Source organism: Stegostoma tigrinum, chromosome 26 (genome assembly GCF_030684315.1).
Source record: "Stegostoma tigrinum isolate sSteTig4 chromosome 26, sSteTig4.hap1, whole genome shotgun sequence".
Classification (NCBI taxonomy): domain Eukaryota; kingdom Metazoa; phylum Chordata; class Chondrichthyes; order Orectolobiformes; family Stegostomatidae; genus Stegostoma; species Stegostoma tigrinum.
This window is the reverse complement of record NC_081379.1, coordinates 22651206-22723294: the sequence shown is the minus strand read 5'-3', so window position 1 is coordinate 22723294 and position 72089 is coordinate 22651206. Positions and strand designations below refer to the sequence as shown.

The following is a 72089-nucleotide window of genomic DNA, read 5'->3' as shown; positions in this document are numbered from 1 at the left end:
ACTTCACGTTTATAAATTAACCCCCAAACATTTGTTTAGAACGTGTTATGCAAAGGGTTGTGCTGCATATATGTCAGAATATGTATTCAGAAAGGGACCTATGGCCATTCCACCCAGTGTACTGTAAAATTGATATAGCAGCCATACAAGAAACTGAAATTAAGAAAAACAAAGTAGTGAGAAAGATGCTGCAGACGTGGAGCACTTTTGTCTGTATGTTCTGGTTTCACACAAGCTCGGATAAGATGAGTAACTCATCCCAGTTCATGGCCATCTCTTTGAGGAATTAAATGGTCTGTAAATTGTCACACTGTTTGTCAATATATGAAACTGGGTGAATGTAAATTTCCTTCAATGAAACATTGGGAAGAACTTAGCCATTATCTTCAGTTTTCAGCACACACTCTCTTCCCTAGCCAGTGACTCCTTTCCTCTCCTTAGCAATTGCCTGAGACTGAATCAGATTGTTCACAGACATGGCATTATATTTAACCCTAAAATAAAGTATAGACCAGCACATTGGCTGCTGAACCATTCAGCCATGCTTTTGTTATCTTTAGATTTGACTACTCCTACCCACACTTAACCTGCCTTCCATGATCCACCTTCTGTAAACTTGAGATTAGCCAAACCTCAGCAGCCTAAGTCACACCGTGGCTGAGATTTTATGGCATTGTCATGTCTCTCACCCACTTGCTGAAGAGTTGGCGAGACACCTGGATGACTTCCTGCTCTTCCTTTCTCCATTCAGGCAGTCTGAAGGATAGGGCCTTTCCCCAAAATCAAGTCTCCAGAAATGGAAATCCTATTAAATCAGAACAACTAGCAAGTCAGAGGTTGACAGCTCTCATGCTTAGCAACACTGCTGTGAAAACTGTGGCTCCTCCCAGGAGGACACCCAACACCCAGTGGACCAACATGCCGGATAAGTGCTTTTTGTGTGAGGTCTGCTATTGTGGTGTTAGCGGTCACAGAGAGTGGGGAAGTAAGGGTAGGAGTGTGACTTCTAGCAACAATCACCCATGCTTAATGTTCAGTCCCTCAAATAACCCTTCATGCCCTTGACTGCACTGGTTTACAAGTTAGGTATGCTGACATTTTATTGTCTTGCTGGGAATGAAGATAATTGCATTTCTGGTGTGAATGGCTTCTAAATTGGTCATTATTGGCTATTCTGTGGCTTCAGTCAATGGTGGAACGGGGGTAATCTTGGGGCTTCCAGCTCAGAATTTAATACAGGTAGAGTTAGGAAATGACCATAGTTTGGGTTGCTATTTTCCTACATAATTATGTCGCCTTCCTGCATACAGAACCATCACCTCCAGAAGATTTTGCCCCAGATCTCATTCACCTGTCATCTGGTGCTTGCTGACTTACATTGTTAACTGGTTGAACAATATTTTTACTTTAAAATGCTCACATTTTGCCTAATGTCGCCTTTTGTGGCTCGGTGTCAGTTTTTACTTTGTATGACTCTTATAACCTTTTAAATGTGTTGCTACATTACAGGCATTTTATTTGGAAAGAAATCCCATTCTTTTGTGGGATGCAGAAAGACCTAGGGGTTCAAGTGCATAATTCTTTAAAATCTGCATCACAGGTAGACAGGGTGGTCAAGAAAGTGTTTGGCGCACTTGCCTTCATTGCTCAGACCTTTGAATATAGAAGTTGGGAAGTCATGTCGAGTTTGTACAGGACAATGGTGAGGCCACTTGCGGAGTACTGTCTACAGTTCTGGTCCCCCTGTGATAGGAAGGAGATTATTAAACCAGACAGGGTTCAGAAAAGATCTATTAGGATGTTGCCAGGATTGGATGGTTTCAGGTATAAAAATAGACTGGAAAGATTTGGACATTTTGCACTGAAAGGTGACCTTATTGAAGTTTATAAAATTATGAGGGACATAAATAATGTGAGTGACAAAGGTCTTTTCTTTAGGGTAGGGAAGTTCAAACCTAGGGGCCATGTTTTTAAGGTGAGAGGAGAAAGATTAAAAAGGACATGAGGGGCATTTTCTTTACACAGCAAATAGCTCGTGTGTGGAATGAACTGCTGGAGAAAGTGGTGGATGCAGGTACAGTTATTTTTAAAAGACATTTGGATAAGTTCACGAATAGAAAAGGTTTGGAGGGATAGGGGCCAAGTGCAGGCAGGTGGGACTAGTTTAGTTGGAAACATGGTTGGTGTGGCCAGGTTGGACCGAAATATTTGTTTCCATGCCATATGACTGTATGACTCTGTGTCGTTGGCCAGCTTTAATCCCTGTAACTATTGTTCTTGAGTTGTCTTCTTCACCCACTGCTGTCATTGTGATAAAGGTAGACCTACAACACTGTCAAGAGGGAGTTTCAAGATTTTTAAGATATAATCAAGTTGTAGTTACTGTTTTATATTATTGATGGCTGTAAATAATTCAAGGTGAAATAAGTGAGCCTTCTCAAGTATTTTTTATGGATTATAGATACACAGGAGGATTTTGTTGAAAATCAACTTTTAACCACAGCATTGCAATGATTGATACTATCTTTGTGTTTTACAACTTGAGTTCAAACTGTATTTTCAACTAAGGCAATTGTCAAAATGCTTTCACTGACTTTCCCCCAAAAGGACTCTGTTGTCGGAGTTCTAATGACAACTTATCACTAGGCCTGACCATTAGTGCCATTCCAAAGATGGCAGTGAAGTGTCTTAAAGACAACCAAACAAGCCTTTCTGATCTTTATCCATCCTATGAGCAACACCCAGAGCTTGCATATCAACTTGACAGGACAGCTAGGCTTAGAAATCAAGTATCAAGAAGTCACAAGAATAGTCCCTTATGCTACTGCTATGCAGCCTAACAGATAATGCTATAATTTACTGTACCTTCACTTGCTACTTTTTTGTTTATCCATCCAGTTCTAAATAGGAAATGTGTTTCCTGCCCGGTTGCTCTGTGCAATTTCGGGCAGGCATCCCAAGCCCTATTTAAGTGGGAGTTCATATCTTAAAGTGAGTTTTCTCTCATCTTATATTTCAATGTTATATGCCTGAAAAGAGGTGAATCTCTGAAACGAGACTTAGAGATCCTCCTCGATCGAGATCATGATGGGGGAGGTCAGGACAAGCAGAGTGCTAGTGTTTGCATTGAGAACAACCATTGAGCAAGCCTCAATACAAATTTCTGAGAGGGTCAACATCAAGAGCATCAATCCCAGAATCTGGTTTCAATATTGAATGACGTTTGGTGGCCTCAGAGCAGCACAAGTTAACTGCAGCTATTTATCTCTGCATCTTTGGCAGCATAGTGCAGTTAATAATCCCTTGATTTGAACTCTGAGAAGACTGTGTGTACAATTTGTGGCAGGTGGTAAAATGTCCTGACCTTGGCAGCATAACGACAGCAAGATCTAAATTCCTGCGCTGTGTCTGCATAGGGCCATCGGCCTTCTGCCCAGAACTGGTTGGATGCGGTAGCTGCTTCACTGGGAAAGGGTTAGGCAAAAGAAGTTGTCACCGAGGTCTGAAGAAATGATTCCCACCCTAGCACAGAACTACCTGACTAGTTGTGTTGTATGGTCAGGGAAGGAGGGAAGACAAGGGTAAAGATGGCTTTACTGGTGTTTCTGAACCAATAAGATAAGTTTTTACATAAAAAATAACAATTTCCTTTCTAAGCATCTTCTGGACTTGACGATATTGACCTGATGCCTTCAGTACCCAATATGCATCCTTAAAGAGCTTCTGGTAGAGGATTCTAATGCAGGTTAAAATAGGAATCATTGGAATCTTGGAATGATCCTAAGGAGCTGGCAAGGTTGTAGTTATCTCTTGCATGACCTACTCAGTAAAACTGTGTTTGTTGCCACTGCCGCTGTAGGGTGCACACTCACCACCTGCGCATTTGCAGTGCCTGTCATGTCATTGCCAGGCACACTGAGTATGTTGAGCACAGTGTAATGGCTATCACAACATTATTTTATATTGAGTGTATCAATAAATTTTCATCTGTAGATGCAACAGGCCACATGGGCAATTTCCAGTTATATTGTCATCACAGTTAAATTGATGGCCTTTGTTGTCCGAATGAACTGAAAAGAGGGAAAGTTCATTGTGTTATTTTGCAGCTAGCTGTTGTTCATGTATCCTGATGGTTAGTTTCAATCCAGTCTGGCTGGTGTAATGCTTTTGGCAGTTCTTGCATGGTATTTTGTACATTATGTTGGTCCTGCATGTCATGGGTATGGGGTCTTTGGTCCTTGTGAGCGTTTGTCATAGTGTGGGTGTGAGTTTGTGTGCTATCCTGATTCCTAGTGGTCGTAGGAGCCTCACTGTCTGTTCCCATATGTTCTTGACATACAATAGTGTGGCCAGTACATTAGAGTGCGTTGTGTCTTCCTGGTGTTGTCTATCTAGTAGGCATCTGCGGATGAAGTTGGTGGGGTATCCATTGATAGCGAAGACCTTGTATAGGTGCTCGTCCTCCTTCTTGCGAAGTTCCGGTATGTTGCATTGGGCTATGGCCCGTTTGAATTGTGTCCTTACACAGCTTTCTGTAGTCAGTGTGGGTTGCCTTCCTGTATACCGTGGTTTGGACTTCCCTGTGCGTCATTTGTTCTACCATGACATCTAGGAACAGAAATTGATTATAAAAGCAAAGTTGCTGGAAAAGCTCAGCAGGTCTGGCAGCATCTGTGAAGGGAAAAAACAGAGTTAATGTTTCGGGTCTGGTGACCCATTCTCAGAACCGTTCCTGATTCACAGCATCCACAGTTCTTTCAGATTTTTTTAACAGAAGCTGATTGTTGTTTTCCTCTTCTCTTGTGAATTTGATCCTGGTGAATATGTGGTTGATGGAGTGGTGTGTCTCTTCTAACTTGGTGCATTCAATGATGACAAATGTGTTGTCTACATATTGTATCCACAGTTTTGGCTGTATGTGGGGAAGGATTATGTGTTCCAATCTTTTTGCATGTCTGTCTCTGCAATAAGTCCTGAGATGGGTGACCCTGCAGGTGTGCCATTAATCTGTTTGTGTACTTAACCGTTAAAGGTGAAATGTGTGGCGAGGCATCGGTCCAGTAGTCTGAGTATGTTGTCCTTGCTGATGGAGCTGTCAGTCGGTGTTCCTGTTTCCTCTGGTGTTGGGGCCAGTGTTTCTTTGGCTAGTGGGCGTCAATGGATGCGAATAGCTCTGTAAAGTCAAAGGCTATGATAATCTCATCACTGTTGATTTTGATGTTCATGAGGTTATTGAGGACTTACTGGGTTGAGTGTTTGAAATGGAGTGATTCATTGACCAGGTGTTTCAGTCCCTATTGTAGGTCCTTGGCTGGCTAGTTTGAATGTAAGTGTGCCCAGTAGGGAAACAGTGGGTCTGAGGGGGATGTCTGGATTGTGTACTTTGGTGTAGAAGCGGTGCAGAGCGAGGAGGGATGGTGTTCGAGCCTTCTGGTTTCATTTTTATGCGGTCTGTCTTGGTTATTTATCCTGTATTCTTTGGTCTCTTCAGCGTCAGCGTGATCCTATTTCCTGGCTGTGGTGTTGGGTCTGTCTCCACCTGTTGGTAAGTGTCTGTATCTGCAAACAGTGCCTGTGCTTTTTCAGTGTAGCCTGGTTTGTTCATAATGACAGTCATGCGCCCTTTCTCTGCTAGTAGGATTATGATATTCCTGTCTTTCTTGAGTCCTTTAAGTGCTTTTATCTCTGTGTTTAGGGCATCCTGATCATTCCTCCGGTTCAATGCAGGGTTTATAGTCTGTCGGGTGGCCTGCTGAGTTTCATCTGTGAGTCCATTGTTTTTTAGTAAAGGTTCCAGAGCAGCCATGTCTTGGCCCATACCAATGACCTGCAAGACCAATGTAGTGTACAAAATACCATGCAAGGATTGCGAAAAACATTACATTGGCCAGACAGGAAGGAAACTAGCCATCAGGATACACAGCTAACAGCGAAATAACACAACAAACTCTCCCTCGGGCAACAAAGGCCATCAATTTAACTGGGACAATGTGACCATCCTAGCTCAGGCCACCCATTGACACTCACGGAAATTCCTAGAGGCCTGGTTCTCTACCCATAATGTAATCAATAAACATGTGGAATTAGACCCTATATACAAACCCTTGTAAAAAAGAACTGGAAATGACACAAAACACCTTATATAAATACTCAGCGGAGTAGAACAACATCGCTTTGTCAGAGACTGTGCTGATGATGTTACCTAGCATAATAATGAAATGCCTGTATGATACCTAGCCTGCTCAGTGAGCAAGTCGACAACCTCACCCACAACCCTAGCTACAAATCTTCATAAGAACCTTGGTTTACTATTCTTTACTCATGGACATACTGCTGGTAGGAAAAGGTTGTAAAGTAGTAAATTATTCCAAAAGATTTTTAACAACAGAAGCATTTAAGGGACATGATTATCAGAATAAAAGGCTTGTTGGCTTGCTTCTAAAATGGGAACATCGCGAATGTTGACTTGGTATGGCACTGAAAAAAAATTGAAATCAGTAAAAATTTATGAAAATAAATTGTCCTTCCATCGAACGGAACTAGTAAAAACATGTGATCTAATTGTTATATATCCTGATTCATAAAAACATACAGTCAGCCTCTTCACAACAGACTTTGGATGACTGTGAATGTGAAACTTTGTGACATCAAAAGCACAGTTGTAAACTGGATAATGGAAAGTTGTTAATAATCAAAATTGTTCTATATGAATTGGTTTGGTCTTAGCCTGGAGCTGTAATAATTGGTGATATTTTATGATGTTGATAAACTCTTTAAAAATTTGAAAAGGTTCTTAAATTATTAGCTGCCTTTTATTTGGGTTTTAAATTGGAATGTGTTTGTTTTTGTATGAGATTAAGTATTTGAGCAGACTTAAAAATTTGAATGGGTTTCTTGAAAAGCTTTTTTGCTAACCATCATTTGTTTGAGTCAGACATGCTTTGGACATTTTAATCTCTAAATGGCTCCTGAAGTCTGTTAGTAACAGATACTAGTTGAGTACCCTTAGAGGCAGCATGACTACGGGGAACATAAGTTGGCATGGAGATGACATAGGGTATGAAGGGCCATTAGAGTGTGTGGGAGCATGCACAGCTATAAGAGCTGAGGGACGTACAGTGTCAAAAAAATCTAAAAAGAGTGAGGTGAGCCTTCTAACTACCAGTATTGGCACTTGCCCATCTTTATGACCATCTACGAGCTGGTTTTGGGTTCCGCAGGCCTGATGTGGGGCTGACCTTGCTTGTCTTGGGCAAAAATTGTGTCCAATGAGGCCGTTTAAACAGGGGTGGGTCTGCCATGTGAAGAAATTTCTGGATTGAGCTACCTATCTTACCATTGAAAATCAAACATTAAGACTGGATAACAAGGTGTGGAGCTGGAGGAACACAGAAGGCCAGGCAGCATCAGAAAAGCGGGAAAGTTGATGTTTTGGGTTGAGACCCTTCTTCAGAAATCTAAGACTGGATGATGTGGCTCAAGGATGGGCTGATGTGTATCACCAGTGGAAACAGAGGATAGGGTGGCAGCTAGCAGTGAGGCACAGGAGCATTTGGAAGAGTATGAAAAAATGTGCAACTTTTAGAAAGAAGGCTTCAACATGTTCAATGGTGGGGACAGGTATTCTGTGTCTCATGGCCCTGTCATGGTCAGGATAAATGGTCCACTGCAAGAGAGAGAGGTGATTAGTCATCAGAAAAGATCCACTCATCATTAGTATTTAGAAAAGGGTAATTAAAAGTAACACTTAATAAAACACTGCAGAGAATAAGGCAACCCAGGCAAGTTACAAGTAAATGTTATACTTAAACAAACCTTCCTATTGGTAAATATCTCTTTTGTAATACAGCTAAAGCCTAAATATGACATGGCTTCATTTCATGTTGTGTTACAGTTATAAAGCAAACTCAGATCAAACACAGTTATAGCCTGATGTAGCTTATGCAAAATGGAGTGTGAAGAGTGGAGGGAGTCCCAGCTTTTAATCCTTTGTATCCATGGACTTTCACGACAGAATAATGCTTAAAAACTGTGTCCTTAGCGTATCTTATTCTCTTTCTGTGTTTTCCTCTCTCTAGTTTTCTATTGACTTTCTCTTGTTTGTCTCCTCTCTATCAGAAAGAAAACAATTCCAAGAAAATTGATTTCTTGTCAAAACATTTCCAAAAAAAGTAGAATTATCATCCCTTAATTTATGTTAAGGTTTTTGGAGGAAAAAACATATTTTGCATTGAAATAATAGATTTTTCTCCCCAAAATTCTTGCTGTTTCTATTTTTAAGAGAATATCCTACTGCAGAGATTTTCTCTGCAAGCATTAAGTTACCATAACCAGCTCTTCTATTGTGTCCATTGTTTAGACTGCAAGATGTACAAATTGTAGGCATGTGCATGTTGAGAACTCTTGGTAAACTTTCACCTTACAAATGAATTAATTTCACATTTTCAGATGAACCAAGGCCACCAATGAAAAACGTATTTATGTGAATTAAAATGTATGAGCAAATGTAATCATTGTTTTTGCTTTTAGTTTGTAGCAATCCTTAAGTCCTGTTGTAATAAGGATTGAAGGTGACACCAACAATTATATTTAAAAGAATTTGGAGAAAGTTAGTCATTCTGCCCTTGCTGTTAGTTCTTTTGTCACTGGCTAGTGTTTTATTTGTCAATCAGCAATGTTCTTTTTTCTCTAGTGTTTTTGTTCATTGGATGTTGGTCTTATTGACCTGGTCAGCATTTATTGCCCAAATTATCCTTGAGAAAGTGGTGGTGAGCCAGTTTTATGACTCACAACTACTTTTTGAATGGTAATGATCAATGCATGTTCTCTTGCGATTTGTGAGCTTTAGGAATATGTAATATGAATGAATCAAGTTCAAATCTTACACTAAAATCCACTTGATTTGCAATAGTGTTGAAGTGAGCTGTCAGAACATGGGCCCGAAATTTGACAGAAGGGACATAAACTGTCACACTAATTTTATTTTAATGCTAGTAAGTTACTTGTGGTATTACAAACTCTGTCAGTTGATGAGTACATTTTCTTTTTTTATACTAGATGGCAATGAATTTAGGAGCAAAAACAGTAAATCATATTCTCAGAGCATCACAGGACTGAGAGAGCAAAGACTGGTGGCGAGGCTAATCTGACAGTTCTCACTACCTACGTGGGCTAAGCCATTGATGGAACTAACACAGACATAGATTCTTGATTAGTAAGCTGATCAAAGATTACGGGAAGAAGGCAGGAGAATTGTGGTTCAGAAGCCATGATCAAATGGTGGAGCAGTCTCAATGTGTTCAATGGCCTATTCTGCTGCTGTATCTTATGGTCTACAGACTAGAACATAGAACATTACAGCACAGTACAGGCCCTTCGGCCCTTGATGTTGTGCCGACCTGTCATACCGATCTGAAGCCCATCTAACCTACACTATTCCGTGTACGTCCATATGCTTGTCCAATGACGACTTAAATGTACCTAAAGTTGACAAATCTACTACCATTGCAGGCAAGAAACAAGAATTATAAAACAAAGAATTTATGGCCTTGGAGTTGGGGTGGGAATGGGGAGGGGTGTTGGAGGGATGGGGAAAATGAGAAAAAACCATCTTGGATGGTAATGCAAATGTATTCCCTCCTCTTCATTTTTCCCAGAGGTGGCCTCTGTGTTCTGGTGGTGACTTACCCAACAACAGCAGCAGCTGCAAGGCAATTGAGACTGTTATTGAAACAGTTAGCAGGCATATTCCAAGGGTAGTGGAGTTTTGCTCATGGCACACAGGCCTCCTGCAGCGTTGGCAGCTCATCAGTTTTTAGGGGGCAAACAGGTGGAGGTAGGATTGCCATTGATGGCGAAGAAGTCACTGCTTTTCCATCAGTCATTTTACTTCTCCATTTCATTCAGTTCAGTATCATCCATTCAATCCCTCCATAAATAAACACAATAATTGCCCAGATCTTCCTGTCTCCATACCGTTGGAAACTGATTGTACTGCAGAGATAATGGGAACTGCAGATGATGGAGAATCCTAGATAACAAAGTGTGGAGCTGGATGAACACAGCAGGCCAAGCAGCATCTTAGAAGCACAAAAGCTGACGTTTCGGGCCGATCAGAAAATACCTGTCAGGATCCCTTGGAGGTCCCCTCACACTTACTCCTCTCACACTCATTGAATAGCACGTTGAAAAACTATTTATGTGGCCCAAAACTTTGCAATATGTTAATAAATGAAGAAGTACCAGAATATGGCAGCCAATGCTGTGGAAAGAAGGTGTGACTTAGCTTCCTCTGATAATTCTGTTCCACTAAGAAAGACTCCAATATCAGGTACGCTGTGCATTTCTGAGCAGCGAGATTTGGAAATCCTAGCCAGGCGTGTGGAGATCAGTTGTGATATAAAAAGTAGGAGCAGGAGCAGCAATCTGTTGGTGATTGACCCTCCTGGAAGATTGGTGTCAATGAAGGCTGCCAGGCACTGTTGCAATTTCACATGTGGAATTGCACCCCCCCCCATCCTCAAGGTCATTCACCTGTTTGTTAATTGGGTGGTGATCCTGGAGACACCTGTTTCATTGGATACTTCCTGAAAGATTGCAGTCTCAAAGCTGCAGCAATTGGGATGGTCACCTGGGAATAGCCCTACTGTCCACTAGAAACCTAAGCTGCTAACTGGCTGACAGTAATTCTGACCATCAATGCCTTGACTTTGAAATTCACATCCACATGTTCGAATCCTTCCATGGCATCAGCTTTCTCAATATCTGTGACCTACACAACCCCGCAAGCTGTGTGTTACTCTAAAGGTGGCTCCTTCTGTGTCCCCATCTTAATCCAATCACTGGTAACCATGGCAATAACCATCTGGTCCCAAATTCCAGAATACGCTTCCTAAATATTTGGTGTCTGTACATCTCTTTCTTTAAGATCCTATCCTTAAAGCTATATGTTTGACCAAGCTTTTACTCATCTATACGAATTCCTTCTTTTTGGCTCAGTGCCAATTTGTATCTGATCAGTGGAGCAACTTGGGTAATTTTCCTACCTTAAGTGTACAATATACATTCGTTATTGTTCTTGTATATGTTCACCTTTAACTGATATCAAGTTATATTACTTAGCTTTGAACTTCAACAATAAACATGATCAATGAATTCAAAAAGTAAACAGCAAATGGTATAAGGTCTAGTAATCACGTGTATTTAATTCGCTCTAGGCGGGAAGTTTTAGTTGACACCATTCAGAATCGACTGCAATACCAAACATTACCAAAAGGAGAAAAAGCATGAAATTCAATACCGAAGGATATCATTAAGCTACCCAAAGTGTGTCTTTGTGACTTAGTACAGCACGTGTTCTTCCAAAGTTTACTGTGTCAGACTTGTTGAAATGCTGTGTAAAGTTGTTCAAACTTTTTTTCCCTGTAGTATGGTAAAACTACAAATGAATAGAGGTTGTCAAATGCAGCACAGGAGCAAAGTGGTTACATTTATGGACATCCAAGTGGGTGGAGTAATGATTTGGGGACATGAATACAAATCCCATCATTTGTTTTGGGAAATTTGAATTTAGTTATAAATAAATCTACAATTATGAACATCAGTGATGGTGGCCATGAAACCATCAAACCATTGTAAAAATTCATCTTGTCCACTGTGGCTTTAATGGAAGGAAATCTGTCATCGTTTGCTGGTCTGGCCTGTTTGTGACAACAAATAACCTATGGCAGTGCGTAATCGTTAGTGACCAGTCAAGCTGCTGAAGAGGGCAGCTCACCCTCTCAGAAACAATGTAGATGGACGTGCAGTAAATGTTAGCTTTGCTGGCAATGTCCAGATCCTGGGAATTTTTTTATTAAAAAAAAAGAAAATTCTAATACCAACGGAAAAAAAGAAACACAAGGAAGTTGAGGAGTTACTTTGGTTTCAAAATGTATGTGGGCAATCTTCATTTATCAGTGACCCTACTGCTGCTGCCCAAAAAGTAAAGTATTTGGCTGAAATACTTGGAAGGCTTGATTCTATTTGGTTTGAACATTGGAGGTTACTGCAGTGCCAGACATACAGTAAAAATTGTTGCTATCACCGATGTAAAACCATACTGGAAAGCCCTCATGAAGGAGGCCTTATTTTGGTTACTAAGGAGTTTTATTCAATGACATAATCAGCGTGAAGCTTAGATGAAAATTAAATAATTTTCGAGCTTGATTGATTTTAGTGCCTCCAACTCCAACGAAAATGTTCTGTTTGCTTATCAGTGCACTCTGGGAAATGTAGTTACATTGGAACTAAAATGGAAACTATGATTCCCACAATGCATCCCTCAGGGAGAGACACAAACAACACTTGATCACAGCAGCTGAAATCTGCACCATGAAGACTCGATTAAATGTTAAACTTAAAAACAAAAGCTTAACACATAAGAGGCAGGCAGAAATTTCAACTCTTAAATAAGTTTGTTGATTTTGTCCAAAATTATATAATTTATTTTTGAGCAAATATAATGCTGCTTATGTAACTGATAGCAGTGAGCCTGGAAAATAGAAGCTGCTAATATTACGAGGAAATAGTTAGAGTGATTTGATCAATCGGTTTTAAGGAACCTGATGTTTGTGATTAGACATTTGAAAAAAAATGGAGATATTGATGGTGATAATGGGAACTGCATATGCTGGAGATATTGATTGCTTGGTTTTCTGTTAGCTACTTATTTCTCTTTTGTATTATATGTTTTTTTTTTAATTCACTGACAGTTATTCAATCTAGTATTTGATCTGTAACAAGTGGCCATTTGTACTAATCATTGTTTTATTTTTTACAATGAGAGCACTTTGGACTGTGACTTTTAAGGTGGTTCTTTTGCGATCACAGTTCCAGGTGTGATGCCTTTTGAAAGGTCTGTCATAATATAAAGACTGCAAATTTCTTTAAAATTAATTAAATTCAGAGTTAGGCATTGACCACTGCTTCTGAAAGGCATTTTGGTGCATTTTACACATGAGCTGGTTGTTTGAGACCTGTTCTCCAGAGTTGGAAGGAGACAGATGTTCATCTTCAAAGGTTGCAAATTTGAAAAGGCAGAACCATTGTATTAAAACTGCAAAGGCATGTCTACTAAAATTCAATCAGTGAATTTGTGTTACACTGATGCCTTGCTTCCTGCTTTCTACATAATAATTTTGATGCAAAAACATCCATTTGCTTCATTTTTCCATTTTTTCCGGTAAACAAAGTTATATATAAATAATTGGCAGGCAGAATGTCATTCCTGAAACAGGAAAGCGGGAGATTAGCTCTTGCATGTGCATCTCCTACTGAATGTAAGTGATCTGATGCTCCTTTCTTGTAATAGTTCTTGATGTAGTTTCTTCAGGTAGTCCTTTGAAACAAGGTAGAAGCTTGCCGATGATTAGAATTCATTGCACTGCAGCTATCACACAGTTCTGGTTGACCAGGAAAATCACCTGCTATAAGACATATTAGAGGACATATTAACAGAAAAGCAATCATTGAACTTCATTTTTCCCCAAATTTCTATTCACAAAAATCAGCTTCTTTAAAACCAATTGATCAAATCACTCTAACCATTTTGTCACAATATTATTAGTTTCAATTCTGCAAATTGAGATGTAACCTCTTTGGTCATATTATTGTCTACATTTGGCCAGGTTCTGCAGTGTTTCTTGAAACTCAAGCATCTAGTTCAAAGGCAGGGATATTACCAACTGTGCCACAAAACCTTCTCTCGTGTAATACAGTCATATAGTCCCTCTGCAGTGTAGCTGAAATAGTCACTTTGGGTCTTTATAGGGATGTTACAGTTTCTATTACAAGACCTCAGTGGTACCAATATTGTCAATGTATGCTAGTATGTTTCATCTCAACTGTGGTTAATCTATACATCAATCAAACCAGTACCTCATGACCCTAGACTAACCAGTCATCTTTGCTTTCGAATTAGATTAATCTTGGCTGTCTGTCAAACAGCCATTTCCCCCATTCTGCAATATTTAAATAACTAATAATTCTCTATTCCAATAAATTGTGTAAACACTGTTTGAAATAGTTCTTTGATTTTTCTGATTTGCAGCAGTGGCCTACATTCACATGAACAGACAAGTTTGATGCATGAGTAGGCCACTTAGCCCATCAAGCGTGCTCTACCATTCATGGCTGACCTGATTACTTCACATTCCCACCTATCTTCAATAATACTTCATATCATTGTTTATTACGAAATTGTTTAAATCTGCCTTAAAAATATTCAAAGACTCAGTTTCCACTGCCTTTTTGAGGAACAGAGTTCCAAAGGCTCATGACCCTCAGTGATAAAAGAAGTTCCCATCATCTTTGTTTTAAATGAGTGATTCTTTATTTTTTAAACTGTGGCCCCTGATTCTAGATTCTGTCACAAGCGAAAACATCCTTCCACACAGATCCAGTCCAGGCCCACAACTGCTCATATGTTTCAATCAAGAAGCCTCTTATTTTTCTAAATTCTAATGAATCTAATCTCAGGAGGTGAATTACCCACTGAAAGATCAGAAGCCTGCTCTCATAGCTATAGTATTTATATGATTGGTCCAGTTAAGTTTCTGAAATATGGTGACCCCCTGGGATGTTGATGATGGGAGATTCATTCATGGCTTGTTAATTGATTGTTGAGGGGAGATGGTTATTGCCTGGCACTTGTGTGACATGAGTGATATGTGCTACTTATTAACCCAAGCCTGGACGTTGTTCAGGACTTGTTGCATGAGGACGTTGACTGCGTCAGTGTCGAAGGTGCTGAACACTGTGCAATCATCGATAAACGTCCCTTTCTACTGACCTTATGATCGAAGGAAGATCTTTAAAAAAGTGGCTAAAGACATTTGGGCCTAGGACACCATAGTGAAGAATTTCTGCAGCGATTTCCTGAGACTCAGATAATTACCCTCTGACAACCACAACTATTCATGACTCATTCATGGTATATGGGCATTACTGGCTGGGCCAGCATTTATTACCCTTCCCTAGTAAACCCATGCTTAGTCCAATAAAGTCATAGAGTCATACAACATGCAAATAGGCCCTTTGACTCAACACGTCCATGCTGACCAGGTTTCCTGAACTGAACTGGTCCAATTTGTCTGTGTTTGGCCCATATCCCTCTAAATCTTCAAAGATAGCAAGGATTGCAGATGCTGGAGTCAAAGCCACTACAGTGTGGAGCTGGAGGAACACAGCAGGTAGGACATTTCCCAAAATGTCAACTTTGCTGCTCCTCTAATGCTATCTGACCTGCTGAGTTCTTCCAGCTCCACATTGTCTTAGAACATAGAACATAGAACAGTACAGCACAGAACAGGCCCTTCAGCCCACAATGTGTTGATTCGTTCTAAATCTTTCCTACCTATGTACCTGTCCAAATGTCTTTTAAATGTTGTAATTGTATCCACCCTGATCATTTCCTCTGGCAGCTCATTCCACAAATGCTGCACCCTCAGAGTGAAAAAGCCAATACCTTGACTTCAAACACAGTCACTCTCGCTTCATCTTCGGAGTTCAGCTTTTTTGCCTGTATTTATTTGAAGGCTGCAATGAGATCAGGAGCTGAATGGCCCTAGCAGAATCCAAACTAAGTGTTAGTGAGCAAGTGATAACCTAGCAGGTCCACTTGACAATATTTGCTGATGGTCAATGTAGACTGAGGGGCAGTATTTAACTAGCTTGGATTTATCTTGCTTTTTGTGGACAGGACCAAACTTGGCAATTTTATACATTGTGTAGTGGACACTTGTGTTGTAACTGTATTGGAACAGCTTGACAAGGGGCGCAGCAAATTCCGAAACATGTCTTCAGCACTGTTGCCAGAATATTGTTACGGCCCATCAACTTTGCAACATCTAGTACCTTCAGTGGTTTCTTAACATCATATGGAGTGAATCAAATCAGCTGAAGACTGACATCTGTTATGCTGGAAACCTCAGGAGAAGGCCGAGATGGTCCATGGCATGTCTGACTGAAGTTGGATGCAAATCCTTCAGCTTTGGCTTTTGCACAGAGGTGCTGGCTTCCCCATCATTGAGGATGGGGATATTTGTAGAGCCTCATCCTGCCACTAGTTCTTTACTTGTCTGCCACCATTCACAGCTGGATATGGTAAGACTGCATAGTTTAGATCTGATCCATTGGTTGTGGGATCACTGTGCTTTGATAATTGTGTGTGCTTCTGCTGTTTGGCACACAAGTTGTCTTGCACTGTAGCTTCACTGAGTTGACACCTCATTTTTAGGTCAGTCTGGTGTTGCTCCTTTCTGGTCCTCTTGCAGTCCTCATTGAATCAGGGTTGATTTCCTGGCTTGATGATAATGGTACAGCCTGTGGTAATAGATTGTTATTGAATACAAGTCTGCTGCTGTTGATGGCCGACAATGCCTCATGGTTGCCCAGGCTTGAGTTGCTCGATCTGTTTGAAGTCTGTCTCATTTAACATAGTGGCAAACACCAAAATGGAGGGTATCCTCAATGTGAAGAGGAGACGTTGCCTCCACAGGGACTGTGAAGTGACCATTCCTATCCGTACTGTTATGGGCACACCTGTGACAGTTAGTTGAGGAAGATGTCAAGTAAGATTTTCCCTTTTATTGGTTCCCTCAACCCTTGCTGCAGACCAAGTGAAGCAGCTACGTCCTTTAGGATCTGGCCAGCTGTTAGTGGTGCTTATGAGCCATTCTTGGTGAAATCCCCCACCCAGATGTATATTCTGTGCCTTTATTACCCTCACTGCTTTACTCCAAATGGTAGTTAACATGGAGGCATGCTAATTTTTTAATGGAGAAGGAAGGGGAAGAGAGTGATGGGGGCTAAGTGGTCATCAGCTGGAGCTCTCCTTTTCCATGTTTTACCTGATGGCACAAAACTTCTTGAGATCTGGAATCAATTTTAGGAACTCCCAGGGCAACTTCATCTAGATTTTATAACAAAGTGGTGAGTCTGTCTTCCTGATGTCACCTGGCATGCCCAAGGTTGGTGACGATTGTGTCTGGTGCACTGTATTTGTATTGGCAACCCGTAAGTGGTGCCCACAACTGAAAATGAGGCCCAAAATCCTATAATGGTTGTATTCTATCTCACTGCCCTTGACAACAATTGACAAGAAAGAAAATTTCCCATCTTGAAGGCACAGGGGAGGTGATGGCCTGGTGGTATTATTGCTGGGCTGTTAATCCAGAGACCCAAATGATATTCTGGGGTGCCAGGTTCAAATACTGCCATGGCAGATGGTAGAATTTGAACACAATAAGTACCTGGAGTTAGGAGTCTAACGACGACTGTAATTCCATTGTTGATTATTGGGGGAAAAACCCATCTGGTTCACTAATGCCCTTTAGGGAAGGAAGCTGCTATCCTTGCCTGGTCTGGCCTTTGAGTGACTCCAGACCCACAGCAATATGGTTGACTCTTAACTGCCCTCTGGGCAATTAGGGATGGGCAATAAATGCTGCCTGACCAGCGACACCTTCATCCTGTGAACGAATTTTTAAAAAATGAATGCAATTTTTTTGACGCTGGCAAAATTGTGTCCTCGGGGAAAACAAAAGTTGTCAAAACGCTATTACAGTGATCTTTAAGCGCTGAGAAATATTAAAGGAGGAAACCCTATGCATTTGCGCTTGCAGGGCCCATGTCATCCTTAACTGTGTCCCCTTTGAGGGAGACAGGGTGGCGGGTTAATTTCCGAACGGGCTGAACTCCTTCTCGTTTTGACAGAATCGAAAATATTCGGTTCACAACATGGTCGCCTGCTTTCTACTTTGCGTCGCTTGATTTTCACGAGATCAAGTCAGTTGTGTTCTCTGATTTTCTCTATGCAACAGAGAGGAAGGTTAGCGGGCGGAGCCTGCGAGCCTGTCAAACACAAGTGGCTGGGGGAAGTGGTGTCGCCTGTTTAAATGGTAAAGGAGAGGCAGGGCCCGCAACAGCAGGCTCTGATGTAACAGCGCTGGCATCTGGCGTCGCGTTTCCTTCTCTACCAGTTAGTCGCTGCTTTTACAGCACATTCCACCTAGACGGGGCGATTGGCTGAGTACCATTAGGCGTTGCATTCGACTTCAGAGTGTGTCTGTGCATGAGAGGGAGAGAGAGACACGCAGGCTGGCAGGGAGAAATGGACAAAATAATAATGTGAGAGGGGGGAAAAATTGTGAGGGAGGGAGAGGAAGAAAATATTGTATTCACGAGCGAGGAAAGGAGGGAGATTCAGAGGGAAAGAAAGAGAATAAGGAGGAAGGGAGGGAGGGAGGGAGATAGGGAAAGTGTGTCTGTCTGTGTGTCCTAGGGGATTAGGGAAGGTAGTAAAAGAAAGAGATGGACCTTCACATTTTGGAGCACCGGCTCAGGGTGACGAGCCTGAGCAAAGCTGGCCTGGAGCGGTACACACACGGACTCATCAAACTCGTTTTCCTACGGGACAAGACCAGGTAACGGCGCTCAGACACTGCCCTGTAGAGACCAGCCTCTCGGGCATGTATTTAAGACCAAACCAGTCCACCGGCCCGTTCTCCTGGCGGCTTTTTTTTCTTTTTAAGAACTCAGAAACACCTTATTTCTGTGTCTAGCACTGAGTTCAACTGGAGACGAGAAAACCAGCAGCGAACTGACCCTCCTATTCACTTTGGTGTTATTAGTTCTGAGAATTCAAGTCTTGGCTTTACGTATTGTGGTGGACTTTTTTTAACACTTCAAACAAAAGGGTTTAGCTACGTCAACAGATTTTACAGTTTAAATAAATTGAAAATCGAGTGCTTGTAATGGGATGCTATTAATCATTAGCTTATGTACCTTGATTTTAATGTTTTAAGGTCGACATCTCCGACTTGTACAGTATTAAAGGATCTTAGATGGGCGTGCCAAGGAATGCTCCTCAGCTGTGCCATGACTTCTACAATCTTCCTTTGTTAAAATGTTGAAATCTGAGTTTTTTGTTATTTTTAACTTGGCTTCATTAGCATAATCATATTTTTGTTTTTAATTCAAGTACAAGTCAAATTCTGGCAGTTTGTACAGCTCATTTCCAGAAGGCCCTGGATTTTAGTGGCCTGTACACTTGTTAGATGATCTTGGTTGGAAGTTGGAAATTGGAAATGGGATATAGCTGTTCACCCCTATGAACAGGGTACCAGGAAGTGGTTGTTAGGGTCTTGTTCTTCACCATTGGTCAGAAACTCTTGAAAATATCAAGATGCTTGGTGGGGATGTCATTGAGATTGTCTATAGAATGTTTGACCCTGTTGATTTTATGGTTGCATGTGGTAAAATTAGGGGTAGAAACAGCTTGTATTTATGTAAATGGAAAAAAAACCTGAAGATGTCACCTAAGTTTGGTCATTAGTGGAGAACCCCATACTTTAAGGTACTCTTTTAGTTTTATATGGAAATTACAGCACAGCAAGTGCCCATTCCATTCAATTGCCCTATACTGAAGTTTAGGCTAGAAAAGAGCCACTTCTCACACCCCTTCATTTGACTGTATTCATATATCCTTACCTTTTTTCTCTCTCATGATCATGTTAGTAGCAAGTTCCACATTTTACCCACTTGCTGATAGAGGCTTCATTTTAAGTTTTTTTTTAGATAACACGGTGTGGAGCTGGATGAACGCAGCAGGTCAAGCAGCATCAGAGGAGCAGGAAAGCTGATGTTTTGGGTCTGATCCCTTCTTCAGAAAATTGTTTTATTTCTGTAAGAAGCAAGTGCCAGGATATTTGAAGTACTTCTGATCCTCTTTGAAAAAAGTTGAGATCTTTTAAAATCACCTAAAGAAATTGGGTAGGGGGAAGAGGTCATGATGTGTTACATTTGCTAGGTAGCTTAAGAATTAATAGGTTGAAAATGCTGAAAAGCAACTCTGAAACAATATGCCATCACGCCGACACTTTTCAATGCCAGAGAAGTCCAGACTTTCAACACTACCTGTTCTTCAGTACTTTTCTGGGTGAGCTATCATTTTTTTTTAAAAACAGCACTTCAGTATGTTGTCTGCCTAAAGACAAGTCTGACCCACAGCGCAATGACCTCCATCAAGGAGAAGGAAAGAAGGCAGATTCCAAATCAACTTCCACCAGGACAGTGATGGAACTTCGTGCTGTTGGTATTAATCCGATGCGTACTAGCTGCCCACACAAAGAGCCCTCAAGAAGCTTAGATAGATGTAGCAATGTTTGTAAGCATGTTGTGGGCTTTTTCTGAGCATAGTCATTACCACACGTGGCACATCCACTCTGCACTGGTCAGGCACAATGACCTAACTATTCTAACCCCATTTTCCAGCAGTTGGGCTGTAGTTTTGTATGCCATAGCATTGCAAATACACATCTAAATACTACTTCAATGTTTTGAGGGTTTCTGCATCTATGACCCTCATGGGCAGTGAGTTCCAGATACCCACCATCCTCAACGTGAAAGGTTTTTTTTCCCTCACTTCCTCTTAAACCTCCTGCCCATTACCTTAAATCTGTGTTCCTGGTCATTAAGTTCCTCGCCCATCAAGGGGAAATATTTCTTCCTAACTGCTCTATCTATGCCTCTCCATATTTCTTTACACCTCGAACATGTTCCTTCTTAATCTCCTTTCTCTAAGGAAAAGAATGCCAGTCTGTCCAATCTTTGTTCGTAATTTAAAAAATCTCCAGACCAGGCAACATCCTGGTGACTTTCTTCTGTTCTGTCTCCAGTGTAATCACATCTCTCCTACAGTGTGTATTCCAGAACTGCACACAATACTCTAACTGTGGCCTAACTGACATTATATATATAGTTTCAGCAAAACCTTTCTGCTCCTAAATTCAGTGCCCTGACTATGAAAGGCAAATATCCTGCATGCTTTCTTAACCGCTTTATCTACCTGCCCTAATAATTTTGTGTACCTGCAGAGTCTGTCTTTTCATCTATGGGTCTCAGGGTTGTCATGTACTCCCTTATCTTGTTTGTTTGCGCTGGATGTATAACCTCTCATTTATCCAGATTGAATTCCATTTACCCCTATCAGCCTATCTATATCCCATTGTAATCGAAGGCTATCCTCCTCACTACTTATCACCCCACCAAATTTTATATCATCTGTGAACTTACTGATCATGGCTCTCTCTCTCTCTCTCTCTCTCTCTCTCTCTCTCTCTCTCTCTCTCTCTCTCTCTCTCTCTCTCTCTCTCTCTCTCTCTCTCTCTCATTAGAGAGAGATGATGACTGGTACCCTGTTTAACCTGAAGGTCACTGTGCTCCAGGTGACGGACAAGGTTGAGAAGACAGGACATTCATGGTGATCTCATCTATTGTGTGAATTGATCATGTGCATCAGCATCATAAACCAGTTATCCAGCCAACCGAGCCAACCACCCCCAAACAAGTGAGGGTAGAGGCACTAATTTCTTCCCGTCACATTGTAGATCAGGAATTGCTCCCACTCCTACCTGAGGTGTAGATTGACCCTCAACTTGCTGTGCTGCACTATGAAAGCACCTTTCTTGGCCACTACATACGGATATGGGAAAGGAGCCTGAGCTTATGCCATGCCACCCTCTGCTCATAAGACTTCTCCTTCAGTAAACTAGAGAAGACCCAATTTTTTTGTTTTACTAATTCTTATTTGTGAGACTTCTTTTGGTAATTCTGTAATTCTTTTTTAATAGTAAGACAACCTGCTTGATCTGTTTTGCCTCAACCATACCTCAATCAGGCAGGAAATGATGGACATGCAAGGCTGTCACTGTTTCAAAGGCTATGGTGGAAAATAGAGATTTGAAATTATGTTGTGAGCCCACCATTTTGTAGAAATATTTTCATTGTGAATTGATGCTCCTACCTGATCAATGAACTACACTTTTTTTTTTGTCAGCAATGCTGGAAAATTGACACACTGTATCTTTTAATTGGAAGGGAGCTACTCTGTTGACTTAATAGTTGGCTTGTTAGCATCTTGACTCTTTTTGCAGAATTGGATAAATGTCTCTTTCCTTGACATCACCTGTTCAAAAGCCCCTAAACAATACTGGCTAATATTGAAATTGGATCTCTTAGGGTTGACCCTGGGATTGAAGGCTCCAACAAGTTGCTGAAGCAGCAGGAAAGTGAAATAATTGTTGCATGTAATGAGCTTTATGATGTAAGTTTTGAAATTCAGTCATTATGAAGAGAAGTAATAAGCAGTGTGTGGAGTTTTCAACACTAAGTGCTAGGCATACTTTCTTTCCATTTCTGGCTGTTCTCCAAAACGCTTGAACAAAATAATGTTATGTAACAATAATATATCACCAAGCATTTATGTGCAGACTTGTTTTTTGAGAGATTTGAGTTTGAGCATAATCTTCCTCTGGCGGAACCTTTACAGTTATATAAACTAGTACAAAATGTTTTCACTTTAACATTTGCTGAGTGGGGGTCTTCTGATATGCAAGACCACACAGCATTTGTACTTAGTGAAATTTTATGTTTTTGCGAATTCTGCATTGAATTTAATTTATTTGTACTTCCATACAATGCACGACTTTTTTTTTGTTATTGACTCTATTATAATGGGCAAGAATAATGAATAACAATTTTTGTCAAGAACTTGTACATTAAATCAAGTAACTTTTATCAAACTTTAGTACAGATCTCCAGTTCCACATGAGTGCAACTAAATATGTCTTGATAGGAAAATTTGCAAATTTGACATTTCTACTGTCATAGTGCCATAATGTCTAATGTACCATCAAAGTTGTCATCTTTTGGATAAGTATGTTAAACTGAAAAGCCCATCTGCCCTTTTTGCGCCTTAATTGATTCCATCACTTGATCATCCATTTGGTTGCTGTTTATGCAGCCATGCTATGTGCAAATTGACTGCTGTTTTCCCTCAACAGTACCTACAATTCCAGAAAGTAATTTACTGTCGGTACACCATTTTGAAATAACTTCTCTGGACAGGTTGATTAGAAAATATCACACATGCCCTGGAGCAGGTGGGACTTGAACCCAGGTCTCATGAAATGCACTATATAAAAGCCATCTTTTTTTAATTGTCTTTCTGAGCCCTTTCTCTTTTTTTTTAATGTTTTTTTTCCCCTAAATTCTGCTACATGTAGACTATAATCCCAAAAATTAGAGATGTTGTCTTCCAGATAAAATCAACAATTTATGGAAATTTATCATACACGGTTTTTATTTAAAATGTTGTGCATTCTGCTTTGTTTTCTGTGAGCTGTTCAGTGTATACTAAAGGAAGGTGCGTTAGAGATATTTTGTTATAGAGGATCACTGAGTACTCTTGGAAGTTCTGTGGGCCAAATGCCTGCGTCTGATTATTTTTAAAAAGTGTTTTATTTGACCCATGGTATTTAATGGCCAATTTAGGCTTGAACGTATTAAATAGCAAATGAAGCCATATGATACATTATTTGCATTGTATCTTCTGTGAGATTTGAAGTGGTTGAACATGTTTTTGTGTCTGAGAATGAATAAAATAGATTGGTGGAGTTTACTTTAGTAATGGAAAGGGATAGGTGTATACCACTGGGCAAGAGTTATAGCTGGGGGAAAGGCAATTACGATGAGATTAGGCAAGATTTAGGGAGCATAGAATGGGGAAGGAAACTGCAGGGGATGGGCACGTTAGAAATGTGGAGTTTATTCAAGGAAAAGCTCCTGTGTGTCCTAGATAAATATGTACCTGTCAGGCAGGGAGGAAGCTGTAGAGTGTGGGAGCCGTGGTTTACAAAGGAGGTGGAATCTCTGGTCAAGAGGAAGAAGAAGGCTTATGTAAGGATGAGATGTGAAGGCTCAGTTAGGGAACTTGAGGGCTACGAGGTAGCCAGGAAAGACCTAAAGAGAGAGCTCAGAAGAGCCAGGAGGAGGCATGAGAAGTTGTTGGCGGATAGGATCAGGGTAAACCCTAAGGCTTTCTATAGGTATTTAAGGAATAAAAGAATGACGAAAGTAAGATTAGACCCAATCAAGGATAGTAGTGGTAAGTTGTGTGTGGAGTCAAATGAGATAGGGGAAGCGCTAAATGAATATTTTTCAACAGTATTCACTCTAGAAAATGACAATGTTGTCGAGGAGAATACTGAGATACAGGCTACTAGACTAGGTGGGATTGAGGTTCGCACGGAAGAGGTATTAGAAATCCTTCAGATGGTGAAGATAGATAAGTCCCCTGGGCCGGATGGGATTTATCCTCGGATCCTCTGGGAAGCCAGGGAGGAGATTGCCGAGCCTTTGGCATTGATCTTTAACTCGTCATTGTCTACAGGAATAGTGCCAGATGACTGGAGGATAGCAAATGTGGTTCCCCTGTTCAAGAAGCGGAGTGGAGACAACCCTGGTAATTATAGACCAGTGAGCCTTACTTCAGTTGTTGGTAAAGTGTTGGAAAAGGTTATAAGGGATAGGATTTATAATCATCTAGAAAAGAATAAATTGATTAGGGATAGTCAGCACGGTTTTGTGAAGGGAAGGTCGTGCCTCACAAACCTTATTGAGTTCTTTGAGAAGGTGGCCAAACAGGTAGATGAGAGTAAACCGGTTGATGTGGTGTATATGGATTTCAGCAAGGCGTTCGATAAGGTTCCCCACAATAGGCTATTGTACAAACTGTGGAGGAATGGAATTGTGGGAGATATAGCAGTTTGGATCGGAAATTGGCTTGCTGAAAGAAGACAGAGGGTGGTAGTTGATGGGAAACGTTCATCCTGGAGACCAGTTACTAGTGGTGTACCGCAAGGGTTGGTGTTGGGTCCACTGCTGTTTGTCATTTTTATAAATGACCTGGATGAGGGCGTAGAAGGATGGGTTAGTAAATTTGCAGACGACACTAAGGTTGGTGGAGTTGTGGATAGTGACGAAGGATGCTGTAGGTTGCAGAGAGACCATAGATAAGCTGCAGAGCTGGGCTGAGAGGTGGCAAATGGAGTTTAATGCAGACAAGTGTGAGGTGATGCACTTTGGTAGGAGTAACCAGAAGGCAAAGTACAGGGCTAATGGTAAGATTCTTGGTAGTGTAGATGAGCAGAGAGATCTCGGTGTCCATGTACACAGATCCTTGAAAGTTGCCACCCACGTTGACAGGGCTGTTAGGAAGACATACAGTGTTTTAGCTTTTATTAATAGAGGGATCGAGTTCCGGAACCAAGAGGTTATGGTGAAGCTGTACAAAACTCTGGTGCAGCCACACTTGGAGTATTGTGTACAGTTCTGGTCACTTCATTATAAGGAGGATGTGGAAGCTTTGGAAAGGGTGCAGAGGAGATTTACTAGGATGTTGCCTGGTATGGAGGGAAGGTCTTGCGAGGAAAGGCTGAGGGATTTGAGGCTGTTTTCATTCGAGAGAAGAAGGTTGAGAGGTGACTTAATTGAAACATATAAAATAATCAGAGGGTTAGATAAGGTGGATAGGGAGAGCTTTTTTCCTAGGATGGTGACGGCGAGCACGAGGGGGCATAGCTTTAAATTGAGGGGTGAAAGATACAGGACAGATGTCAGAGGTAGTTTCTTTACTCAGAGTAGTATGGGAATGGAATGCTTTGCCTGCAACGGTAGTAGATTTGCCAACTTTAAGTACATTTAAGTCGTCATTGGACAAGCATATGGGCGTACATGGAATAGTGTAGGTTAGATGGGCTTCAGATTGGTATGACAGGTCGGCACAACATCGAGGGCCAAAGGGCCTGTACTGTGCTGTAATGTTCTACGAAACTGAGGTGCTATATTGTTTGAATAGGGCGGGATCTTAATATTTAAAACATCCTTAAGTTAGGAATGACACACAAATAGGAGATCTTCAGTAATGTAAGGTCATAAGAATTAGGAGTGTGAGTAGGCAATCCAGCCTTTCAAACCTGCTGTGCCATTTAACATGATCATGGCTGATCTTATCCTAGGCTCAACTCCACTTTCCTGCAAGTTCCCCATTGCCCTGCACCCCACTTTTCATCAGAAATATATCTTTTTTTTTAACCTCTTGATTGGTTCTGCCTCCACTGCAGTCTGGGGCAGTGAGTTCCACAGACTCGGTAAGAAAGACCATTACAGAGCTTTTTGAATGTTAAGTTTTTGATTCTAGCTGTTTAAAATTCAACCACAAGCCTACTGGAAGAAAACAAAACCTAGAAAGTGGTGGAAGCTCTCTTGAGATCTTGCAGTATCTGTAGAGAGAGAAAAATAGTGGTCACATTTGAGATCTGTGACTTTTCATCAGCACTTGGACCTAAAACTTTTCCTGTCTCTCCACAGCTCCTGCCACATCTGAGTGTTCCCACCGTTTCCTGTTTTTTAAGAATAGATTCACTGGTATTTTAGTTTTGCAATAGCATAGTTAGAAGAGTTTATTCAGTAGTTCTGTGTGATTTGCCTTACTTATTATTAAAAAGGCGTTAATTATTTATAGTAATCTTGTTTTGGTCATTATATTTTGTAGGTCTGATCCCCCAAGAACAGTGTAGGGAATTAAACAGCAGATTACGGATTGTGTACTTTTACATGGTAATTGTGTAGAAGCCTTTATTGGTTTCTGCCATACCCGTTTGATCTCCTTTTGTCTAAATGCATCTATAAGAAACTTGGCCAAATTCCTCTAATGCCACTTTTAAGCTGTGATGATGGTATTTTAGGCAAACGATTCACAAGTTTACATTACTTGCTACCTTCTTGGTTTGTACTGGAGCATGTTTACCTCCGTGTTCGTTTAATTGTGGGGAGAAACATGAAGGATGATTCTGAGAGAGAATAGGAATGGCCAGTGCTGGAGTCTGAGATAACAAGGTGTGGAGCTGGACGAACATAGCAGGCCAAGCGGCCTCAAGCAGGAAAGCTGACATTTCAGGTCTGGACCCTTCTTCAGAAATTCTGAGGAAGGGTCCAGATGCGAAACGTCAGCTTTCCTGCTCCTCTGATATTGCCTGGCCTGCTGTGTTCGTCCAGCTCCACACCTTGTTATATAAGGTGATTCTGTGATCACTTTATTTAGCATTTCCAATATTTAATCCATTTCATGTTTTATAATGTTAGTCTGAAGCACTTTGGGATGTTTTGTAATGCTAAGGGCACTTTATAAATAAAACCTATTGTTGATGCAATTATGCTTACATTAGTACCATACTTTATGCATGCCCTAACTCCATAATTCTCCTCCCTCTAACTAGCTTCTCATATAGTTTGAAGTAGTGGATGTGAAAGGCTGTGTGTTACATTAGGATGGCTCCCAGTGCCTTGGGAACAGGCCTGTCTATGGCTGGCATAAGTACAATCCAGAGTTGCATAAAATCATTTAAGAAATGCATCAAGCCTCCCTGCAAACTAGCAGAAATGCTCATTCATCTATGTTGCTTGAGTGTTTTTATTAATGTGAATTCATGTAAGTTCACTATTATTTTTGAACACTAGCATATGGAGAGAGCAGTTTTGCATTTTTAACTCTATTGTGACCTTTCAAGGATTGCCTTGGATAAAACATTTCGTTGGTGGAAAATCTTCTATAAAAGTTGTATCTATCATAAATAGGACACTTTTATTACATTAACTTTCTTTTGACAGTTTCTGGTTAGAGCTGTTTTTGGTTGTTACCAGGCAAAATTTCAGTCACGCAAGTAACAGGTACTGCGCCAAACTTCTCAGTGAGCCGTGAAGTTGTGGTATATACTACAGTCTTTGTAGAAAGCTGCCCACAAAGATCTAATAATTTTCCTGGTGTGAATTTCCTCTTTTCTGATGCTAGTTTAAATCTAGTGCCAAGAGGAGGGGATCTCTGGATCCAATTTCCGGTTGGCCTGTGATCATATTGAAACATTCTCTCAAGCAAGAAATCGGAAGTAAAATGCACCTTTGCTTTTAAATAATTGAGTGAAATTGGCACCTAAGCATGGGGTTAGAGTAGATGCATGCTGAATTAGCATAATTATTACAATATTATTTTATTACAAACTTTTTATTCTATTAGGCAAGTTTTGACTTCTAAAAATGCAATTTTGTTTTTGTTTTAGGACATTTAGCATTTGTCCCGTGGTGATTCTGAACTCAGCATCCCATTAAAATGCCAGTGACCTGTTACTCAATAAAGCGACTGTCTTCAGGGATTTTTTTTTGTCACAACAAGCCTTGTATTATAAGGTGGTGAGTTCAGGGATTTTTAATTGATTGCAGACCATGGGGATTTCCACTGTGCATCCTGCTGTAAAACCTTAGTGATTTGACAGCATCTTCTGGATTTTCGTATTGAAAAGACATCCACCAGAAACCTTGACTCCTGTTCTCACAGGTGCTTCCTGAGCTGCTGCTTTTTGCCAGCACTTTGTTTTTGTTCTGTTTGCCAATAGCTGCAGTATTTTACTATTTAATCATTTCTTTTTTGGGGTGGGGGGGAAAGAGACCTTTGGGTGTGCCGAAATCTGTGACTCCATCTATAGTAAATTTGCTCTATTAGGGTTCTACCTTCAATGGAAGTTACTCAAATTTATATCATACCTTTTCAGTATTGTATAGCCTCCTAAACTATTTCACAGGAGTGTAATCAGAAACTTGTAGTCACTATTCCTAATGTCTCCTCCTTCTAGGTTTTTGTCAAAAAACTTGGTCAAGACTTGCATTTTCATGGGAGAGTGAGTTGGATTGTTTTAAAGAGGGCATTCTAGAACCTAGGGCAACAGCAGTTGAAGATATGATAGCAACGAAAGCAAAGAATGCATAAGAAGTTAGAATTGGAGGAATGCAGAATTCTTTGAAAATTGGAGGTAGCTGCATATATATGAGAGAAATATGGCTTGGATAAGGGAGATGCAAGACGATGGAAGAATCTGAATGTAAGGGTGTAAAATGACAATGTTGGCAGCTGAGAATCAGTATAAGTTGGTGAGTACAAGAAAAATGAATGACTGACTGGTTCTTTACAAGTTGTGATAATGTGCGGCAGAGTTTGGATGAACTCAAACTATTGAGGGGTGCAAGATGGTTCAATAGCCAGGTGAGTTTAGAATACTGCACCTGGAAGTTTACAAAAGCATGCATGAAAGTTTCAGTAGATGGATTAACTACTGGAAATGTGTGTTGCAGAGATTGCATGTTAGATTTGTAACTTTTGAAAATTACAGTAGTATCAACTTAAACCAAAGGATTTCTTTATGAAAGTGCCCTAATAGTACAGTTAACAAAAACATTCCCTGTAGTGCAATCTTGCACCTGATCTTTTACACTAGTTTAGACATGTTACTTTATAAGGCAGCAGTCAGAGGTGGCTTTTATTACAGATAATAACTTTTGTGAAATTCTAAATTGGGATAATTTCAAATTGACACTAATATTTGGCAAGAATGATGCTGCTCCATCAATTTATACTAATCTCAAATTTATTTAAGTTCAGTTTTGTGTTCATAGTTTTGTTAGAGACTTCACTGTGGGTTTTTTTTGTACAGTCTCCAAAATTGTTGCCATTTTGAGGGATGACAGGGAGTGTTATGAACTGTGTTTTGTTAACTCTCGGAAGAGTAATATGCCACTTAATATTGTGATTGGTCCATGATGATGGAGATCATTAAACACACGATCACACATAGAATTCTGATCAGCTGGTGTATTTTGCAGAATGGTAATGTTTCTGTGCTGGAGACACTGAGAACTCATTAAAACAAAATGCTGACTGAATGAATAGTTTCCTACTGCCTAAGCATTTTTGGTGTTGATTGAATTGAAAATTGAAGTGAACAACTCTGATTACATTTTTTCCTTTCCCTTCAACTGGGATCCGCCCAGACCTGTGCACTGTTTACATTGCACTGTACTAATGTTCCTATCTTTTGCTTCAACAGGTGTAAGTTTTTCAGCCTGACTGAAATGCCTGATGACTACACGTTAGTGTTAGATGAGGAGGGATTTAAAGGTACCTTTGCCTCAAAAATATGCACCTCTCTTTCTGAAATGTTTATCTTCAGTTCACTGCCTGAAATGAAATGCTATAGCATTCCTGTAATAGGATAATTTCCTACAGATGGCATTTAAACTGTTGTACTAGGCAACAGTGGATTTCATTTTATCTATACATTTTATTTATAAGTTGTTTTTGTTCCTCGGTGCCTGCCTGACTTTAATATCCTAAATACCTGTTTAATTTTCCCACAATTGACATTCTAACATCCTGCTCTATGCCCTGTTTTAACACCTTTGTTAGCATATTTTGAATAGGTTGTCAATTGCAGTTTTTCAAAGCAGTATGGCAAAATATTTCTACGACAGTGTCTGAATGAAACAAATTTTTTAATGTGCATGATCAGCATTGCTCCTTTTAATACATTGCTATATGCTTCATATAGTCTTTTAGTGCCTGTTTGAACTGTATTACCTCTCCTTTGTGTTGACCAATATGATGGTTAATTTCAAAGACCCCCTGTTAGAATTGAAATGAGTGATAGGTGAAACTGCTTTTTATGTTGGTTGAGGACCTTTGGAGAGCAGCGCCACCCAACTCTTCTTCAGAGTGCTGTAAGATCTTCACGTTTCTTGCATAACCAGAAGAGAAAGAAGACGGGCATATATCATATGCCTATCTTATCAGGAAAAATGGCACTGAAACAATGAGGCAGCCCACAGTAATGTACTGAATTGCTTGTTAGTTGATGTACTTCACAATTGGACATAAACCTGTATCCTTCTACTGAGGTGTAGGTGCTGCCAATGAACCAAACTGATACTCCGTATAAAGTTTAAGGTAGATTTCTACAACATGCAGCTTGCACCTTAAGCCTCTGAAACATAATTTTCTTCAAATATTTAACATACTGGATGGGTACTTGAGGGGACTCCCTATCAGAGATTCACAGCTGAATGCACTACAGCTACTATTTCTTACGTTCATACTGCAGCATGTTTACAACTTTCTCACATCACTTCTCGGAATGTCAGTTCAGTAAGTCTCCTGTTTACAGATTATGATGGCAAGGATTGCTTTTGATTTTTAGACTACCTTAACAAAGCAAGTGGCATCTCAACTGAAGAAAATGTTTTAAACCTGATCAAATGCTGACAGCAATTCCTGAAGTCATCTTATTTAATTGCTCATGTTACAATTTTCATGGATGCATTGTTAGCGTGGATGGGAACATGTTTGTGGGACTGTAATTTGAGAGGCATGTGAGCATATCCAGATGTAGAAAATGTCTTACGTACTCGCTTTTACTCTTTCATGGTCCTCCCCCCAACCCCCAACACAAAAAAAAAGCAGGGGGAGAAAAACCTGAACAGCAGTTTCGGATGCTGCAGTTTGGGAATTGTTGCACTAGCTGTGACTGTAACTAAAAATCCTGATGTCTGCAGTGCGCTTTCTAGAAGAGACTTGGACAGTCAGTCTGAAGATGTTACCTTGGTCATTTTGGATTGAAAAATCAGAGCAGTGTAAAGTCTGAATCAGGAAGTCTCAGTGACAGTCAAGCTCAAAATGTGAAGGAAAAATGGAATTCAGTTAAGAGATTACTTTTTAAACCGACCTCCAACTGTAATTAAATTCTGGAGGAGAACCATACTTGTAAAAGTTGGTTTTCAGTGCTGGAAAGTTTTTAATAATTAAGAATTCAAATTTGATCTGAAGCAAAAATAATTGTAAATTTGAAATGGAAAATTTTGAACATTTTTGTCAAGGTGGTGAGTATCCATTACTTAATGATCCCAACTTCTGTTGCATTGCATGCATTTGAAAGCAGAGTTTCTCAGTGAGGTACCAGTATAGTGAAGCTTGTGAAGGAGTACCAGACAACTTAGAGAACAATTTTCTAATTTGTGTTGCCAGAAGTTGCTGTTTAACTTTCAATAATAGTGACTACTAATGGCCTTGCCATGAATTTTACCACAGAATTCAGGTTCACGTCTTTCTGTTGCCTGCACTTATGGTTTTTTTTTAGATCCATGTGGGCTATTTTAATTCTGCTGATGGCATAGAACGAATTGGAGAATGACAATATCATTGATTCTACTTAAAAAAAAAAATTCAACACGCTGTGAATGATTCCAGATGAAGAACAATAGCAGGTGGAGAACACTCCTGTTGAATAATTTGATCTGGGAAATTTTAGTACAGCTTTGTTGCCAAGTGGCTGAAATTCTGAGCCTTTTAACTGACAGTTATTATCAGTGACACTTGCACTATCCTCAGTAGAGTGAAAAGTAATTTGTTTGTACAGTTTCTTTGTACTGAGGCAGTCATTTATTAACTGGAGACATTTTGGTGGAGTTCTGTGAGTCACATGGGAATCTCTGAGGTGCTTGTACTGCAACTTTGTCACGTCTAAATGCAATGATTAATCCAATTACTTGCTTCAACCTGTTGGTTCTTTGCTGAATGACAAATGAAAAGTTCTCATTCAGCTGTTTCCTCTGTGTACTTTTTTTTTGTTAATGGTTTTCTTGTTCATGTAGGCATCTTAAAGAGGGTTTAAGTTATGGAAGTAATGACCAATGGGTGATGTCACTAGACCAGTAATTCAGTTGTCTAGACCAATGCTGTGCGATACAGATTTAAACCTTATCACAGCAACTGATAAGAGACTGCATTCAATTCATCAGTCTGGAATTGAAAGTTAGCCTCAGTAATGGTGACAGTTAAGCTGTTGTTTGTTGCAAAAGGCCCATCTAATTCAATAATGGCTGTTTTGGAAACCTGCCATCCTTATCTGGTCTGGTCTACACGTGCCTTCAAAGCCCCAAGCAGTGTAGCTGGCTCTTCGCTGCCTCTGACATGGCCTAACAAGCCCTACATAGAACATAGAACATTACAGCACAGTACAGGCCCTTCTGCCCTCGATGTTGTGCCGACCTGTCATACCGATCTGAAGCCCATCTAACCTACACTACTCCATGTACATCCATACGCTTGTCCAATGACGACTTAAATGTACTTAAAGTTGGCAAATCTACTACCGTTGCAGGCAAAGCGTTCCATACCCTTACTACTCTCTGAGTAAAGAGACTACCTCTGATATCTGTCCTATATCTTTCACCCCTCAATTTAAAGCTATGCCCCCTCGTGCTCGCCGTCACCATCCTAGGAAAAAGGCTCTCCCTATCCACCCTATCTAATCCTCTGATTATTTTGTATGTTTCAATTAAGTCACCTCTCAACCTTCTTCTCTCTAATGACAACAGCCTCAAGTCCCTCAGCCTTTCCTCGTAAGACCTTCCCTCCATACCAGGCAACATCCCAGTAAATCTCCTCTGCACCCTTTCCAAAGCTTCCACTTCCTCCTTATAATGAGGTGACCAGAACTGTACACAATACTCCAAGTGCGGCCGCACCAGAGTTTTGTACAGCTTCACCATAACCTCTTGGTTCCGGAACTCGATCCCTCTATTAATAAAAGCTAAAACACTGTAAGCCTTCTTAACAACCCTGTCAACCTGGGTGGCAACTTTCAAGGATCTGTGTACATGGACACCGAGATCTCTCTGCTCATCTACACTACCAAGAATCTTACCATTAGCCCAGTACTTTGCATTCCGGTTACTCCTACCAAAGTGCATCACCTCACACTTGTCTGCATTAAACTCCATTTGCCACCTCTCAGCCCAGCTCTGCAGCTTATCTATGTACACTTTAATGATGTCCTCAAAACAACTTTGAAATTAGTTAAACATCTGCACTGGCACTTGGGGAACGATCAAGGGGAAATTTGAGATGGGCAGCAAGGGTTAGACAAATTGACCTAATTCCCTGAAATGCTGACACCTGTAGTGCAAGAAGCTACATAGGTTTGCTGTTTACCTGTAGATTACACCCAGCATTCTATTCCTCGTGTTTGAAACATTGAAATGACATTAAAACCTGCAGGGAAGATCTCTTAAATTTTTAATGATGTAAACATTCTGGTTCACTCCCAGGGAAGCTTGTCCTTTGAAAATATGGATAATTTTTCTCATTATGATACATTCTGGTTATAACAGCACCATTTTGTGTTTGTGTCATACTTTTAATCTCGAATAAACTCTCTTATGTGCTTCTCAGAGTTCTGATGTATCAGCCATTGTCACAGAAGAGGAAAGGTATTTGCAAGAGCTTGTTTTGAAGGAGTGCAGTTAGACGCAGAGAGCTTCCTGTTGAGAACTTTTGATCTTTTGCGCTTAACCCTGGAGGCACAGTTACCAATGTTGAGGCAAAGAGGATTGGGGATTTCAACAGCATTGAGTGTGCTTAAAATACAAGGTTTCTAATCTGGTCAGTTTCAGATTGAACAAATCTTTCACAAAGACTCAAATAGCCGTGCTGATTTTTGAGAACTGATTTGTTAGCCAATGCCAATATCTTGGACACCTGAAACACTATTGGGAAGAAACACCATTCACTTCCACTCCCATGGCATCCACACAAGATTGGAAGGCTATGACTATACACTCATAACCTCTACCCTTTCTTCAGTTCTCAGAATCGGATGGCATGTGCCTGGAGACTCACCAACTCTATGTATAGCTAGCCTTACTTTACTTTTAAACATTCCGAATACTTCATCAATTGTTAGCCGTACAATTTCTCAACTACTTTTTGTTATGACTTTGACAACATCTGCTTTCTGTTTCCAAGAATAAATCCTCTTTCTGGTCCTGACTCAGCCCCAGCCATCTCCTTACTACCCTTTCATTTAAGTCGTCATTGGACAAGCATGTGGACGTACATGGAATAGTGTAGGTTAGATGGGCTTGAGATCGGTATGACAGGTCGGCACAACATCCAGGGCTGAAGGGCCTGGACTGTGCTGTAATGTTCTCTGCAATTCTCTGTAAAAACATTTGGATTCCTTTTTATGTTATCTGCCACTCTGGTCTCATACTCTCCCTACCTCTTCTTTTTTTTTCAGTTTCTATCTGTATTCCTTGGTACCCTTCTCTGATTATATTCAGATAATTGAAGGCCCATATTTTAGCGACTTTTTAAAAAATTTTTGTTGGCAATGGGTATCACTGGCGAAGCCAACAGTTCTTGCCCATCCTAGTTAACCTTTAACTGGGAGGTTTGCCAGGCCATTAGAGCAGTTAAGATTCAACCACTTTACTGTAGGTTGCAATCACATGTAAATCAAACCAGATTAGGATGGTAGTATTATTCCCCAAGGACAACAGTGAACCTGATGGATCTTTAAGCTGTTGATACTGTATTAGGTTTAAATGAGGCTGGGTTTACATTCCAGATTTTTTAAACAATAATTTAAATACCACCAGCTACCATAATGGGACATGAAACTGTACCCTTGAAGTATTAACTTGAGCTTCTGGATTACTGATTCGGTGTCATTACCACTTTGCCAGTGTGTCTCTAGTTCAAAGCTTTTTACTCTTCTCTACAATTTCCCTACAGATCTGCTGCTCAATATCTTTTCCGTCAGTTGATGGCCTATTGCATAAACTCGAGTGTAATATTACCTCTTATTGTTTAACTCTAACCAAATAAGATGACTTGGAGGGATCTCGGATAGAATCCATCATGTAGTACTAACGTATTTCAGTACTTGCCTCTCTTCTTTCCGTTGCGATCTTTGCTGATCCCTTGCATCCCTGAATATTTATTATCCAGTCCTGTACACTTATAGAGCCCTGATTCTTGTTATTGCGAGACATCATATTGCTATATGGCTAAATAGTTGCCGACCTTATCCAACACAATCTGTGTATTTACATACCTCTGTTTTAAATCTAATTTGGGGATCATTGCACTTCCTCTTAGGAAAGTATTGTCAGATTGTCCTGTTAATTAGTTTTTTTAAACCTACTGTGGTTTATTAGTGTTTTTGCTAGTACTTGTATTTTTTTTGAGCACCTTGAGTCTCCCTTTGTAATGCTATATTCTGGCTCTTGCATCTTTGTTGAGTTAGATTACATTTTCCCAATAACATCTGCTCCTGGTCACGGGAAGGACTCGAAGCATCTTTGAGTTGTGCAAACCTTAGGATGTACATTCTGTGGGACTGAAGCAGCCTGCCATGAAAGGGTTTGTCAGACTGGCTAAACCTAACAGCATTTATTTAAAAGAAAATCAACTGATCACCATCTGAACTTTTCTTTTGATATTACTATGGCTGATTTTACTTTACAGCTTTTAACTTGCACTTGCATGGCTCTGCTAGTCAACAGTCTGACTTATTTTGGGATGTGATTCTTATCTTACCTGCAGTGGTGGCCTCCTTTATCCTTTCTGGTCACTCTACTGTTCTGCCCCGACTCTCTCTTGACCTCCAAGCGCTCTGATCTTGTTAAAGAATGGAATTACTTCTCAATTACTCTCGTTCTGAACGTTTCTGTGTAGTCTCATGATGTCAATGTTTATAGAATTGCAGAAGTGTTATAGTGCAGAAAGAGGCAATTTTTCCAGCCATGTCTGCATGGCTCTCGAACTGAATATCATGACTTTGTGCCATTCTCATACCTTTCCCATACCCTCGCAGACTGTTGCTATTTAAAGAATCATTACTTAATAACCTGTTTGAAGGTGTCAATTGAACCAGACGCCCCTGTACATCCAGGCAGTGCAAATCTGACCTGAACCACTGGTGTGAATTTTTTTTTTCTCAGATCGCGTTCTTGTTGCAAATCGCTTTAAATGTGTTCCCTCTCTTTGACCCTTTTGAGTGGGAGCGGCCTGTTGTATCCGCTATATTCAGCGTGGCATGATTTTGAATAATTGGAATAGAAATTTCTCCACCACTGAACCTATACTGATGGATCTCTAATTGCTGAATTTATCCTTGCAACCTCTTTGAACAAGGGCATGAAGTTTGCAGTTCTGCATTTTTATGGCATTTACCTGAGCCTCGGGAGGACTGAAAATTATGGTGAGCACTCCTGCAATTTCTAGCCTTTCCCTCGCCCGCTTCAGTATCCTTGGATGTATCTTATCCACTCCCAGTGCCTTAACAAATTTGTTTTAATACTAACCAATTGCTCCTCCTTCTCCAGTTTTAAACATTTCCAGTCACCTCCTTCTGTCACCATGGCCTGGGTAACTCTACTTCCTTGATGAAGACAGAGGGAAAGTGTTCAATTAAAACCGTGTCTCCTGCTTCCAAATGTAAATTGGCTTTTGGTTCTGAATCAGCTCTACTCCTTTTAATAGAGAAGTGTAGAGCTGGAGGAACGTAGTAGCAGAGGAGCAGGAAAGCTGAAGTTTTGGGTCGAGACCCTTCTTCCTTTTTCTGAAGAACAGTTCTGACCTGCAACGTCAGCTTTCTGCTACTCCGATGCTGCCTGGCCTGCTGTGTTCCTCCAGCTCCACACTTTGTTATCTTCTGACTCCAGCATCTGCAGTTCTTGCTGTATCTACCCCTTTTTAATGTTCTCTTAATGTTTTATATCCTTAAGAGGATTTTGGAATTCCTCAATGTTGGCCGCCAGTCTTTTCTCATAAACCTCTTTCTTTGAAAATGCATTTTCTCCTTTCCTCAATCTTCTGTATTTGTCTTTTGTTTTCGCTTGTGTTTTCTACCTGACGCCTGTTCTAAGCACACTTTTTTTTCTTGTTAATTTTATTTTCTACCTCTTATCATCCAGCATGTTTTGGATGATTGTCCTTCCTTTGACTTTGAAAGGTAGCCCATTTTTCAGTTATAGTTTTTAATGCCAACATTTTATTTCAGTCTATCCTGTTCAGCTCTGTTCTTCCCCTATACATCTTTGGGTTATTTAGGATGGCCAATCCACCTAATCTGCACATCTTTAGACTGTGGGAGGAAACCGGTACACCTGGCAGAAGCTCCTGTAGTCTCGGGGAGAATGTGCAAACTCCACACAGTCACCTAAGGTTAAAATGGACACTTAATTGAATAAAAGGGTTCCATGCTCATTCTCCATCTCTCCATCAGCCACCAAATTCTGAGTTCACAAATGTCTGTGGAAATGATCAGCCAGAAAGGTATAACGTCTTCAAAATAATAGCTTGAAGAAAGATAACATTGATTTTCAAGCCTTATGATTGTTGTACTCCAGATGGGTTCTGCATTTTAGTGAATGAGTAGTTTAAAACTGAATTATATAGATTTGAAATAGTAAGCTTGATTAAAAATTTTCCTTTAAGTATGAAGTAGTCACCGATGTTATGACTTGTTTTAAAGCTGTAGTTTAACCTTGGAAGTTACTTCCTTTTGTGACCGATAATATTGCAGACACTTTGTGAAACAGTGGTAAATACTTATTAGATGAGTACGATAGCTTTTTAGCAGTCTTCTGATGAAGACAAGGTTAATAGTCTTTAGCAGCCTGTGGTGTTAAATTTAAATTTATAGGATGGGACTTTTTGGTATTGATGCAAAACCTAATTTTGTAGAACAGTATCTGAGGATGTAGAACTAGAACAGTTTGTGTTTGATAAACAAAACTGCATTGTTGGTCAATGTTACAGATGTGTTTTTTAATCCAAGGATTTTTAAAAAAACTGGCTCATGGTATGTGGATGTCACTGGCAAGGGCAGGAATTATCGCCCATTCCTAACTATCCACGAGCAGATGGTGGGGGTGAGCTGCAGTCAGTTTGTTGTGGATACTCCCACATTGCTGTTTACACAGCAAGTTCCAGGTTGTTGATCCAAGTCAGGATTTGGGGTATTATAGACAGCGTTGGCTCCATACTCATGCTGCTCTTGCCCTTTGTACGGGTTGAAGTCACACTTTGTCATTTATTTTCTCCTATTTGCTGAAGTGCTAGCAGTGGCCAAGACACATTATTTGACCATAAACTCACTCGAAAACATGGTTATTAATAGCTAAACTTCTCATGCTTAACATAAGGCAGTGACAGGAATTGGGTACTTTTATCAATATACAATGTGTACGCAGCAGGCATAAAATGAGGAATTGTGATGTTTCTCTTCTACTTCAGTGCCAGGCCTGAGTTCTGTTTTTGTTTCTTAAAGTGGGAGCTTTCAATGTACTCTACTTGTAGATTTTCCTCCAGAGCATGAGCAACATTTATATAACAAATAAAAGCAAAATACTGCCGGTACGGGAAATTGAAATTAAAACCACTTTTTGAATTGTTGGCGACTGACTTAGTTCTTTGACATCAAGGAAATCAAACACAATTCTGCAGAAATTGAAGTTTTATCTCCAAATTATATTTCTACATAATTACCTGTACACCATCTGTTGCTGTTTTCTTCCTAACAGTTTCATACATCCAAGGTTTCTGATAGTCATCCATTTGAGGAATTTATGAAGACTTGAAGTAAACAGATGCCATTGGAGGATGGTTTACAGTAGTGCATACCTGAGGTCATTGGTTTCAGATTACACAGAAAATAAAAGACAACGAATGTGTGGAATGTGATCCTAAAAACTTGTTATTAGAAATCATGGTATCCTGTACCATGAAAAGCAATTTAAATTATTCACTTGTCTTGAGGCAATGTCTGTGATAATAAACATTTTTCCCAGTAGGTTTTTTTCCTTGGCCTTTTTGTTGTTTGGACCTGTTTTTCACCTTTTGAATTGTGTATGCTCCACAAGGATGTAATATGAAGGACCCAATCTTGTATTTTTTTCAATGGTTGTGCTAACCCACAACAATGTAAGCTATTGCATTTCATTCTGACTTTAATTGGTATTGAGCAATTTATTAATTGGTGTTAGACATCGTCATTGTATTAATGTCATTATACTTGTAGTAAAATGCTCTGAGGAATTGTGTTCAGTTTCTACCATGGAAACTGGTGGAATTTAAGTCAAATTAATAAATCCTGGAATTGAAAACTAGTCTTAGCAGTAAAGACCATGAAACTATTTTCAATTGTCACAGTGGTCAGATAGGGGCATTTTAAATGTAATTTTAGGGAGGGAAGGAAGTCTGTCTTCTTCAAAAGCACAAACTGCATCTGAAATAACTTGGCAAACCACTCAGTTCAAGGGCAATAGGGGATGGTCAGCAGGCGCTGGTTTGAACAATGATGCTCACATCCCATGAAAGAATTTGTAAAAATCTGTTTGTCACCGCATACTCTTTGTTTTTATGTAAGAGTTTACCAATTTGTATGCTAGTCTTTGATGCGGAGAACAGACGTGTTAATGACTTTCTGTACCTTTGATTTTTTCACATTGCTAATTGGCCATGCTCCTCAGAATTGTTAGGAATATAATCTGTGCTATTTTGACATCCCTCATTCAGCAAAGACAATAGCTAACAAGAACAGTATGTTATCTCTCTGCCAGTTTGTGAAACTACATAAGTGACTTGTGTTGGGGTTTCACTGTTCATGTCATTACTTTGTTTCTAAACAGTGTTTGGTGAGTCCTTCACATTTTAAAGGAAATCTACACCACTGATGCACAGAACACAATGACTTTAGATATTGAGAAACAGCATTTTTTCAGAAAAATGTAAAATGCGTCTTTTAGGAACAGCTGATGGATTTCACCTTTTTTAACAAACCTGAGAGTTTTATCTGGGAACGTTAACACTTAAATAGCAGTTCATTTTGGTGAGTTTCTTTATCCCCTGTGGCAAAAAGTAAATTGTGGTGTCCAAAACAAAGAGTTCATTCAACAAGAGAATTGTGACTTGGAATAGATGAGGGGTGTATGCTAAATCTGAATTTTTCTGGGCCTTTTTACTCTGTGAAGAGCGCTTTGGATCTTCACCTTTATAATTTATATGGCTATGTTAAATGATTTGGAGATGTTTAATTGCTGAGCAAGCTGCCATTTAAAATCCCTGCATGTAATTGCAGTTTGGTTTTCATTGTTCATTTTGTGCCTGGAAGGGGGCAGGAGGGAGAGTTGAATCTGAATTCCTAATGTAGTTTTAAATGCTTATTTGCTGTTATAGATTTTGGCTTGGAGAAGCCCTCAGGATGAAGAAATGGGAATTCTCTTGTTTAGAGGCAGCTAAATTTAAGAAAACCATAGTTGAGTACGGCAGTGTTTTGTGAAGATTAATATATGCAATGCTTCATTTCAAAAGATTGACTTTAGTATTTACCAGGAGAGGAAATTGACAAAATGTCACGTGCTGCACCTTCACAACCGGTAGCCAACATTTCTTAACAATGTATGAGATGAAGTGTGTGTCACATAATTGAATTTCTGTAACTAATGCAGTCTCAGCAAGTGCCAACAATATGTTTGTGAACTAATGTAGTTTCATGCAACAGTGAGAATACAATGAGCTGTGCTTCACATTTGGAAGGGTGGCAGAGGAATGAGATGAGTTTGTGGCCTTCCTCCAGAAATTAATTCCTTTTGACACATTTCCTGCAATTATCTGGCGTCCTTAACATTAATTTCAAAACAGTGTCGATCAGGAACGATTGCAGAAATGTTAACTTTGGCAATAAAAATTTCAGAGATGTACAGCTGTAAGTTTTTCAAACTTCAGGAAATGCAAAGAATTAGTCTCCAATTTTCCATTGTGCATAAAACCTGAAAACTACTACATTAGAATGTAACACTTTTTGAAAGGTGAGAAATGTAAAAAGAAAATGTTTCCAAACATAGAGATGGTAGTAGATGTTTGATCTTATGGTTTGTAGGATGTAGATTTTAAGTAGGCTGTCTCTTTGCCTGTCAGTGCAATTTTTAAAGGGAGAAGAAAACTATTTATTTGTCTTATACCCAGCTGCCATCAGCGCAGGTTTAGTTTTTTTTCCTGTTTTTATGTTTTGAGGGTACAGAATTTTTACAAGGATGTTAGCAAGAGTGAAGGAGTTGAGCTATAGTGAGAAGCTGAATAAGCTGGGGCTTTTTCCCCTGGAGCATCGGAGACTGAGAGCTGACCTCTGTTATAACTATCATGAGTATGGATAGGGTGAATAACCGAGGCCTTTCCCCAGGGTATGGGCGTCCAACATTATAGGGCATAGGTTTCAGGTAGGTGGTGGGGTGGGGCAGAAGGAAGATCTAAAGGGGATCTATGGGGCAACTTTTTAACGTAGTGGGTGATTGTGTATGGAATGAGCTGCCAGACGAAGTTGTGGAGGCTGGTACCATTACAACATTTTAAAAAAGCATTTGGATGGGGATATGAATAGGAAGAGTTTAAGGGAACATATTGGCAGGCACACTTCCTGTTATTACAATGACTACGTTATGGTAGTACTTGACCTGTTAAGCACTTTGGGACATCCTGAAATATTGAAAGGTACTGTAGATAATTTTTTTGCTCTGAAGTGCCAAAAAACATGGCACCTGTATATCGTATTAATATGGGCAACACGGTGGCTCAGCGGTTAGCACTGCTGCCTCACAGCATGAGGGACCTGGGTTTGAATCCACCCTCGGGTGACTGTCTGTGTGAAATTTGCACATTCTGTCATGGGTTTCATGTCAGTTTGGCTTTCCTCTGTTCCCATAGTGTCTAGGGATGTGAGGTTGGGGTGGATTGGTCATGCTAAATTTCTGTAGTGCTCAGGGTTGCGCAGGTTAGGGTGGATTGGCCGTGCTATATATTGGCATGGTGGCTCAGTGGCTAGCACTGCTGCCTCCCAGCACGAGGGACTCCGGGTTCGATTCCACCCTTGGATGACTGTCTGTCTGTGTGGAGTTTGAACACTCCTCTCCCCGTGTCTGCGTGGGTTTCCTCCCACAGTCCAAAGATGTGCAGGTTCGGTAGACTGGCCATGCTAAAATTGCCCGTTGTATTCAGGGTTATGTAGATTTGGTGGCTTATGGAGGTGCGGAATGGGTCTGGATGGGTCCTTCAAGGGTCAGTGTAGACTTGTTGTGCTCAAGGGCCTATTTCCACACCTGTAGGGATTCTATCAATGTGTTTCTGTTTTCTCCCTTTTCTTTCCCCAGCCTAATTTCTTTTCTGACTTATGTGCTGCGTGCAAGAAGCTCCAGCCAGACCTGGTTGCGTGTGTGTGCGCGCTCTCTACAGATGATTTTCTTTTTGGAAAGGCCTGTGTGTTGAATTGTCTCTACCACCCCCTCAGGCGGTGCAACTACTACTTGTTGCATTAAAAGGTTTTTATTTGTATCACCACTTTTCTTTTGTTTATTACCTTTTTTATATCAATGTGCACTGGTTCTTGATCATTCTGCCAAGGGAACACCTACTTTGTGCAGATGTGGAATCTTTCTCGTAAATTGTACGTGCGTTCTCTCCTTGGTGCTTGCACATCCTTCTTAAAGTCAGCCTTCGATTTTGTGCACAGACCTTGAGTGGGTTTTGAACTTGGAATGTGGCAACTGCAGAAGTGATACTGCTGCCAACAGAGCCATGGCTGGCACACAATGTATTTGCAATTAAGACAAATCCCAACCTAATTCTTCTCCAAAAATGCTTTCACATCTTGACATGGCAAGTAGGTCTATGATTTGATAAGCAAAAGAAAGCTAGAGATAAAGTTGTTTTGTGTTCAGATGGGCATAGGGAACCCTCTATTAAAACTGTCATGAGATCATGGCCCTCCAAGGCAATGTCGCAATCTTGAAGAGTTATTTATTTTCTGTGCACTGTTAGAAGAAAAGGTTTGAATGACCTTATCTTGTTGCGTGCTGTATGTTACTATGCCCTTGTGGCAACCTGCACAGTGCAGTAAATTGTGATGATCATATCATTACATTGTAACTCCACTGGATTGCAAAGATAAAAGACACTTTACAATAGCAATATGCAGTGCATAAATTGGTGTGTTAACTACACCTTTTATTACTTTTGGGTTAGAGAAGGGTAAGAGACAAGTTGGATTGCTGATGACCTGCATATTTTTATGCTGCTGTTTAATTTTCATTTGGATATTTAGTCCTTGACATTTTAAAAAAACCTTTTTATAACATTGTGTAAAGTTTTTAGGAATTGTAGACTGTAACAATACATTCTGTATGCACTCCCTAGCTCCTCCAAGCATTTTTTTCTGCCAATCCAGATAAGATCAATAAATCAGTTGATGGTGTATGGCTGAGAAAGAGATTATGTTTATTATGTGACAGATTTTGTAATGTCAATAAAAAGGTCACCTTCAGTGCTTATTTGAACACAAATGTTTCCCTTTTTCGTTTGGTACTGAGCTGCTTTTGTGGCTTTTTTCTTTGGAATTGTTGATTTGGTTGGTAAGTTAGCAGCTTTGGTGCTGTAGATTTCTGCCACCCTGGAACCAGGCTGAAACTTGTCGGACTACTACAGTATCACTAGTGATGCTGGTATTAGGTGGACTGAGAAGACAGTCATCGAACAGCGATAAGCTGGATTTGAATCTAGTGTCAGATGTGAGATGTTCTGCAACACACACCCAGTCCTATTTGATTTGTGATTTCTTTTTAATCAACTCCAGTATAGTTCATTCTACACCTTCCTATGCACCTGAGCTAAATTAATTACATTGAATTGTGTGTTTAAGCTTCTGGTGTTAACATAGGAGCATGGGAACAGTCCGTTGAGCTAATAGTGCCTGCCCTGCCATTCTAGCTCATGGCTGATCATTTCCTTTTAATGCTACTTTTCAACACTATTGCCATATCTCTTGATGTCATTGGTCTCCAGAAATCAATTGCTTTTTCTGACTTGAACCTATTTGATCTACAGCCCTCAAAGAGTGATGAATCTTTGACATTCTCTATCAGAGTCCCCGTTATCGCAATCTCAAATGCCTATGTACCTTGTTTCTAAAGGCACCAGCCAGGGAAATATTCCATCTGTATCCACCAGCCACATCCTGTAAGAATTTTATAAGTTTCAATGTAATCACCACTCTCTCTCTCTTTCTTTGAAGCTTCAGGGAATACTGAGCCAGGTTCCTCAATCTTTCTTCATAAGTAGTCCTACCATCTGAGGGATGAATCTGGTGAAACTCTGTTAAATTCTCTCCGTTGCAAGTGTATGCTTCCTTGGATAAGGAGACCAAAACTGTACATAGTACTGTCAATGAGGTCTCAACAACACTTTGTACAACTGCACTAAGACATCTTTACTTCTGTATTCAAATCTTCTTGAAATGCTGGGTGTACCTGCATGTAGTGTTTCATTGACAAAGATATCCAGATTCCTTTGGACACCTGCACTTGCCTTTTAAGAAATATTTTGCCTTTTTTTTTCTCCTGGCAAGTGAATAACACCTGTCTTACATTCACACTGTTTCTATTTGTCATGTTCTAGTCACTACACCTAACTCAAGTACTGTTGAAGCCTCCTTATGTCATCTTCACAATGTGCGTTCCTGTTCTATTTAGTGTTATCTCCAAATTTGCAAATATTGGAATTGTCATTTTGTTTCCATGTCCAAATCACTTATACAGACTAAACAGTTGTGGATCAAACATTGACCCTTATGGTATTCTATTAATGACAATCTGCTATCCTTAGAGTGGTCTGTTTATTCCTGCTCCCTGTTTTCATTCTATTGACCAATGCGCAGTTTGTATCAGTATGTTGCCCTAATTCCATTTGCTGTAATTTTGTTTTAATTGATAAATAGTGGTCCTCTTTATGACAAAAATTGCTTTTGATCCTTAGGCTTACCACTCTTTTTGGTATTATAATAAGCTACTTCCTTTGCTCCAATGGCATAGTTAAATTTTGTTAACTATGGTAGATTCTTTTGGCTGTTGCAGATTAGAGGAACGCATTTCTGTTGGTTGTGTCAACCTTCGTTGAAAGCTTTCTGAAAATCCAAATACCCCCATTCTTTGTTTATGCTCCATATAAAATTTTCAAAAACAGAACTCCAAAGATGATTTTCTGACCATAAATCTATAAAGCCTCTGGGTTTCCATATTGTTTGATATGCAGAATGAAAAATAAATGTCACCTTGTTACCTTCATTGCAAAATCTGGTCCATGTTTAACCAAAGACTGTAATCTTTGCTTCCATTTCTGTTTCCTTAGTTTTCATCTTGCATTTCTAATTGATTTGCTATATTCAAGCTGTATCTCCTAACTGAGTGGTTAGAAGAAAGGAGTCTTGTGGATTTTAAACTGAGCTCAGCTAGTGGAATCCCTCTATTGACTGTTACCTTCACTATGCTCACCCCCAGGTCATTTGAGCCAGTAATTTCATGAAAGTTATTTACACCCCTCTCCCTTAGTTGCACATTTTACACTTTACTTGGCTGCAGAAATGGGTGGGTTTACAATTTCCTTCTATCAGCCAGAGTTCTTGGTTTCTGTCAGTTTTCATGCTGACTGAATTTGAACTTGGATCTCTGCATACCAAAAGGCTGGAAGCCAATTATAAACCACTTCACAACTGGATACACTCTCTTTTTTTTTGTCCATTTGGGCTATGGAAGGGAATAGGCAGAGAAACCTTTCTTTCCTTGTTGGGGAAAGGGATATTGCAGCACTGATCTTTCATTCTAAATGGCAAGATGTGACAAGTGGAGAAGATAAATCTGTGTTGCGCCTCAACTGTTTACAACTTACATTCAGTTCCTTTTATCCATGACATTGATGTATGATTGCAAAATTTGCTCATGACAAAAGGACAAGTAGGAGAGTAAATTGTGAAGAAGACATAAAGAATCTGCAAAGGATATGATGGAAAGGTTAAATGAATGGGCAATGTTTGGCAGATGGAATATAATGTAGGAAAAGTGAATTTGTTCACTTTGACTGGAATAATAGGAAAACAACATATTACATAAATGTAGAGACTCTCCAGAACAAGTATGGAGAGATTTGATGTCCTGGTATATGCATGCCTAAAATCATTATCCATGTACAGCAAGTGATTAGAAAGGCAAATTGAATGTCCGTACAAGAGGAATTGGACATAAATGTAGAGATGTTGTGCTGCGGTCATATAGGGTATTAATAGAATTGCATTTGGAGTACTGTTTTGGTCTCCTTGTTTGGTTTATCGCCTAATCACTGGACTGCTTCTGACTGCTTATAGATATTTTAATCAACCTATTTGAACGTGTTAGGACACATCCAATGAGGTGGGACTTGAACCTGGACCTTCTGACTGCTGTGGCGGCTTGAGAGAAAGCAGCAGCAGCTGCCGCCATCGTCAGGTCAGTGGCACCACAACTGGCTCTGTTGTACAGCAGGGAGGGTTGAAGTATAGGTGAATGGCAGTGAAAGGTGACTCTATAGAGTCAGGGACACAGGCGTTTTTGTGGCCACAAGTGAGTCTCCAAGATAGTGTGTTGCCTTCTTGGTGCCAGGATCAATGATGTATCTGAGCATGCGCAGGATATTTTGAAAGGGGAGCATGAGCAGCCAGAGCTGTGGCCCATGTTGGTACTGATGACATATGTTGAAAGAGTGATAAGTGCTTGCGTAGGGAATTAGGTAGGAAGCCGGAAAGCAAGACCTCTAGGGTTGTAATTATGGGGTTACTCCCCGTACCATATGCTAGTGGGACCAGAAATAGGAAGATAACACAGTTGAATATGTGGCTGATAGGCTGGTGTATATACCTGAATCATTGGAATCTCTTCCAGGGCAGATGGGACCAGTACAAGAGGATGGGTTGCACATAAACTGGAGGGGCACCAATATTATTGTAAGCAGATTTGTTAGTGCCACTTGTGAAGGTCTGAACTAGTGTGGCAGGGTGTTGGGAACCAGAGCAGTGGATCAGTGTGTGGTGTGTTTGACGAGAAGATGAGCTAAATCAGAAGAATAGGCAGGGCCAGGTTTATGAATGTAGCAGGATGAGCAGTCCAAAGTGTAATTATTTCAATGTAAGGGGTGTAACATATGAGGCAGGTGAGTAGTTCATGGGATTGCGATGTGGTAGCCGTTACAGAAGCTTGTTTGAGAGAAAACAGGACTGGCAGCTCAACATTCCAGAGTTTAGATGTTTCGGGCATGATAGCGGGGGATGTAGAAGGAGTTACAATATTGATTAAGGAGAATGTCACTGCTGTACTAAGAGACAACATCTTGGAGAACTCATCCAGTGAGGCAACATAGGTAGAACTCGGGAATAAGAAAGGTGCAGTCACTATAATGGGGTTATACTGCAGGCCTCCCAATGGCCAGTGGGAGCTAGAAGAACAAATGTGTAAGTGGATTGTGGAAAGATGTGTAAATAACAGGGTTGTGGTGTGGGTGATTTTAATTTCCCCATTGTACACTGGGACAGAGACTCCCTTTAGTGCCAGGGGATTAGATGGGGTGGAATTTGTTAGGTACATCCAGGGAGGATTCTTGAAACAATACATTGTCTTGGAGGCAGCCTGTCTTCACATGACCGAGTTTGAAAGCTATGGGACCAGGGAAAGTTGGCTTTCCTATAAAGGAAGCAAATCTGAGAAGTCAGGCCGTTGGGAAACCACTCCAAGGCGTGTGAGGCGCCCGGATTTGTTCGGGGAAATACCAGACCCAAGTCTGGCCAGGTGATCAAAGTTTCAGTGGGAGAGCGTTTTGGGAACAGTGATCATAATTTTCTAAAGTTTTAAGTTATGGCAAAGGACAAGGCTAATTACAATGGCATTAGGCAGGAACTGGAGAACTTGGTTTGGGGGCAGCTGTTTTGAAGGTAAATCCAAATCTGACATGTAGGAGTCTTTTAAAGGTCAGTTAATCAGAGTTCAGGACCAGCATGTTCCTGTGATGATGAAGGGTAAGGAAGATAAGATTTGTGACCCCTGGGTGACAACAGATATACTTTTAGTTGAAAAGCAAAAGAACGCATATGTCAGGTTTAGGAAACAGAAATTGAGCAAAGCCCTTAAGTAATATAAAGGAAGCAGAAAAGAACTTGAAAGAGAAATTAGGAGGGTTAGAAGGGGCCATGAAATGTCCTTGGCGAGTAGAGTTAAGGAGAATCCTAAGGCATTTTCTATATACGTTAAGAGCAAGAGGGTAACTACAGATAGGGAATGTCCACTCAGTGACAAAGGGGGGAATTTGTATTTGGAGCCAGAGGAAGTGGATGAGGTGCTTGATGAATACTTCACATCGGTACACACCAGGGAGAAAGCCGTGGATGATGGTAATATTACAGAGGGATTTGTTGATACTCTAAGGCATGTCAGTGTTAAGGAGGAGGAGGAATTGGGTGTCTTGAGAAACATTAAAGTAGTCAGGTTCCCTCGGCCTGATGAGATCTATCCCAGGAAACTGAAGGAGGCAAGAGAGGAGATTGCTGAGGCCTTGACAGAGATCTTTGTATCCTCTTTAGCCACACAAAGTGACAAAGACTGGAGAAGAGCTAATATTGTTCCTTTGTTCAAGAAGGGCAACAGGGATAATCCAGGAAATTGTCAACTGTGCTTTACATCCATGTTAGGAAAACTATTGGAGAAGAGTCTTGGGGCAGGATTTATACTTATATTTGGAAAAGAATGGACTTATTATGGACAGTCAGCATGGCTTAATGCATGGGAGGTCTTGTTTCACAAATTTGAGTTTTTCGAGGAAGTGAAGATGATGATTGAGGGTAAAGCAGTGGACGTTGTCTACATGGATTTTACTAAAGCATTTGACAAAGTCTCTCATGGTAAGCTGGCCTAGAAGATCAAATCTCATGGAATTCAGGTGGCCTGATTAGCAAGCTTGCAGATTGATATCCTTCCAATTTTCACGCAAAGTACGCAGCAGGATACAGATCAGATGGCACGTTGGGTGGAGAAATAGCATATGGTGTTTTAATTTGGACAAGTGAGGTGATGTATTTGGGAGGTCAAATGCAAGAGGAAAATATACTGTAAATGGCTGGACCCTTAAGAGCTTTATAGAATAAGAGGGATCTTGGGATCTAATAGCTCCCTGAAAGTGACAACATAAGTGGATAAGGTGAAAAAGAAGGCAAAAGCCATGCTGCCTTTGATCGGAGAATTTTAATTATAAAAGTTGGCAAACCCTGTTGCAACTGAATAAGGCTTTGGTTAGGCACCATTTCGAGTACTGTGTGCAGTCCTGGTTGCTGCACCAGAGGAAGGATGCGGAGGCTTTGGAGGCTGTGCAGAAGAGGTTTGCCTGGATTAGTGTCAGCTAAAAGGAGAAATTGGACAAACTTGGATTGTTTTCCCTTGACTGTCAGAGACTAATGGGGCGACCTGATCGAAATATACAATTGAGAGGCATAGACAGTGAATTGTCAGTCTGTTTCCCAGGATGGAAATTTCAAATAATAGGGAAAATATGTTTAAGGTGAGAGGCGGGGAAATGTTAAAGGAAATATGCGATGAAAGCTCTTTACATAGAGGGTAGCAGATACCTGGGGCAGGCTGCTGGGGTGGTGGTCGAAGCAAATACGATAGCTACATTTTAAGAAGCCATTTAGACAGATATGTGAACAGATGGGGAATAGAGGGATACAGACAGATGGGGTTAGTTTAGAATAGCTTCATGGTCGGTGCAGACTTGATAGGTTGAAGGGCCTGTTCATGTACTATTCTGTTCTGTGTTCTGTTACTCCTCATTGGTAGACTCAAGCTCTCTTTTATGTTGCATGTGGCCTGTTAATCGCCACAAAGATAATTTTGCCCTGAAATAAAACATTATTTTGTGACTGGTTTCATTGTTGTAAATTGCTAAAAGTGCTCGCGAAACCATTGCCACACAAAGCAGTAACTCTCCACTAAATGGAAATGAAAGATTAAGTACTGAACCAGTCATTCTGTGCAACACAAGATGGTCATGTGTACCATATAATAACAGTTCTTGGGCTGTGACTTGCGTTTGCCAACTGCTTATTGTGTTTGCACCAAATATCACACTAAACTTCCAATTGTTGACTCGTTGATCATGATATAATTGCATGTGCCTATCTTGCTGCCCTTTCAGCTGCACACCCAATGTTTGTGCAGTGCCTCTGGAACATGAATTATCATCTCTCTTTTTTGCAGTTTATTATTTGGTTGTGGGATACCTGCTACAAACTGGAACAATCTGTCTGTCTCTCTTTTGGCAACAAAATGTGAGGCTGGATGAACACAGCAGGCCAAGCAGCATCTCAGGAGCACAAAAGCTGACGTTTCGGGCCTAGACCCTTCATCAGAAAGGGGGATGGGGTGAGGGTTCTGGAATAAATAGGGAGAGAGGGGGAGGCGGACCGAAGATGGAGAGAAAAGAAGATAGGTGGAGAGAGTATAGGTGGGGAGGTAGGCAGGGGATAGATCAGTCCAGGGAAGACGGACAGGTCAAGGAGGTGGGATGAGGTTAGTAGGTAGATGGGGGTGTGGCTTGGGGTGGGAGGAAGGGATGGGTGAGAGGAAGAACAGGTTAGGGAGGCGGAGACATGTTGGACTGGTTTTGGGATGCAGTGGGTGGAGTGGAGGAGCTGGGCTGGTTGTGTGGTGCAGTGGGTGGAGGGGACGAACTGGGCTGGTTTAGGGACGCAGTTGGGGAAGGGGAGATTTTGAAACTAGTGAAGTCCACATTGATACCATTTTAGGCTGCAGGGTTCCCAGGCGGAATATGAGTTGTTGTTCCTGCAACCTTCGGGTGGCATCATTGTGGCACTGCAGGAGGCCCATGATGGACATGTCATCTAGAGAATGGGAGGGGGAGTGGAAATGGTTTGCGACTGGGAGGTGCAGTAGTTTGTTGCGAACTGAGCGGAGGTGTTCTGCAAAGCGGTCTCCAAGCCTCCGCTTGGTTTTCCCAATGTAGAGGAAGCCACACCGGGTACAGTGGATGCAGTATACCACATTGGCAGATGTGCAGGTGAACCTCTGCTTAATGTGGAATGTCATCTTGGGGCCTGGGATAGGGGTGAGGGGGGAGGTGTGGGGGCAAGTGTAGCATTTCCTGCAGTTGCAGGGGAAGGTGCCGGGTGTGGTGGGGTTGGAGGGCAGTGTGGAGCGAAGAAGGGAGTCACGGAGAGAGTGGTCTCTCCGGAAAGCAGACAGGGGTGGGGATGGAAAAATGTCTTGGGTGGTGGGGTCGGATTGTAAATGGCGGAAGTGTCAGACGATGATGTGTTGTATCCGGAGGTTGGTAGGGTGGTGTGTGAGAACGAGGGGGATCCTCTTTGGGCGGTTGTGGCGGGGGCGGGGTGTGAGAGACGTGTTGCGGGAAATACGGGAGACGCAGTCGAGGGCGTTCTCGATCACTGTAGGGGGAAAGTTGCAGGAGGGTTGGTGGGAGGAGGTATATTCTAGACCCTCCTGCAAAAATTCAATCCCCTATTCCCAATTCCTCCGCCTCCGCCGCATTTGCTCCCACGACAAGACATTCCACTCCCGCACATCCCAGATGTCCAAATTCTTCAAGGACCGCAACTTTTCCCCCCACAGTGATCGAGAACGCCCTCGACCGCGTCTCCCGTATTTCCCGCAATGACACATGAGCAAGAGAATGTGAGGACATAGTTCAGAGGAAGAGTTTGCTGTTGAAGTTAGCAAGACTGAAGAGAGTGAAAGAGAGGGGAAATTCAAAGCCGTATTGAGTGTAATTTTCAGACTTCTACCCACTTGTGTTTTCTAATTTTGCTTTGGCCAATACTTATTGATAATTGATATCAATTACTGCATTAAATGTAATATTTTGTGTGTAAGGGTTCAATGCCACTGGGCATTTGTTTTATTTTCCAATTTTTTTTCTGCCATGACAGTTATGAAAAATGAAGATCCTCTGACTGATTCTGAGCTATTCCAATGTTCTCTAAGCTATCTTTCTAGCTTGCACCTTTCTTTAATTTTGAAACTCATCCAAAACTCTGCTACTTGTATCCTAATTTGCACAGAGGCAGGTGATGAGAATTGGGGAAACTTTCTGGGCTGGCATTTCCATTGGCGTGGTCCATCTGGCACAAGGAAGAAATTTTTTGGCAGCCACAGACTGGTGGATAAGAAGTGAGCTGTTAATTGGCCAGCTTTAGCACTGAGAGATGTTATAGTTGTGACAATGAAAATGTAAGGTCCTCTGACTTGCCCCTCTCATACCCTACTGTTCCTTAGCAGGCTGTACCCTCCTACTCTGCTATATTCCCCCGATGCTAAGCCTCATTGTGAATTCTTGAGGGATAGCCCAGAAATTCATTTCTCTGTGAAATACTTGAGCACCAGAGAAAACCTTGTTTAATTTACTAATCTGTCTCTCTGATCCCTGCTGTCAATTGCACATATTTATTTACACAAGATTTAAGAGGTTTAAATTGCTTACAATGTCTGGTATTAATACTTTAGAGACTCTGACTGTCACTTCTATTGTCCTGGAGTTAAAGGATTTTTTTTAACACGATGGAAAGTAATAAATGAACAACAATTTGATTCAAAAAGCTTAATTTTAACAACTCATCTTGTCCGTATGGGGATTTGCTGGTTCTGTACAAAATATTATATGTCAAATGGGCATGACCGTTCCATAGCTTGGTGGCAAAGGCTTTGGGATGGTGGGGCATAACCTGGCATTGGGGTGTGAGAAGGTCTTTAGAACTTGTCTTTCAAAATGTTCCCTCGTGCAGACTAGGGCTCATGATGTCTAGGAGATGCCACGATCCACAGCTCTTTAATAAGCTGGTCTGACTCCATGCAAATTGCAGAGGGTTATTTGTCTTGGCTGTGGAGCTGGCCAGGTTGCGAGTGCATGATGTACCTCATGACCTGAAGCAGTCCATACCCTCAAAAGATACTCCTGAAATTAGGGAATCTCAGAATTGGGACTAACCTACCTTTGTTTCCAAGGGCTCCTAAGACATCCCGACCTGGACCAGGCCTAAATCCCCATATCCATTTGGTCTATGTGGGTTCCTAGACTGACAATGCCTTGATTTTAGAATTTTTAAGTTTTCCTTTCATGTCCATCTATGACCACAGTCTTCTCCAGCAACCCTGCTTGAACTATATGCTCTTTTTTAAAAAATTCGTATATATATTTATAGCAATGCTATGCTGTAGAACCTAGTTGGTTCTCTTTGGAGAAGAATCACCTTCTTCTTTTATTGAGAATTTATTTCTCAGATTTTACTTGTGGTTTTCCACCTCCCTTGGATTAGAATTTGTATATGAAGGAAAAAAGAGTGGTCATTGATTCATTGACCACTTCTCCTATACTATATACTGATTGAATAGAATGGAACTCATTTATTGAACTGGTCTGTTCTGGTAACCTGATATCTCTCTCTCTTCCCCCTCCTTCGGTTTCAGAATTGCCTCAGACAGACTATCTACAAGTGGCGGAAGCAACATGGTTGGCACTGAATGTTGTGTCCAATGGTCATTCATCAACTAGTTCTCAGACAATTGGAGTGACAAAGATAGCAAAATCAGTGATCGCTCCTCTAGCCCTACATAATGTTTCTGTATTCCTGTTATCAACATACCAGACTGACTTCATACTGGTGAGCACAAAATCGGTCTTTCTCAACATTTTGTGAAGTCTCCTGCAGCCAGTGATACTGAATAACATCTTAATCTTTAGGAAATGTGTGCTTGGGGAAGCGTCAGTTTATTTATTGGGTGCAAATGTTTCTATCTGGTATACAGCATCATGGTCATGTGGTAGACACAAAATCAGTGTTATCTAACTTGCTGCCTTGGGTTCAATATGTGATAATACCTTCCCTGATCTGCAGCTGTTTTATGGTTACATCTGGTGCCCTTTTAGAAATTGCTGTGAAGTTTCTGATTATGGAGGATAATGGTCTAGTTAGCCAGCATGATGTTAATGTAAGTTGATTCACAGGTGATGCTGTCTCAGGCATATGTTTGCAAGAAATCATATTGGGAGGTAGATGTGAAAATTGGCATTGAAAATTTAAATTTATGAATGAATAATTCAATGAAAATAGAATTCATCTAAATATAAAGTCAGAATTGATTAAGACAGACAAGAAAGATACCCCCATATTTACTTAAAAATCTGTTATTATGTCATAATCTGAGATAACAAGGTGTTCAGCTGGATGAACATAGCAGGCCAAGCAGCATCAGAGGAGCAGGAAAGCTGACGTTTCGGATCTAGACCCTTCTGTCATAATCTTATGTTTTTATACATGGTCTCCTCTTTTAAACAAGGGTGTTTAATTTTGTCTGCAGCTTTAACTAGGCATCAGACGAACTAATAAACAGTACTATCAACCCGAAACATCAAACTTTCTTGCTCCTCTGATTGTGGCCTGCTGTGTTCATCCAGCTTCACACCTTGTTATCTCAGATTCTCCAGCATTGGCAGTTCCTACTATCTTTATAAATCTGAATATTGGTTGCATCATGACTTATGCAGATTTGATACTTGGTACATATTTTCATTATCTTTAATCTCAACAATCTTCTTGTTAAAGACCTACCTGTGAAACTGAAATTGAATGGAATTCAAGGAAGTGGTCAGGCCTAGAATGGCAAAATTGACTGGACTGTCTTGCTGTGAGAGAATTTCATAAGACGTTGACAAAATGCTCCATCTTACGTTGCAACGTGAAAAAGAATGCATGTTTCTCAAATTGTATTAATTTGTCATTGCTTGAGGTGTTTATTCTTGGGAATTCATCACTTTTTATATGTAATGTTGGCACCAAGCATTTTTGGGGCTTTATAAATGAACAATTGGAACTGGTAGAACATAAGCTGGCCCAATGCACTACACAGATAAAAAGGAACTGCAGATGCTGGAGAATCCGAGGATAACAAAGTGTGGGGCTGGATGAACACAGCAGGCCAAGCAGCATCTTGGGAGCACAAAAGCTGACGTTTTGGGCCTAGACCACCACCACGCCCCCCCCCACCGAAACGTCAGCTTTTGTGCTCCTAAGATGCTGCTTGGCCTGCTGTGTTCATCCAGCCCCACACTTTGTTATCCACTGCACTACAAACTGTTTTGACCTCTGTATGCTCACCAATTGAGCATCCTTAAGATGTAAATGAGTAAACCTGACTCTCTGAATTACTATGTCGTGTGGTGCTGTGGGTTCAGGCTTACTGAGATCTAGGATTTGAATATGTGCAAATACATTTCATTTAGAGCCTTTAACACTTGTGTGAAATCAGTGCTGTTGTCCTTTGCTTGTACGTTTACATTCTCCAATTTGTATGGTCAGGTACGGGAGAGTGATTTACCGGCCGTCATTCACACCCTTTCTGAAGAATTCAGTATCTTCAAGGAGGAGAATGGTGAATCAGTCCCAGTAGATACTAACAATGTCACAAATGGCTTCACAAAACCCAAAACTGGTAAGGGAAAATGGCCTGATTAGAGTTTCATAACTGTCGTATATCTCGTGACTAGTGCAGGTCTCTCATGAGACTGTCATTCAAATGTCAAAGCTGTAATATCAAAGAATGTGACTAAATATATGATAACTGGATGGGGGTATGGATAAAGGGGAGCCTGTATATGTGTGTTTTTTAAATTTTGGTTTCCAAAAGGCATTTAGCAATTTGCCAAATAAAAGGCTGCTGCATAAGATAACATTGGTGTTGGAAGTGGTAAAGAAGCTGAATGAAGGATTGGCTAGTGAACAGGAAACCTAGGGTTGGGATAAATGGGTAGTTTTCAGGTTGGCAAACTGTAACTAATGGAGTATAAAAGGCAAATGTGCTGGGCCTTGACTATTTGCAATCTGGATTAAAAACTTGGTGACAGGACTGACTGCCTTACAGCCAGATTTGCTGATGTTGCAAAGATAGGTAGGAAAGCAAATGGACAGTGGGATGTGAAGAAACTGCAAAGAGCTAGAGATGCATTAAGTGAACAAAACTTCAGATGGACTATTAAATGGGGAAAGTGTGAAGTTGTCCACCTTGGCAAGAAGAACATTTAATAGGAAAGAATGTGGTACAGCAGGCTCCAGATGTCCTCGTATATGGTTAACATGCAAGTACAGCAAGTAATTAGGCAAGTAAATGGAATGCTGGCCTTTTATTGCAAGGAGAATGGAGGAGGGAAGACTACAATTATACAGGATACTGATATGATGTGGCTAGAGTTCCGGTCTTTTGCAGGATATGTTCGTGTTAGAGGCATAACCACTATTGGTTGTTTCAAAATAAATCTGTTTCATCATTGTCCTTTTGGGGAAAGAAATCTGCCATCCTTACCTGGTCTGGCCTACATGTGGCTTCAGATCCACATTAATGCACTTTGTTCTGAACTGCCGTCCGAAATAACCTCTATTCATGGGGCACTTAGGGATGGACAAGAAATATTTCTGGCTGAGCCAGCATTTAATGAACAAATAAAAGTTTAGAGCAGGATTAATTAGGTCGATTCCTGGTATGAAGAGAGAGGTGGAATGAGAGATGGGTTTTTCCTTGGGGAAAAATTAGGAACCTGAAGAGGCTTGATAAGTTCAATGTTGCGAGGATGTTTAGCTGCATGATGAATCTGGAACTAAAATGCATCCTTTACAAATGAGGGGCCTCTTTATTAAGTGTGAAATGAGAAATAGCTTCTTTCTTCAGATGGTCACAAGACTTTGGATAACTCTACCAGCGCAGGAAGCAGTGGATCGTTTGAATATGTTGTTGTGAAGTTGGGTAGAGTATTCATGAATTGGAAAGCAGAAAGTTAGAATTTGTTGGTTAAAAATCATCATTGGAGAGAAGAGTGCCGTGGTCCCTTTTAAGAGCTTGTGCTTTGTTTATGCTTAGAGGTTTATAAATGCAGGTGCTCAGAATGCCTGAATGGAAACTTTTTTAAAGAACAGCCAAGCAGCACTTTTTCCAAGGCAAGAAGTTTGAATTTGGCCAGTTAACTTAAACCAAGCACCTAGATACAGCAAGCCAATTGAATTTAAATCTGGTGTTGGTTTCAGGTTTTCAATCATAATATAAGAATTAAATTGTATTTATGGGTACATAAGATGAAGGCATTTTGGAAAATTTGTGGAGGGCCATCTGCCACCTGCCAGAGTTAGCACCATTGAGCTCTCGGAGAAGGCCCATCTAATTAAACAAAAGTACCGTGGTATTTTAGCTTAAAGTCCTCATTGAAGAAGCTATAGAGATAAAACATTCCTGACAGCAGAATTAGCAGAAGAAAGGTGTTAGTGACGAGACTGGAGAAGACAGAATATTCAAGAAGACAATCTAGGCAAACTTGGAGAGATTAAGTTATAATTCATTGCCTTTTTATTAACTGGGTTTAAGTGGGACTTGTTTGACTAAACACAGTACTCCAGCAGAATTTAGCCCAGTTAGGAAGTTGTTAGTCTAAGGGGGAATTGTCAGTTTGTTAGGAATTCTGTTAATTTGTTCACTGTTGAATTAAATAAATAAATTGTTTCTTGTCACTTATAAAGTGGAGATCGGAGACTTTTTTTTCTTTTAACCACTTTTAATAGATTATGAGGAGAAAGACAAGCTTCCCTGGGTATTTTAGGGTTAATTATTAGAGGGGAACACCTACTCCCGTCATAACAGATTGGGGCTTTGTGTTCTAATTTAATTATCAGAGGGGTTCACCATTTTCCCCTTCCCTAACAATGTTCAAGGTTCAACTGGAGGGATTTTATTTTATCTAAAAGGCAGTTGAGGGTTCTGAGGGACTGGCAGGAAAGTGGAGTTACATACAGATGATCTTTAGTGGAAAAGAATGCTTCACGGACAAAATGGTCTACTCCAGTTCCTTTTTCTTGTGAACAAAGCTTGCAGATTGAGCCTACAGTTGGAAAATTAACTTTAATATAGATAAGTTTGAAGTGGTGCATTTTTGATGGGAAAATTAAGGGCACCACAGTCTGTTTTGAATAATGGGTGGCTGAATGGATTGGAGGAGCAGCGGGATCTTCGGAGTACAAAACACAAATCACTAAAATTAACAGCACAGGTTAATAAGGCCAGTTTAAATAAAATAAGCATTGGATGGAGTTGACAGGCAGAACCGTTTTGTTGAACTTTTACTGAAAGTAAACCACATGTGGTAGTCAGCAGAAATGAATGCAGCGTTCGTGTCTCAATAGTCTTAACAAAAATGTAGAGGCGTTGATGAAAGAATAAAAAAATTCTCAAGGATGGTAGCAAAACCAAGAGGATCTAGGCTGAATTGGCCGAAGCACTTTTTATTTAGAAAAGGCACTTGTGGTTTATCTGATAAAAGGGCTTTATGATGATCACAGGAGGTGATGGCAACTATGTAAAAGGAATTTTTTTCATTTGCAGCGAGGGTGCCAAAACTAGAAGTTGTAGGTATATCAGCGATTAGTAGGAACTGCGATGCTGGAGAATCTGAGATAACAAAGTGTAGAGTTGGATGAACACAGCAGGCCAAGCTGCATCAGAGGAGCAGGAAAGCTGACACTTTGGGCATGGAGCCTTCAGAAATGGGGGAGGAGTAGGGGATTCTGAAATAAATAGGGAGAGTCGGGGAGGTGGATGGAAGATGGATAGAGATGATAGGTGGAGAGGAGACAGATGGGTCAAGGAGGTGGGGATGGAGCCAGTAAAGGTGAATGTAGGTGGGGATTGGTCAGTCAAGGGAGGACGGACAGATCAAGGAGGTAGGGACAAGCTGAACTAGTTTGGGGATGCGGCTGGGGGTGGGGAGACTTTGAAGCTTGTGAAGCCCACATTGAGACCGTTGGGCTGCAGGGTTCCCAAACAGAATAGGAGGTGCTGTTGCTGCAGCCTTCAGGTGGCATCATTGTGGCACTGGAGGAGGCCCAGGATGGACATGTTGTCCAAGGAGTGGGAGGGGGAGTTGAAGTGATTTGTGACTGGGAGGTGCAGCCGTTTGTCATGAACCGAGCATGGGTGTTCCACAAAGTAGTCTCCAAGCCTCTGCTTGGTTTCCCCGATGTCGCCTCCTCTAGAGATGCTCAAAAAACCACCCTTAATGATGGCTAGAGACTGGAGGAGTTTAAAAGCTTCATTTTTTTTTTCTGTGAGCTCTTAACCTGAACCTAACCATTACTCTTCTCTATTTACAGCTGTCAGCCCCACAGTTCATCCAGTGTTAAGTCCCAAGAACCAGTTCTGTGTAATGAGCTTGGACCCAGATACTCTTTCCACTATTGCCACTATTCTCATGGATGTAATGTTCTACTCTGCAAGGTTTCAATCTTTTGAAAAGTTCTTTTGATATATGGTGCTTAATATAGTAATTGCTTACTGTGTAATCCAGAGAACCCTTTATGCTTGGATCCGTTATAAGAGGTTTGATGGATTGAGTGTCTGCATGCTGTCATTTTTGAGTTTTGTTTTTTTCTGTCTATTAACTGAATATGTTTATCTAAAACATCTGTCAAGTCAGTACGATCTTTGTACAATCTACCCATCCAGTTTCTTACTTGGAATACAAGATTCCACCATGTGACCTGAGATTAGTTCATGGGGATTTTCTGATTCAGAGTCAATATCAGATAAAAGATTGCATCCTTTTCATACCCTGATGTACTTTTTAACTGAGATTGATTTCACAGAATGCAAAAGATTGAAATGAATTTGTGACTGCTTCTGAAAAGGAAATGCAGAGAGCTTAATATATCCTTCTGTTGCAGTTTGAAAGCTCGGTCTGCTGATCAGGATCTTGACTACATTCGTTTTTTTTCTTTTTCGTTGATCGATGGCTATATTTCAATTGTAGTGGACACACAGACACAGAAGAGGTTAGTGCTCTTGAAATTCTTAAGAGAACTTTGTGACAGTAAGGATTTTGGAATGTACTAAAGTCAGCGAAATACATTTTCATGTTGTTATTTGACTATTTGTTTTTCCCCCAAACAATGGACCCTACTGTCTGAAAAGAGTGAGCTTGGCAATCTGGGCCAACTTTACTCTGGTTTGTAAGTATGGCAGCAAGTCACTTACTGAATTGTGCTGCTTCAAAAGCCCCAAAATGAAACTGATTTTCTGATGCTCGCTTTTTCTCGTTATATGTGTAAAATCTTGTAAAGTAGAAGGAAGCCATTTTACACACATTGATGTTAGCTCTTTCAAATAGTCATCGAATTTCATCTCCGCTATACTCCTTGAAAAGTTTACATTTTTGAGGTCATAACCAATTCCCTTTGGAAGTTACTGTTCTGTGTATTTCCATATCCCTGTTCAGGCTGTGCTTTCTAAATCACTAACTCGTAAAGCTTCTTCCCTCTGTTTCTTTTGTCATTTTGTTAAGTTTGTGTTCTCCCTAAGCTATGCTGTCAAACATGATCATATTTTTTAGCATCTATATTAAATTTCCCTTGATTTGTTTCTGCTGTCTGGAGAAGAATTCCACCTTCATTCTTCATGCTACATCATCGACATCCCATATGCCTTGTACCATTGTTGCAAACTTCATCTGCAGCATCTTTGAGATCTTGCAAACTTTTCTGAAGTATTACGTGCTTAAAACATTTTCCACTTGCTGATATTATCATCGGCTTTTTTTTTTTGAAGTTCTGTTCTCAGCCTCTTTTGAGATCAGCATTTCCCCAATCTGTTATTCTTATCTTTGTCATATTTGATAGCCTTCTCAGTTATTATCTTAAAGCAGGGCTTTCCAATGTGGGACATGGGGCTGTACTAACTGCTGTGGAGTTTGGACTGCAGTTACAACTGACAGGCTGTCACTGGCCTTGAAAATTTTCAAACCTTGATTAGGGATCACAGTGTAGAAAATGTTTGGGAAGCAGCATCTTACAGCATAAAAGATGTGGCCACTACGCTTATAACTTTTTTTAATAGCTACCCTGGCTCACTACCTATTACTAGATCCAGAAGTAAATCCCCTCCTTTGTTCAGCTTCTTGAACACTTTTTGGATTAGATTTGAATCTTGTTTATTATTATAGGAACTGATTCCCCTATTCTGTTTACCTTGTATCTCTTGGTCAGTTGGCTATTATAAAAATGGTGGAAATGCCCCTGCCCCTAATTCTTATTCTGCTACTTAATATTTTTGATTTTATTTGTATATTTATTCTGCCATCACTTTAGGTGGCCTACAGCTTACCCTAAGTATTGTAACCAATCCTTTAATATCATTTTATCTCAACCATGTGGATTTTATTTCTGTACTGTCACTATTCTTCTCTGACCTGATGTTTTTCGCAATAGGTGTAGCTGCTATAATGCACTTTTGGTTTGGTCCTTTTTTTTTTGTAATTGTATTATGCCTTGCCGTGATTTAAATTTCTAGTCGATCTTTCTGCAATCATTCTCTCTATAAATCATAATATGCTTGTTTTTCAGCAGCCTATTAAGGCCTTGATTTTCCACTTTTATGGACGGTACTGTGTATCGCCATATAGATGGGCTAACGTATTCTTAACTTGCAGAAGTTGCTGGAGAAACTGGGCAAAAAGAAGTGTCACTGAACTTAAAGCATGATCTCTGCTTTCTTTCCACAGATAGTGCCAGACCTGCTGAGTTTCTCCAGCACTTTTTTTTGCTGGATTTCCAGCAGTTTGCAGTTTTGTTTTGTATTATTCTTTAATTGCAGTTAGTTCTTGTTTCATTTTGCATCAGCTTTTTAAGGCTTGTGCTCTGTAGTTCTGTTTACCTCCTTATCCATCAAAGTCCTGATTTTAATGCATTCTTTCCTAAGCTCTGCTTTGCTGGTATCTTGAATGATTTTAGTTCACTTTACATTCTCTCCCCACCCCTTTATTTTCCATTTTTGTGTGCAGAAATGAGCCTGGTGGATAGTTGGTTGGATTGATGTATGCCAACATTTTGTCTTTGGGCAGAATGGCACTTTCTCATCATCATCTATGCTGAGGATTGGGATGGATAATTGTCTAGAGGTAGTAAGCCAGGGACAAGTAATACAAATGTGTGGGTGCACGAACATTGCATATTTAAGCCTGATTTATCTTTAGAAATTTATTTATTTACTTATTTGTATGCTGCTCTTTTACCCGGGGCAGTTTGTTTTAATGGTGTGGGTTGCGTTCACAATGGGTCACCAAGGGGCCAAATAAGCACTTTGCAATGTTTCAACTTGACCATCTGTTTCCACTTGACAGATTCCCTAGCAATCTGCTGCTCACCAGTGCGTCGAGTGAGTTATGGAGGATGGTGCGAATAGGTGGACAGCCATTGGGATTTGGTAATTATGAATGTTGCTCACTTTCGTACTTGCTCCCAGTGTTACATTAAAAGCTGGATGAGCGATTGATATCTGGAGATTTAAATGAGCTAATGACCCTAGTTTTAATTTCCCTACAAAGAGCCTCCGATGGATGTGCAGGTTGATTTCAATGGAGGTGAACCAGAACTTGTTTGAAAATTCATTCACTTTAACGAGTGCATTATGGCTGACAACAACCTTTTAGCGTTTGACCAGAAATAAATGGGATGAAAATTCGTTTGTAGAGCATTAATCACTGGGAATGTAATCAGCAACTGCTTTTCTTACCTGGGTTAACTTGAATGAGGCACTCAAACAAAGTTGCTGGGAAAGCTCAGCAGGTCTGGCAGCATCTGTGAAGGAAAAAAACAGAAATGAGGAAGGGTGACTGGACTTGAAACGTTAACTCTGTTTTCTCCTCCACACATGCTGCCAAACCTGCTGAGCTTTTCCAGCAACTTTGTTTTAGTTCCTGATTTACAGCATCCGCAGTTCTTTTGGTTCTTATTTAGTGTTGACTCGAATGAGGTTGTCTGACTCATACTGCGTTGACAGAGTGAATGTTATGAAATTATCCTGCAGTTTGTGACCTTTGCTCAAAAGTGCATCTCTGAATGTTGTCTGCAACTTTGTTTCTCTTGGTGACACTGACGCTAACACTTATTTTAAAAAAAGTTGTTCCTCTTTAACGTTGGCCTCCAACAGTGAATTGTCCTTATGATTGCATGATCCCTGTGAATGGTGATTGAATAAATAATCTTTCAGGGTTATTTTCAGTTCACATTCTGTGTGGAAATAATTATTGATCCAGTGACATTACCTCATGTCACTGGCCCCAGCTGCTCATTTATTTGTGTATGTTCAAGATGAAGATAACAGATTTTGAAGTACTAAAGATAGCAATAGATATGGAGATAGTGTAGGAAAATGGCACTGAAGTAAAAGATCAGCCATGTTTATGATGAATGGCAAGGCAGGGTCAAGGGCCTGAATGGGCCATCTGCTCCTATTTTAAATACTCTAAAAATGGCTGCTACGAATCATGTGACATTTGATATTTGTGCATCAAGACAGTACCAAGTTTCAAGTGAATACTTTATTTAATATGGACACCCACAGAACTCTGGTGAATTTACGTACCTCTTTATTTAAGGATGGACTGACCAATTCACAATGCCCATAGATTTCTAGATTGTCTACCTTCTTGTTTCTTGCTAGACAAAAGGAAGTGTTGAAACCCCATCTCTGTGAGAAGGGAATAGACCCTTTCAACTTTCTGTTGTATTGCAGCGGCTTTCCCCATCCGCAATAGACTGATCGTCAAAAGTTGCTGAACCTGAGCACAGGTTTAGAATGTGAACGCAAGACTTTTTTAATTTGGAAAGGACTCTCTCCATATCACTTTTTGAGGCATCTTTTTTTTTGAGGCTTGAAGAATTGAGTAGCCTTGGTCATTTAAACTACCAAAACTATTGAAACTATAAGGCAGCCAAAGCTTTCCTTTTCTTGTTCATAAAAAGTAATGTGAGAAATTAGACAAGAACATTGCAGCGTGATGAGAATTCTTTGCTTTACAACACTCTCAATTCAAATTTAAAGTTTTGAAATAATTTGACCTGCTACATGAGAGACTGGAGATGATTAATCGAGGGCTGAGAATTTAAATTTGTGTATTTGTGTTTAATTTTGTTCATTTGTGACATTGTGTGTTGACTTCACATGTTTGAGATGGTGTTGGTTTAAGTGCTAACAAATAAATAACCTTTTACTTTTTTACTTGCAAAAGCTCGCTGCTGTACTATTTAATTGAATTCCACACCCGAAGGGGAAGTTCTGATCACGGGTTGTAAGAAAATATACACATTTTGTTTGCGATAAGTGAAGCTAAATAGTAACTATCCATGTTTAATTCCATGACTGAATGTAGTAAAAGACAAGTACTCGTAGCTGTTTTATAAGATTGGTGTGGGAAGGATGGTGATTTAAAAACAAGAAGGTTGTGAACTCCTGATAGAAAAGAATTTCAGTAAACTCGCATCTACCCCAACCCAAAATAAAAACTGACCCTGGATCACATCAAGGAAGAAGTACGGGGCAACTCCAAATAACACGAGGACCAGGCTTGGAGACTGACTGACTGGTATTTCATCGGGAATGGAGTCCAGGCAGTGGGTTCGGTCCTGGTGGAGCTCAAGCTGAGGGGAGATGTGAAACAGAGGCCTAGTGTTGCTTCATGTGAATCTGGTAATGGGTTGCTAAATCTTTAAACTTCCTCAGTGCTGCCCTTTGCACAACACAATGTAATGCATGTAATTCAGGCAACCTTTTAAACAGAAATGGGAACCAGGACTTTTTTACATCACTGTTAAAACAGTGCTTCAAATAATTTGCTTACTGTATGTCGGGGAAAATAGCCTGTAATTACTATTGGGGATATGATACTTGTATTACAGTCTCCGAGAGATGCAACTGTCAGTCATAGTAACAAGTGACTGTTGACTTGCTCGTTTCCAAGTTAGATTTGTTTTTTTTGTTTGTTGACTTTGGCTGTAGAATCAAATGGATACTTTTCCTAAAATAGTTGTGATTCTTTGCCTTTTTTTGCACTGCCTTGTATTGGGTTTACAGTCCCATTTATTTCTAAGTTCACATTTTATATAGTTAAGCTAGTCAATGTCCCTTATATTGTGACATGATTTTATTCCAATTTCTATCTCGAAAGATGATAAACAGCCAAGACTTGTTTTTGCCTATCAGTTATCTGTCATCCTTTTGAATAAGCAGCACATCAGTTAATAATTGCTCATGACTAATCTCGGAGGTGGGGAAAGGTCACTGTTGCAATTCTGAACTCCTTCATTTTGGGCTTGAGTTTTGGAATGCTACTTCGGGTCTGTCTATGCACTTTAGTGCAAATCTAATCTGTGTGGCTGATTTTATTGAGATCTGTATGTTTATTTAACAAAAACTCATTAACTGTCTGTTTGGTAGTTTGTTGAACTTAAATTCAAAGGGGAAGCGCCCTCATCTATTTCAGCTTCACTTGCAAATGTGTATTTGCCGTTGCGTATCATTCTTAGATGCTGGAGCTGAGATTGTCCGGGCTTAATGTAATGGAGGTTCTATTGAATGTAAGCATAATGCAATGAAGATAATTATTGTAAATGCAGTGTGCAGTAATGTCAGTTGTTTGATCTCTGTTATATGCAAATCCTGATACTTTTTAATCTGTCTGTTCAGATGAATGTGGGATTGTTGCACAGATATCTGAGCCTCTAGCAAATGCTGACATTTCTGCGTACTATATCAGCACCTTCAATTTTGACCATGCACTGGTAAGAGTTTGTTTCTTCTCTGCAGATTTACATGTTGCCCATTTGCTCAAAAGCAATGGGCTTTATTGGATATTGTTGGATTAAAGAAAGTGAAAGATACTTTTGTGCAAAGTAGTGGAGAAGTACAATAATTTTTTCTTGTGCAAAGTAGTGGAGAAGTACAATAATTTTTTCTTGTGCAAAGTAGTGGAGAAGTACAATAATTTTTTCTTGTGATTCACTTGCTGAATGAGTTTATTTTGCTGTTTCCTCTCTGTAATGAGTTTATGCTCCAGGCAGTGCGTAAGAAACCTTTTTTGTCTGAAGGAGACTACTATATGAGTGTCTCCTTCAGAAAGCTGCAAACTCTTTTCGGAGTGAGAAGGTATGAACGATCGGATGTTATGGAGCTGGATCATTGTGGAAGGAGCTGCTGCTGGAAGAATGTATTTATGTGAATCAATGCCAAACAAAGTTCTTGTGGTGTGGGAAGTGGTGGGGGGGGGGGGTGGCAAAGGTTAAAATCCTGACTGTTGAAAATTCTTCTCTGCCAGCCTCCCCTTGTCATTTTTGTAATTTCTTTTAATGTCTATGGTAGCACTAACAGTCATGGAATAATCATCTGATAGCGAATAAACCCTCTATGTCTCATCCTCCCTATAATTGAAGAATCGACCATCCAATGTGGTGATAAAATCATCCCACGTTGGAATGTGGTTTGTGTATTGAAACCTGTTGGACATTTCAGCCAGTTTGAATTTGTGAAAATGTTTGCCAATTCTCAAGTCTTAGGAAGGTATTTCTATACTGACAAATTAGAGCACATCTAAACCCATTTCCTTTTTTGGCTTAAATTCCTAGACATGGAATATTTACAGGTAAGCAACTGGTTTGGCCATTCATTTTATAGCGCTCCTTCAACCAGATAAAAGGCTAAAGGCAGCAGATGCATGGAATATAACCTGCAAGTTCCCTTCCAAGCTACGCACCATCCTGATTCGGAACTATATTCCCGTTCCATCACTGTCACTGAGTCTACCTCTCGGAACTCTCTTCCCAACAGTAACGTGTTGTCCTTGCACCACAGCAGTTCATGACGGTGGTTCACCACCTTGCCCAGGGCCATTAAGGATAGATAACAAATGCTGACCTAGCTAGCATCACCATGCCTCGGCAACTCCTCTTTAAAACCAATGATCCCAGATTTTCTGATCACCAATTATTTGACATTTTGGGCTATTTGTGGTATGATTGTAGTACATCACTTGTGCCCCTTGTCTAAGGCTTTGATTTCTTCCTAAAAGTTGGTGCCCATATTTGGACAGAATAGTCTAACTGAGACCTAACCAGTTTTGGATCTTAAAAAAAAGTTAATTCCTTGTTTTCACATCCTATATCTTTATTTATATCCAAGCTCTTGTTTGATTATTAAGATACATCTTAATGCTTGGACTTGTCTATTCCTATAGGCACTTTAACAGTGTAATATCTAATTTAGGTTTATTCTTCACTTTGTTTTCTTTGACTGTGAGAATAAAATGAATTATTTCATGCTTTTTTCAGCATAACATTTCACTTGTTTTGTATCTGCCCATTTCGCCAGTCTGACTGTCTTGAAGTTTATTCCTAAACAAAAATTGATTTACATAATTGTTAGGCCTTGAAAGGAGAAATTACATCCCCCATTGAGCCCTGATTACAATATGAAAAGAACTGCTCTGTTCTGTCCTTCAGCCAGTTTCCTATCCACATTTCATCCTTTGAGCTTCAACTTTGACAAAATATCATACAGTAGATGTTTTAGCAAAGATCTTTTGGAAGTTCCCACAATATTAATTTCCCTATCCTCATCAGTTGTCTATTATTTTGTCAAGGAAAAGTTTGGTGATTAGAGCTGCTAGGGAGTACCTAAACTAATCTTTTGGAGAGGCATTAAAAAAAATCAGTACTCCAGGATGAACTAGAGATTTTATAAAAATAACAAAAAATTGGAAAATGGCCCACCGAGGATGGGAAGCAATGAAAATCAACTTCGAAGTTCACATTGATCATGTTTGAATTACCTGGTGTCTCATTTGCCTTTTTTCCATAAGATGTAAACGCTGCTTCAACTGGATCTGGTCCCATTCTTTCTTTTAAACAGTGCACAGAGCCCAAAGATCTGTACTATTGGAGTAGCGGTGCAAAGACCAACTTGTGATCTAAGTTAATCCAATCCTTCCCTGATTTCTTAGCATGACTCCTGTATCAATAGGAACGTACTCCATTGTAAAGGTAAAGTCATCCTAGTCCCAGAAGACAAAGGGAGCAATATGACGAGAAATGGTTTAACCTGAGGGTTACCACACCTGAGAGGAGAGGCTGAGAACGTGAGACCCTCATGGTGATCTTGGTGTGGGAATTGAACCTGCATTGCTCTGCATCACAATCCAGCCTACCATTTGTTTTGTGTTTCACTCCAGTAACCTTTTTAAATGAAAGCAACTCTAAGGTGAACAGAACTAACTTCTTAAGTCTTGTTTATAGCCCTCTGTTTTGCTGGCTTAAAATCTTAAAATTTGATGTTATTTTACAAACATCAGGACTAAAATAAGGAGCAGTTTGGAAGAGTAGCCAGAGGATTGGCCATGGATGGGACTTCTTAAATATGGAAAGAGATTTAGAAAGACAGACAGCTTTAGTTGAGGAATTCCGTAGCAAAGGATAGACTGTCACTGATGAAAATGAGCTTAGAATGAAGACTGATTGGATATAGTCAACATGGCTTTCTATGTGGGAAATCATGTCTCACTAAGTTGATTGAGTTTTTGTTTGAGGGCAAAGCAGTCAACGCAGTCCTATATGGACTTCAGTAAGACATTTGACAAAGTTCCTCAAGGTATGCTGGTTAGCAAGGGTAGATCACATGGAATTCAGTGAAAACGAGCCATCTCGATACAGAGCCGGCTCAAGGGTAGAAGACAGAGGGTGGTGGTAGAGGGTTGCTTTTCAGACTGGAGGCCTGTGACCAGCAGTTGTCATAAGGATCCATGCCATGTCCACTGCTTTTTGTCACTTATAAAATGATTTGGATGTGAACATAAGTGACAGTAAAATTTGGAGGTGTAGTAGTCAGCAAAGGAGGTTACCTCCGAATATAACAAGATCTTGATCAAATGGACCGATGGGCCAAGAAATGGCAGATGGAGTTTAATTTAGATAAATGTGAGACGCTGAATTTTGGAAAGGCAAATCAGAGTAGGATTGTACACTTAATGGTAAGATCCTGGGGAGTGTTGCTGAACAAAGAGACCCAGGGGTGCCAGTTAATAGTTCTTCTAAAGTGGAGTCCCAGGTAGACAAGGTAGTATCTCACAATGCTTGCCTTTACTGGCCAGTGCTTTGAATACAAGAGTTGGGAGGTTATATTGCAACTGTACAGGACATTGGTTGAGGTACATTTTGGAATACCGAGTGCAGTTCCGGTATCCCTGCCATGGGAAGGATGCTATGAAACTTAAGTGTTCAGAAAAGGCTTACAATGATGGTGCCAGGCTTGGAGGGTTTGGGCTTTTGGAAGAGGCTGAATAGGCTGGGACTATTTTCCTCGGAATGTCAGGGGCTGAGGGATGACCTTTAGAGGTGTATAAAATCAGGAGGGGTATGGATCGAGGGGGAGGCAATGCCCTAGTGTTATTGTGGCTGGACTGTTAATCCAAAGATCCAGATAATGATCTGGGGACCTGGGTTCAAATCCTGCCATGACAGACGGTGGAATTTGAATTCCAAAAGTATCTGGAATTAGGAAACTAATGATGACTGTGAATCCATTGTTGATTATTGGAAAAACTCATTTGGTTCACTAATGTCCTTGGAGATGGAAACTGCTACCCTTACCTGGCCTAGCCTACATGTGACTCCAGTCCCACAGCAATGTGGTTGACGCTTAACTGCCCTCTGGGCAATTAGGGATCGACAATAAATGCTGACTGGCCAGCAACTTCCTCATCCCGTAAATGATAAAAAGACAAAGCCCTTTCCCCGGGGTGGGGGAGCCCAAAACTAGAGGGCATAGGTTTAAGGTGAGAAGGGAAAGATTTAAAAGGGATCTAAGGGGCAACTTTTTCTCATCGAGGTTCATGTGTATATGGGATGGGCTGCCAGAGGAAGTGTTGGAAACTGGTAAAATTAAAACATTTTAGAGGGCATTTGAGATGGATATATGAAGGATGTGGGCCAAATACTGACAAATGGGACCAGATTAATCTAGGATATCTAGGACAAGTTGGGCCAAAGGGTCTACTTCCAAGCTGTATAGTTCTAGGACTCTCAAAAAAAACACTACACATTTCTAATTGCAAGCACTTACCGCTTACATTGGCTTGAAATAGGCAGCATGATAGGTGAGGAATAATCATGGTGTGAGTTTTTGTTTGTGAAGATGTCTTTATAAAAACAATTAACGTTTGTTTCTACGGTTTAGCCAGATTAATCTCCTTATTTCTTTCTATCCCTTAGGTGCCTGAAGAAGATATTGATAACGTTATTACTATGCTGCAGAGACGTCAGAATGGTGAAAGATAGCAGAGACTGCCTGACTTTATATTTTACAATGTATTCATCCATCAAGTTGATGCGTAAATTTTGAAGACCAGGAATTATTGTGTCTCAAAAACCTATGCTGAGAGCATAAGGCAGACATTTAGACTGGGTTTTCTACGATATTTAATAGTTAAACAATTTAGTTAGAATAAGGCTAGCTAATTTTTCTCCAAGTTCAGTTCAATTCTGTTTACTACTTCAATGATTGAACTCTTATGCACAGCCATGAAAATTTGCATTACTGTTTTGCACTAAGACCTTCAGTATATGGGTGGTCTTGTTTTCAAAGACCTGAAAAAGTTGCAGTTTTGCTTTTTGAGGTAAACTGGATGTTGTGTGTGGAATGGCTTAAAACACCATGTAATGCAAGTAAATCAGGTTACAAGCCTTGATGTTTTGAGTTGTAATAAGACTCCAACCCAGGATTGGTCTTTAATTTATAAACCTGAAGAAAATTGGAGGAGGTTGCAATGGGTTGAGGAAAAGAAGCTAATTGCTCTATTCACCTGTTAGAATTAGCCAATGGATGAATTTTTAATCTGATGTAGGCTGCAAAGAACTATATTCTTTAATTTTTCATGAAAACGTATCTATTTCATTACTGAGTATTTTCACATTCTTGCAGTTGTAATCTTCGTTGATCTGTTTTTAAATGGTGCTGCTACTCTTCCACTACAACAAGCTTCATTTATCACAGGAGGCTTAACAGATGTGATCAAGGAATGTGGAATAAGAAAGCTGGCATCTTGTGGTTTTTATTCATGAAACATTCAGTGGGTGCTTTAGTCACATGGCAACCAGAATATGCTAAGGAGTGATTTTTAAATTTAAAAGTTTATTATTTTGGGCTTCAGGAACTGAAGCTCCAACTGTGAGGCTAAATACTGGACAGACATCTGGTTGACTGTAAACTTGTTTCATTGGAATTGTTTCGGTCTTATTAAAATTAGAATTAATTTACAAAAACAAATAGTGTCTGTGTGGTTCCTGAACATGAAAATCAATTAGGAGAAGAAAAAAGGTACAGTGCAACATTGAAGGAAGCAGTAGCTGATTACGTGGAGAGCACACTCACACACGCACACTCACACACGCACACTCACACACGCACACTCACACACGCACACTCACACACGCACACGCACACGCACACACGCACACGCACACACGCACACGCACACGCACACGCACACACGCACACTCACACTCACACTCACACTCACACTCACACTCACACTCGCACACGCACACACGCACACGCACACTCACACACGCACACGCACACTCACACACGCACACGCACACGCACACGCACACGCACACGCACACGCACACTCACACACGCACACTCACACACGCACACTCACACACGCACACTCACACACTTATACAGACAAACATATATATTTC

At 40.4% G+C, this 72089-nt stretch overlaps 1 protein-coding gene across 1 annotated transcript; it reads left to right on the top strand.

Moving 5' to 3' along the window:
* Window positions 1-18299: 18299 nt before the first annotated feature.
* Window positions 18300-71649, top strand: LOC125464257 (cytosolic arginine sensor for mTORC1 subunit 2-like). The gene is made up of 9 exons (XM_048556527.2): window positions 18300-18464; window positions 29814-29884; window positions 53944-54137; window positions 55833-55965; window positions 59661-59784; window positions 60231-60338; window positions 62681-62763; window positions 66025-66119; window positions 70596-71649. The coding sequence occupies exons 1-9, from the start codon at window positions 18352-18354 to the stop codon at window positions 70659-70661; spliced, it is 987 nt and encodes a 328-aa protein (XP_048412484.1). The 5' UTR covers window positions 18300-18351; the 3' UTR covers window positions 70662-71649.
* The last annotated feature ends 440 nt before the right edge of the window (window positions 71650-72089 follow it).

Bases quoted from the DNA above. Each gene is read 5' to 3' on its own strand.
- LOC125464257 (XM_048556527.2), top strand. From the start codon at position 18,352: ATGGACCTTCACATTTTGGAGCACCGGCTCAGGGTGACGAGCCTGAGC. The intron at 18,465-29,813 runs GTAACGGCGCTC...TTGCTTCAACAG, and splicing joins TTCCTACGGGACAAGACCAG to GTGTAAGTTTTTCAGCCTGA. The intron at 55,966-59,660 runs GTAAGGGAAAAT...CTCTATTTACAG, and splicing joins CTTCACAAAACCCAAAACTG to CTGTCAGCCCCACAGTTCAT.